Consider the following 72,089-nt stretch of genomic DNA (forward strand, 5'->3'; position numbering starts at 1 on the left):
GAGAAAGAAAGAGAGAGATGGATTAATGCACTCAGAATGGCATGTTATAATCTAAATGCTTTTTGGCACGTCAGAACTGTAAAAGTAAATCCCATGTTGCCACCAAGAATCGAAAACTGGATATTGACAGACACAAACACGAAGAAATGGATTATCAGCGCATGCGCACAAAACTTGGTGGAAACTGTTTAATCTACGGACAGTTTCTGAAAATTTTTGTTGGTACTTAAATCGGATTTGCAGCTTTTGATAATAATGAGAGAAAACGAAACGGATTTATAGAACAAGATTACATAATGAAACTTGTAGAATTCTGATCAACATGTAATATTTATATTTTATCTATATTGTAGTACTCTGCGTTTGTCTGTTTGTCTTTCTTTCTCGCTGTTTGTTGCACTTCTTCTCGGAAAAAACTGGACCGAAATGGCTAAAATTTTGTATGAAATTTGTTATCGTAGGGTACTGTGAATTAAATCTCATTATATCGGTTCGGTGCACAGTTTTAAAAGGAATTAATATGAATTAGTTACCACAATACAACATTTGCTCTAGGAGTTTTCTCGAAAACTACTGGTTCGATTTCGCTGAAATTTTCTATGGACCTTCGTTATAATAAGTTATAGCGAATTGAATATTATAGTAGCCATTAAATGCAGGGTTTAGGATTAATCGAGATTCGTCACCTCATTATCATATTTAATGTAGTTTTCTCAGAAAGTACTGGTCCGATCCAGCTGAAATTTTGTATGGACCTTGGTTATGACAAGGTACACGGAACTCAGTATTATGGTATATGTTAGCTGCACAAATGGGGATTAATCGAGATTCATCACTAGAGTATTACAGTTATCGTAATTTTATTAGCAACTACTGGAGCGATTTGGCTGAAATTTTGCATTGCCCTTTGTGGCAGTGAACTAAGTATTATTGTATTCGTTCAATACAGAGTCTGGTATTAATAGTTTTAAGATTAGTATTTAATGCAAAAAAATTAGCATAAATTTAACCGCATTATACCGTTAATTTGATAGAATGCACTTATTCTTAGACGTAGGCTATAATTTTTGCCTGTTTTTAATGTTTTCTGTATTATATCTATTTCTTGGTCTAGCGTTCCGTTTTACTCTGTAGTCTGTTTTTAAAAGTGAGGAGATTCAGAGTTCCTATCCGTCGCGGTTACCAACTGAAGAAGGCCAAAGGAATAGTTGGCCGAAACGTCGTGAAACAACTAATTAAAAGATGAGGATAATAGTCCACAATAAATAAAATTAATAAATAATGCTCATCTCAATGAATTCCAATTAAATAATATGATAGATACATTGCGAAATTTGTCTCTTTTAAGTGTTGAAATCTGTGAATTCTTATAATAGAAAAATAATGGTTCAAAACGTGATGACCAAAGAAAATTATCCAATTACGGATATTGAATGTAGTTGTTCCATGCAAAATTTGACAGCATCAGAGAAACTTTAAATTGTCAAAAAAAATCTCAACTGAAAAAACGGAATGATTAATCTAGTCATGACCAGCATTGATCCTCCTCTCGTACTAAAACGAAAAGCTAGGATTAAATAATTTCAAGGAATTCAGTAGGTTGTGCACAGTGATACTCGTATCTGATTGGTTCGTTGTTATCACTCATGGCTATAAATATAATCGTCGAAATCTTTGTATATGGTAGAACGATAAAATTGTCGTTTAATGAAAACCGATTTTTATTGTAGACCATCAACTGCTGTGTACAAATCCAAAGAGCGATAGGAGCCTTCTATCATGTCTGAAAGTGACACAATGTTCAAGGAGTGAAATTGGAGTTGCACCGCTGTACAACTTCTGCTCTTTAATGATTCGAGTTATGAAAAAAGGACTATTGCCAGCACCCTTAAAATGAAAATCAGGACGGTTCAACGCTTGAGGGCACGGTTCAACGAAGTTTCCGGCCAACGCTATGGTCATTGGCGTGGTTTCAAGTGAGAGCCACATCATGCCACCTCACATCTTTGAAGTCGACGCAAAAGTCAACACCAAAGTGTACCTCGATGTGCTGGTCCTCTGATGCAATCAGGTGGCTGCTGGCAGGCCCCCGGTGTGGCAGCAGAACTCGGCGCCAGCCCACAAGTCCAAAGAGACCCAAAAGAAGGGGTGCTACATTTTTGTACTCTTCTCTTACTGGACCGCCTTCTCCCTCGATCTGAACTCGCTAGACTACTTCGTTTCTTTATACGTTGAGAACATCACAAACATAAGCTTCCACAACATTAAAGCAAGCCTGATTGCCGCCATCCGTCGCCAGCTTCCAATTCCAGACCCGTATCAAGGCGATGATTGAGATTAAATGCGTCTACATTGAATAGACTTCAGCTCTACTACATAATTGAGTTACCGGAATTGATTTTTTTCAATAAAAGTTTTTACAATAAAACTAGTGTTGTTTTCTTTAGGACAACAAATTTATCGTTCGACCTTGTAGTGAATAATAAATTGTTGACAAATTAGCAAAGGCTAAAACCGAAATCAAAACTTTCTGATGTTAGTCTGAAGTTCTACCAACTAACTGATTTGTACTTTCTTATACAGAGAGCAAAAAATGAACTGAACAAAACAGTATAGTTTTAGAGTGGTTTAACATTTACGTCCTGCTTTTAAACATGAATTCAAACTTAAACGATAATAAAAGAAAATGAATATAAGAATGGAAAAAACATAATCAATAGCGTTGAAAATAAGTCTTGCAGCCCCGATGGGAAGTTAAGAATAAAGTTTATTCTAATAGTAAAGAGTGTTTCACTCAAACATAAATTTATGCAGATTAACCGAAGATGGGTGTATTTAAAGATATATGCAAAAGAGCATTAAAACTCACTCTGAATATGTAATAAGTTTAAATTTAATGGCATTAAACTTATATTTAATATTTAACGAAATTAAATAGATCATAAACATTTTTTTAATCTCATATTAAGCTATGTAGGCACTACACAGTGTGAAACGATAAACTTACCGCCATAGAAAAGATGACACGATTCCATTTCCGTTTCATTAAAACCGTTTTTCTTTTGTTATTGCAGGTACATGTACTAGTTAGCCAGTTGCGTAGATATACCAAGAGCAATAGGATCCTTCTATCATGTCTGAAAGTGATACAATGTTCACCAAGCGAGATCGGAGATGCGCCGCTGTACAACTCATAGTCTCTATCGATCCTGGTTATGAAAACAGGACCATTGACAGCACCCTCAAAATACATCGATGGATTGCCACGAATAACAGGGACGAGCCCATGGTGATGAGAATTTCCGGCCACGATTATGGTCTTTGGAGTGGTTTCAAGGGAGGACCACATCATGTCACCTCATATCTTCGAAGTCGGCTTGAAAGTAAACACCAAAGTGTACCTGGATAAGCTGAAGAATGTGATGATCCTTTGGTGTAATCAGGTAGCCGTTGACAGACCACGAGTGTCGCAGCAGGATTCGGCACCGGCCCACAAGTCCAAAGACACCCAAGCTTGTCTTCAGAAGGAATGCTACGACTTTGTACCCTTCTCTTACTGGGCCCTGTCCTCCTCCGACCTGAACCCGCTGGACTAATTCGTTTGTTCATATCTTGAGAACATCATTAACATGACCCCCTCCTAGCCTGATCGCCATCATCCGTCAAGTATTCGCCGAACTCCCGCTGGCTCTTGTGGAGAAGGCATCCGCTCAGTTTCGGACCCGTATCGAGGCGATGATTGAGGCTAAATGCGTCTACATTGAATTGATGTCAGCTCTACTACATTATTACGTACCTGAATTAACTTTTCAATAAAAGTTTTTACAATAAAACTAGTGTTGTATCCTTTAGGGCAACACATTTATCGTTCGACCTTGTAGTGAATAATAAATTGTTGACAAATTAGCAGAGGCCAAATCCGAAATCAAAACTTTCTGATTTTAGTCTGAAGTTCTACCAAATAATTTATTTGTACTTTCTTATACAGAGAGCTTAAAATGAACTGAGCAAAACAGTATGGTTTTAAAGTGGTTTAACATTTACGTCCTGCTTTTAGACATGAATTCAAACTTAAGCGATAATTAAAAAAAAATGAATATAAGAATGGAAAAAACATAATCAATAGCGTTGAAAATCTAATATATAACAGGATATATGTCTGTCTTTCTGTCTGTCTTCATATTTTTAAACTCTATCTCTTCCGAAACTAAAAGTCGCAGAACAGTGCTAGGGGCCGCAAATTATTGGATTTTTATGGACCATTCTTTTATGAGTCTTTAGCGGCTTAAACACCCATATATTACAGGGGTTGTTTTCTTAGGGTCTCACACAATATCTGTAACAGAGAGATGAAACTTTCAGGACTTGAATGCATAAGTTCAGTCATCACAACGATGCAATTTGCAATCCCACTCTTACCCACTCAAGCGGAATAAAAAATAAGAGACATTACTTTCTAAACGTCCTCGTTAAAACAAATCAAGTCTGGGACCAAGAACAAGACCCCATTGATCAGAATTTGTGTTATTTAAAAGGATGCCACAACAAGAACTTGTTTGCATTGGTTTCAAAATGACCATGTTGTAGTCATCTGGGAAGCAGTCCCGCGGTATTGTGTTCCACGGACATGTAGGTCCAGGAAAGAATTTTAGTTTATTTTTACGTAAAGAGAGAGAAATGGATAAAAAACTACGCAAGCTATGCGAGAAGCGAGTTTTTTTTTTTTCTTTCTGTATTTTTTTTTGTCTTCTTTCTCCACAATTATTACAGAAAAGAAATCCTTCTCTTCTAGAGGTGGGCGATACTGACTATTTCCTATCTGTGTTCCTGATTTTTTTTGTTTTGTTTTGCCTACTATATTTTGCTTCAAGCTATTTCGGCACGACTATGGCGAAGGTGCGGATAAACAGTGATATTATCAAGCTGTTCTCTGGCGAGGGAGACGTTGTAGCGTGGTTGAAAAAGTGAGACTTGTCGCACAACTTCGGCAGGTGGATGATGTAGCGAGTCTGCTACCTTTATATCTGGAAGGTAAGCACTAGCCCTCTACATGGAAATAGAGGAGGACGATCAAAAGAAGATAGACCAGATTTAGGCCTGATTAAAGGAGTCATTTACCGACGATGCATTTGCGGCATACAGAAAAATAACTATGGTTAGATGGGCTGGCGAACGTGTGGATATTTACGCCAACAAAATCAGGCAGTTGGTTGGATTGTCCGGATTCATAGGAGACAGCTTAGAGAGACTCACAAAATTGACTTTCGTCACTGGGTTCCCTGGCGCCATCTCAATTGCTCTTCAACATGTGCCGAACTTCAAAGCTCTGACCATGGGGGAGCTAATGTCGAGAGCGAGAATTTTGACGACGACTGGGGGAACAAAATCAGGACAAGAAATCCTTCTCTTCTAGAGGTGGGTGATACTGACTATTTTCTATCTGTGTTCCTGATTTTTTTTTTTTTTTGCCAAGTTCATTTTGCTTCAGAACTTTAAAGCAAATAGGTTATACTTATATTGTTACACATAAATATTTAAACAATCCAAGTTGCCGGTGAATTCAATGATACACAAGGCCAGTGCACCACGTGCGTTATGACTTTTCCGCGAAGGTCAAGCTCTTCCTCTTTTGCATGGATCTCTACGTTACATATCTGCAGAGATCCATTTGTTCTAGTTTAACTTTATCCTCTTGAGCCTTGCCAGTTGAAGATGTGTGCACGCGATAGTCCTCTCTTTTGGTATTTAATGCTGTACAAAAAAGCCCTTAATCTGACGAATCCTGCTTTTTTTATGAATTCCATTACCTTTTTTTTTTGCTCCTGTCGAAATATCTGGCAACAGTTCTGAAATTATTGTCCTTGAAGAAAATTTTCTGTAATTTCCGTCCACTTTCGATGAGGCATAAAGTGATGAAGTATTCGGCTGGGCCCATTCGCCTAACATAAGCTATGGCATCACTTTGGCGCTCAAACATGTATAGAGGGCCTCTTGTGTAAGTTGCCGGAAAGACCACTCGTTGACTAATCTGTTCCTATCTAAGAATTGAATCTCTCAAGTTGCCATAATTGTCACCTCTCAAGGTTTGTTGCTCCCGCCTCAGGAACTGTAAACGTTGTTTCAATCTTGCAGTACACATCCTCCAGCCATTGTCGAAACAGCCTTCAATATCGGAGAAAACAGTTCCCATGAAGTCATCAAATGGAAGGAATAAAACCTTTTATTCTATTAGATGCCTTCATGTAGATGTCGTAAAATGGAGAACCATTGGAGTACATTAACAGGCACATTAAATTATCGTAGAGAGGATGTTGTTTGGAGATCCATTTAAATGTATCATTTTTAAAACGAAAGATAATATCTCGGTTTGCTGTCGATCTGTTTTCCATTAATATTCCAATCTCATACGTTGTTTTTGGAGCATTGAATCGCCGTGGATAATCTCTTTGCGTGAGTTCTTCCAGGTTTTCTTTTCTAATCCTCCCCATTTGTTGTTTTCAGTCGACAAATTAGGCTGTTGTTCTCTTGTAAAAATCCAGTCAGTCATCGGAGAATGTTTTGATTGAGTCTACTGTCACGTCCCCGGCTATGTAATTACTCTTCCAGACTATCCAAGAAAAAGATTTGAATACACTTCGCCTCTCTATCTCCAGGTAGTAAAAGACTCCCAATTTTGTGATAAACCTTGTCTCGAATTCTAAAAGAACGATTTCACCCATGTACTGTTGCATTTTCGTGACTAAATTGCAAAACAAGTGTTGTAACTGCGTAGATTTTGCAGGAAATCTTTAGAGATGGGGCCATTGCCAGAGTGCAAATCTTTCAGTAACTGAGGCAGTGATGGAAAGCTATACAAAACAACTTTGTCAGAAGGCTAACAGCAACAAGGGGTTTCTCCTTTAAATTTCACGACGAAGTAATGTTGATATACTTTGTCAATTTTTCTATATGAGCTGTAGTGAGTCATTTTTTATTGTACCTATTTACTATGCCTCCCCAGGGGACAGAGTTAGACACCAGGGTCTTTTTTTAACGTGGAGAAAAGGTACAAAAATATAAATTGTCTCAGTCGTGAAGGATTTCTCCTCCACTGAAAGAGAACGGGAAATGGAAGTGCCGCATCTGAAGAACAGATACTACACTTTGATCTTGGCCAAAAAGCCAACTTGCTTGATTGTATCCATGCACACTTGATGACGTGATCTATTAAAACAGAGAAGGTGAAAGATTTGTTTATGATGTCACAAAATGAAAGAGAAATAAAGATAGAAGTAGTGGGAGGAAGGAAAGAGGAGTGAGAGAGAGAGAAATGGAGATAGAGGAGGGGAAAACAGAGACAAGAGAGAGGAGAGGAAAAACAAAGATAGAGGGGGAGAGAATGAGGGTGTCTCAGTCGTGAAGGATCTCTCCTCCACTGAAAGAGAACGAGAAATGGAAGTGCCGCATCTGAAGAACAGATATAACTTTGATCTTGGCCAAGGTATTTATTTGCTCCCCCACCGAGCAAATTAGGCACAAGCCGATTTTTATGTGAGGAGTGAAGGGGAAATGGGGACCAACTCCCCGGGGAGTAGGGGAGCTGGATAGTGACAATTAGTATGAAGGGTTGCCCCTACATTCACCAAGGTCTTATCTGTGGAGTCGCCCCCGCATAGGGTCTTTGCTTGCAGTATCTGCCGGAACAGATACTACACTTTGATCTTGGCCAAAAGGCCAAAACCAGCCACTTTGTTGTAGGGTTTATTTGCTTCCCCACTGAGCAAATTAGGCACAAGGCCGTTTTTTAATGTGGAGATAGGGGAAGGGGGAGGGAAAGGGGGACCAGCTCCCGAGAGGTGGGAAATGGGAGCTTGATTAGTAACTGTTGGTATGAAGGGTTGCCCCTTCAGTGACCAAGGTCAGATATGTGTGGTTACCCCACATATGGTCTTTGCTAGTCATAGCTTGCAGCATCTGTCGGAACAGATACTACACTTTGATCTTGTCGCTCGGTCCGTGGAGGGAGTTTGGGCTGTCAGCCACTTTGTTGTAGAGCAATTCTTTTCTATTGCAATTTTCTATTTCTTGTTGTCTCAAACCAGTCATTCGTTGTCTAGCTACCTCTTTTTCTATTTGCTGGGGCAAAGTTATATTCACTCTCCTTGCTGCCTCTCGCTCACGGCCTTGGGATAGGCAAAAGATTCGTTCAGTTCCTGATTTATTCTTTCGTCTTTGAGCTTCTCTCAACTCACCTCGTTTATATCTTCTTTTCATTTACTCTTCGTCTTGTTTCTCTCAATTGACCTCGCGTACTTCCTGTTGTTGCTTCCTCGTTTGTTTCGTTTGCTCTTTTTCTTGCTTCTTTAAATTGACTTGGTGTCTTGTAATAAATTTAACCGCCTTGTAGCATGTCTTATTCTGTCAGCTTCACGTTGCGTTGCTCTTCCTAAATGTGTTAAAATTGCTCTCCTTTCTATTTGGCATATTCTCTTGATCTCCAGAAGTCTTTCTCTATGTGAAGCGTTTTCATTGGGACGAATTTCAGCAACTCTTCGTTTATTAGCTTCTAATCTTGCCAATCTTTCTTCGGCAATTTCGTTTTTATGTCGTTTTGGGTGGAATCTTTAGTGCAAATCTGAAAGGAGAAATTATTGGTCGTAAAATACGCTTAAATATGATATTTTAATTTACGCAAATTTCGTATTTATTATTATAGAGTCAATGAATTCATATAATATTGTACTCAATATATACCCGTGGTTTCAAAGTAAAACATGTATGTGTGTGTGTGTGTGTGTGTGTGTGTGTGTGTGTGTGTGTGTGTGTGTGTGTATGTGTGTGTGTGTGTGTGTGTGTGTGTGTGTGTGTGTGTGTGTGTGTACTAGCAGACAAGCGCGGCGTTGCCTGGTCGTAAAATACAGTTAAATATGATATTTTCATTTACGTAAATTTCGTATTTATTATTTTAGATTGAATTATTTCATATTATATTGTACTCAATATATAGCCATAATTTCAAAAGTAAAACATAAACATATATATATATATATATATATATATATATATATATATATATATACTAGTAGACGAGCGCGGTATCTACTACGCTTCAATATGATATTTTAATTTACGCAAATTTCGTATATATTATTATATTATTATTATATTATTATAGTCAATTAATTTATATTATATTGTATTTAAGATAAAGTCATGATTTCGAAAGTAAAACAAATATGATTTGTGTGCCATTAACTAGAATTGAGACCTATACCAAAGCACAAGAAAAATAGTTTCATAACTGTTTATTTGTACCCAATATGGTTTGACTGTGAAAAGAAGTGTGAAGTTTATTAAATACGCGCTGACATCGATTGAAACAATGTTTTCGATAGACAAGATGCAGGCATGGGCAGTCAGACTGTCCAGTTTATATATATATATATATATATATATATATATATATATATATATATATATGTACCATGCATTTATCAGGCGACGAAAACAAATGGATTAAAACACTCCTTGTTTTTAAAGCGTATTTTAAGCAGTCACGATAGAATATATGAATTGAAAATGAAAATAAAATTAAAAATGATGAATCAATTAAAACAGCAAATTAGATATTCTTGTTAATGTGTGGAGAGGTGGGGGGGATATTATGAAAGCGATCCCATTGACACATTTCTAATTGACTAAAATAAAAATAGGGAGTGCAAGTTAACAGGTGTGCATTTTATGTAAATTATTTTAAAATCTATTTCTGACTTGACGACCAAAATTTGGTTTATTTTGTGATAATTAATTTAATAATAATAATAATAATAATAATAATAATAATAATAATAATAATAATAATAATAATAATAATAAGTCTGATTTAGTTTATCAACGTCTCCCTGGAAGGGATGGGATTAATTTCCGGGGGATTTCCCTCAATCCTGGCTCCAAACCAGGATCTTCAAAGATCAAGGGTTTTCCTAGGGATGTTGGTGTTACTTACAATAGCAGAAGTCTAGAGGCCGCCTAAAACATCGGGGATTCGTAGTTTTTTCTATTGCCCTTCCAGACGACTTGATACTACTCCTAGCGTACCTACTACGATCAGGATTATTTGTGTATTAACCCCGTGTATGCGCGTTAACTCTAAGGCCAATGGAGCATAATTGCTCCACTTCTCGTTCTCCTTCTCTCTCACATTCCTGTCCCAGTTTTTTCCTCTGCCAATGATGACCAAATCCGGACGATTATGTTCCAATTGCTTGATCGTTATAACACTTTTGTCCCACCATACCTCTACCTTGCCATCCTCACTTGTTCTCACTTCATTAGTCACCTCCTCAAACCACTTGCCAGCACACTTAATCCCAACCTTCTTACAGACCTCCCAATATATCCGGAGTCCTGTGCGATCGTGTCTTTTGCGGTATTCTCTCTGGGCTAATCCACTACACCCTGCTGCAAGGTGCTCAATTGACTCTGAGGTCTTACGACAAATCCGACATTCTGCAGCAACTTCCTCTCCAAAAACCACTTTTTTTAACAATCGTGTTCCTAATGCCTGCTATTGTGCTGCACAAACAAAAGCTTCAGTACTCTTAGCCAGATACCCAACTCTAAGCCATTGCCATGATCTTTCATCAGCCACTTCTGCTATATCCTGCAAAAAAACTTCCGTGCATTTTCTTCCTAGCCAGTACCTCTACCCTTTATCTATCCATACGTTTCACATAATTAGCCTTGGTCTCACATACCTCCACTTCATTGGCCACAACCTTAAGCATCCACTCCTCACTTCTAACCACATGCTCATTCAACGACATCTCCTCAGTTCTAACACAATCTTTTACACTTTTCAATTCTCTCCCACTGTCTTTCCTCTTTTCATACAAACTTGCTAAGCTACTTCGAATGTGGAATATGCCAAACATTGCTAAAACTTTTCTTATTTTGATATCCATGGCATGCAACTCCTTGTCAGCAACCTTCATCATCAATAGTGTTTCACCGATCCATTAATGAGGAACCATGTTGTAAGCCTTTCTGTAATCGATCCATGCTGCACTCAGATTCCTTTTCTTCTTCTTTGCATCCTGCATCACTGCGTTATCAATCAGTAGTTGCTACTTGGTACCCCCGAGCCTTTCTGACACCCTTTCTGTTCATCAGGGAAAACATCATTACTCACAAGATGTCCATAAATTTTTTCCGCAAAGATTCCAGTTAACATTAGTGGTAGTCATGTAATTGGTCTGTAATTGCTGGCATCTGTTCCCTTTTCATAATCTTTTCAAATTAGTGCCGTTCTTCCCTTAACAAACCAATCAGGGACATCTCCCGACTCTATGACCCTTTGCAGGGCAGCAGCTATAGGTGAATAAAGACGTTGGAACTGTTTGAACCTGAACCCCATCACTCCATCTGGACCAGGTGCCTTCCAGATTGTCATCCTTCGTATGCCAGCCTTCACGTTATCAATGGTTATCTCAACGTTCTTCATCTGCTGCATTCCTGATAGCCTTTCTCTGACCTCTCCCAACCAGCTAATCTTCTTATTATATTGCCCTTCGACAAACCAAATCCCACTCCAGAACTTCCTTGCATCTTTTGCATTTGAAGTGTTGTTATTTTTCGCCTGTTACTACTACTTAATTCTTTATACAGCTGAGACTGATTGTTCCGGAAAATGTTGTTCTGCCGAAAGGCAACACTTTTTCCAACAAAATTCCTAATTTTCATGGCACCAGTGTGGACCGTCTCTTTCAACATTGTTAGAACGGTCATTGTTCCCTTTTCCAGCAATCTATACCTTCTTTCAAGCTCGCCCTTAGCTTTCTGTCCTAGTTTAACTCCTTTTCTTATTTCTTCGATTCTACCAATGTCTTTCCGCCACGGTTTAATACTTCCTTCAAGCCGCCTCTGCTAGTATGGCCTTCTATCCTTCATTTCTCTCTTTTTCTTCTGTATTAAGCCAAGACGATTCGCAACAACGTATGACGCGGCATGCAGAAATCTGTTAAGTTTCGTAATATGTTCATGATATGTTCTTTCTTATAATGTTGTGAATTACTCCTTGAAATATTATTATTATTATTATTATTATTATTATTATTATTATTATTATTAATAATAATAATAATAATAATAATAATAATAATAATAATAATAATAATAATAATAATACAAAAGAATAAACCCATCCAAGCAAGGAGACTGGATGGCATACTAGTTAGCAAGAAGGAAAAGACCTGCCAAATTGTAGATTTTGCCGTTCCAACAGGCATCAGTGAAGAATAAGGAGACGGAGAAGCGGAGCAAATACACTGAACTAGCCAGAGAGCTCAAAGGGATATTGAAGATGAAAAAAATCAAGATAACATCACTAACAGAAGTGGCGCTAGGGACAATACTGAAAAACTGACAGGAGAATAGGGGCGGTTGGAATTAGGGGGGGGATAGCTAAGAAAATAAAACGGATAACAGTAATGAAAACGGTTTAAATATTAAAACAAAAACTTGAATGCGAAGACTACCAGAAACACATGAGCTACAGACACAAACTGGATATACAAAAATGCTACAAATATAAAACACCTCATAGCATCACATGAAATTATGAAAACTAAAACTGTATAATTAATAACCCCCTGCGCTGCTGGATCCCCTTTATTTGTGTGTTACCAAAAACTGACGCCACACAAAATAAGCGAAGAGGATCAAGGAGGATGGAAAGACCGAGGAGATAAAGCACTAGCCAGACCTCCGCTGGATGAGTACAAAAAAGACTGGAACCTTGTGGAGGCTTTTTGCTACCCAAATTCCAGTGAAGGCCAGTCATCGTCGCCAACCAGAAATCTGGAGTAATAATAAAGCCAATATAATACCAATAATATAAACGGATGTTACAATAACGCAAATTCATTTCAAAAACTTATCGAAAGAGGTGGAGAGTACTAGAAATCTGGGGAAACTTGCTGTCACTCAGACTCCAGAGAACACCACAAGTTGTTCCCAAAGAGAAATCTTTGATTATGGTTTGTGTGATTACTCCCAGTGAGTAAATAACAATAATAATAATAATGATAATGACAACAACAACAACAAAAATAATAATAATAATAATAATAATAATAATAAAATAATAGTCATAATAATAATAATATTAATAATAATAATAATAACCATAAAATAATAATAATAATAATGGAGACTTAAACTACAAGAAATCTTATATACTGTGCCCCTTGCTAAGATTGACTAAACACACAAACAAGCAAACAACCAAACAAACAAAAAAAAGCAAATGTAGATTCCATGAACAAAGAGACGAAATGTTAAACAGGTGAGGAAGGGAAAATTGGATACTATGCAGACAACTGCATTTTGAGCATCCAGACAAATTGTTCAAACATAAACCGGAAGCAGTATTTGAAAACTGAAATCTTAGACATGGAGTTTCACACAGATAAATCCATCCAAGAAAAAAGACCTGATGTCATGATAATAAACGAGAAAGAAAAATTATGCTAGCTCGTAGATTTGGCCGTTCCAGCAGCCACAGGTGAATATCAAGGAGACAGAGAAGCAACGCAATCCCGAAAAACGTTGAAAAAAGAATTGGAGAAATTGGAATCGGGGAGAAGGCCGAGAAAATACAACGGATAATAATAATAATAATAATAATAATAATAATAATAATAATAATAATAATAATAATAATACTAATAATAATAATAATAATAATAATACTAATAATAATCATAATAATAATACTAATAATAATAATAATAACAATAACAATAATAATAATAATAATAATAATAATAATAATAATAATACTAATACTACTACTACTAATAATAATAATAATAATAATAATAATAAAAATAATAAAAATAATAAAAATAATAATAATGATAATAATGATGATGATGATGATGATGATGATGATGATGATGATGATGATGATAATGATAATGATAATAATAATAATAATAATAATAATAATAATAATGCAGTCAATACAATACAAGTAATGTACGAAAACTAAAAATAGTTTTTCCCTAAATAATTGTAAAGAAAATGTTAGAAATAATTAGAATCAAAAGGAAAAAAACGGGGCTATAAAATATGCAAAAAGTCAGCTGAAAGACCAATCATCAGATATGGAAACAAACCAAAGTAAAAAAAAAATATATGTACACTGACAAGCCACAAGGAAACTGCATCAGAATTAACACAACCAAAGATATCTTATCTTATCTTATATATATATATATATATATATATATATATATATATATATATATATATATATATATAAGATATATATATATATATAAAAGTGAAAGTGTCTGTGTGTGAGGGGGGGTATGCGTGTGTACATTTCCCTACGCAATAACTCTGTCAATTTTTAGTCTACAGATTCGAAATTTGATATACAGGGTACTGAGATTTGGAAAAATCGATGTGATTGGTTTTCGGACAGAAATTTGACGATTAAAGAGTCAAAGTTCAACGATTTGACGTTTTAGAACTCTACCAAACTCCTCCTACAATTTTGCGTCTAAACACGTAAAATTTTAGATACAGATTCCTTGGACATGGATCTAACTTAAGAACTTTATTTGAGCCCTAAACAATAAATGTTAAGTGGTCATAATAGGGTCAAAGTTAAAAAAATTGACCGTTTTTTTTGTTTTGCTAAGCATACACCTCAAAACACCCGGGCAACGCCTGGCATCCATGCTAGTATATCTATAAAAGTGAACGTGTCTTGGTATGTGTGTGTGTGTGTGTGTGTGTGTGTACATTTCCCTACGCAATAACTCATATATACAGGGTACTGAGATTTGGGAAAATCGATGTGATTGGGTTTCGGCAAGAAATTTCGCTGTTAAGGGGTCAAATCTCAACGATTTGACCTTTGAGAACTCTACCAAACTCCTCCAACAATTTTGAGTCTAAACACTTGATATTTTAGATATTGGTTCTTTGGACATGGATTTAACTTAATAACTTGATTTGAGCCCAAAACAATAAATATTAAGGAGTCATAATAAGGGTCAAAATTTTAAAAAATTACCGGGTTTTTTTTTTGTTTGTTTTTTGCTGTTGTTTTTTTTTTTTTTTGCTCAGCATACACCTTCAAACACCCGCACAACGCCGAGCACCCATTGCTAGTATCTATAAAAGTGAAAGTGTCTGTCTGTGTGTGTGTCTGTGTGTACATTTCCCTACGCAATAACTATGTCAATTTTTAGTCTACAGACTCGAAATTTGATATACAGGGTACTGAGATTTAGGAAAATCGATGTGATTTATTTTTGGCCAGAAATTTGGCGATTAAGGGGTCAAAGTTCAACGATTTGACCTTTGAGAACTCTACCAAGTTCTCAAAACTCTACCAAACTCCTCCACCAATTTTGGGTCTAAACACTTGATACTTTAGATATAGGTTCCTTGGGCATGGCTTTAACTGAATAACATGATTTGAGCCTAAAATAATAAATATTAAGGGGTCATAATAGGGGTCAAAGTTTTTTAAAAATTACCACTTTTTTTTTTTGCTCAACATACACCTCAAAATACCCGGGCAACGCCGGACACCCATGCTAGTATATACTAAAAATAAAATCACAAATCCAAATTAAATAATATGTATATATTGTTATGGCTTGTAATAAGCTACAAAGAAAATAGATCAACGGAATAGAGTTTAAACAATGTATTATTGGAACAACAACGTAAAAAGGTTACAACTGAAAAGAGTAGTAAACGTCACCGAGCAGGCAAGGGTCGCTTTGGTGTTTAATCCACACCTGGGATCAAAAGGTCTATGGTTTATATAATGGATAGAACAGTCCATTTGGAAGGTGATTCCCCCACAACACCCCCCCTCCCAATCTGATTTTCGGAGTTGTGAAAATCAGCATTTCTTCCTTTTAGGGAAGACCACCAAGGTGTCTGTGCGCTTCCTCTTTCTGCCGGAGCGTCTCGGTTCTGACATCCCTTTTGGGGGGGGGGTATATGTCAAAACAGTTATACACAGTTTCAATCACCTCACTCCCGTCCTGCGGTGGTTCTTCTTGATCCTCTTAGAAGCGTTTCCTGATTTGGTTCAGGTGCCTCTTATGTTGGAACTTTGGGCCCTGAATGATGTATGTAACATGGCCGATTCTTTGTAAGATCGTGCCCTGTTCCCAAAAAGAAACGTTATTTCTAAAATGTCTAAAATACACGTTATGTCCGCTGTTAACCCGTTTCGTTGGCATTGTAGAGGTTCTGTTGTGTACTATGTGTATTGGTAGCAGTTTATCAAATACGGATTTTATTTTCCGTCCAAACATGATTTCTGCTGAGGATCCCGCATCTGGTTTGTTCGGATTTCTCGTGATTCTGTAAACCTGCAGAAATTGCTGAAGGGTCTTTTCTGTCGGTGTACCGGACGCCTTTTTTAATGCTCTTTTAAGCGTATCGACGAAGCGTTCGGCTTGGCCTTTGCTTCTGGCGTAGTACTGGGGTGTCGTAATATACTTGACTTGATACGTCTCGCAGAATTCTCTGAACTCTGTCGAGATGAACAGTGTAGCGTTGTTGCTAACCAGACAGTCTACAACCCCAAACCGAGTAAACAATTCCAATAAAAAATTAGTCGTTGTTGCCGTGGTCGGTTTTTTGCATCTTAGTACCTCTAGCCATTTAGAGTAAGAGTCAACTACTATCAGGTAGTAAAAATCCTCCACAGGTCCCGCATAATCGATGTGGATCCTCGACCATGGTTGTTCAGCTTTAGGCCAAGGTTTATATGTTATCGATGGAGCTTTTGCAGCCAAAGCACAGCCTTTGCATCTGTTCACCATGTCGGTAATATCTTAGTTCATAGCTGGCCAATAAACAAAACTTCTCATTAGGCTTTTCATTCTGTTTATTTCTGGATGCCCCATGTGAAAATCCCTGAAAATTCTTTTTTGAATACAACCTGATGATGACAACCCTTTCACCGTTTAACAGTATTTCGTCGCAACCAGAAAAAATGTATGAACTGGTGTCACCCAGTGCTAATTTCTGCTTCGTGGTTTGAATGAAATTGTCATTTAGGGATTCTGACTTAATTTCCTGAAGTGTGACCGGCAGTTCGCGGATAATATTGTTTATCATGGTTTTTCATCACTATTAATACGTAGTGCCGCGATTACTGAATCTTCAAGAGGTTCCATTTTGGCAGGAATCAGTCTCGATAGACCGTCTGCATGGGCTAGTTGTTTTGAGGGGAGAAATTGAATTGTAAAACTATAGTTCAGAAGAATAGTTCCCCATCTTAATAGTCGGTTCGCAGTGAATTTTGGAAGTCCTTTTTTTATTCAAAAATGGATATTAACGGCTTATAGTCGGTTTGTAGAAAAAATGTTTTCTGTACAAGAACCGGTGGAATTTTGAAACCAAATATAATTCCTAGGGCCTCTTTCTCGATCTGAGAATAATTCTTTTCCGCTTGCAAGAGAGTCCGTGATGTGAAAGCAATAGGCTATTTCCAGCCATCCGGCATTCGATCTAGCATGCACGCCCCGACGCCATATTGACTAGCGTTGCTAGCTACTACTATGTCCAACTGCGGGTTGAAATGCGCTAGAAATTGTTTTGAAGTCGGGATTCTTTTTATTTCTTTGAATGATGCCTGGCAATCTTCTGTCCACTCGTAAGCCTTATTCTTTTTCAGCAATTCATTAAGTGGTGTGCGCAATTTGTGTATATTTGGGATGAACCCCTGGTAATAATTTGGCAAACCTAAAAAACTCTCCAATTGAATTATGTTTACTGGTGCCAGCATTTCTTTAATAGCGGTCGCCCTATCTGTGTCTGGGCGTCTGCCATCTTTATTGATTATTTGACCCAGGTATTTAATTGTTTGTAAAAAGAACTCGCATTTATCTGCTTTTATCTTAAATCCATAATCTTGTAATCGACTGAATACTTGTCTGATATGTTTTTCAAGTTCCTCCCTGCTTTTGCTCGCTATGATAATGTCATCAAGATATGCGATTGCGGTGTCCAAGCCGGACAGCATAGTATCCATTACTTGCTGGAATATTGCAGGTACCACCTTGACACCAAACGCGAGTCTTTCGTATCTGTACAAACCCCAATGAGTGTTAATACAGAGGAGGTTAGCGCTTTTGCCGTTTACCGAAATCTGTAGATAAGCGTCGCTTAGGTCTATCTTAGAAAAAAACCTTGCCGCCATTTAATTTTGTGAACACTTCTTCTGGACTAGGTAATGGATAGTGAAATTCCTCTAAGGACCCGTTGAGTCCGGTCGCGAAGTTGGCGCAAACGCGAATTTCCCCGGACCTTTTCTTTACGTAAACTGCCGGAGAAACTCACTCACTATATTCGATTTTAGCCAGTATACCAATGCTTTCTAATCTGTGTAGTTCCTTATTTATTTTGTTCAGGGAAACGAACTGGGTATTACGTTTATTTTTAAACACCGGTTGTGTGCCAGGTTTCAACTTAAAATCTGCGGCCATTTTTGTACATCTCCCCAGGCCAGGAGTAAATACGTTTGTGAATTCTTTTTTAAAACAAGTTATAAGTTTCTCCGTTTCTGCTGGGCGGGTATCTATTTTCTTGCAGAATGTGGATATAGAAAGATCCCAGAGACGAAACTCCTCCATGCTGTCAGAACTGAACAGGTTCTCATTATCTTTTAGCACATACACTCTCTTTTCGTTTTCTCCTGTAAAGTGTCGTTTGTAATTAATTCACCTTCAAAATGAATTTTTGTACCATTAACGGCCGTCGCCGTTCTGTTAGTTTTTAACATAGTCGGCTTTCGTAATATTTTCCACATTTTGAGATTTATTATTGAAAGATCCGATCCACTGTCTAATTGGAATTTAATAGCCTTGCCGAAAATGTTAACCGTTACATATTTGCATAGATTTTCATCTACGACGTCCTTAGTTCTGGTTTGACGTACACGGCTTCTATTCTGAGTTTTCCTATAGTGCGAACTTTTATGACCGATCTTATTGCATAAATGGCATAGTTTTGTTAAAAATTGGCAATCCCTTACCCAATGTATTCCACCACATCTGAAACAAACGCTCGGTGCTTTTAGTTTTTCTGAGCTTCGGTGTCGGTAGTGTCTGTGTGCCATTTCGACGGTTTTATCTTAGTTACTTTTTTATATTCGCGATGCCCTGCTTCGATATTTCTTGCATCTTTTTTTATAATTTCTACTTTTTGACAATCCTCAATTTTTGACGTCTTAAGTTCGATTCATTTTTTAATTTTGTAAGGACTCTGCGCCTGATTTCCGCATATTTTCCCGAAGTTAACCCTTGCGCAAACACAAAAACTTTTAAAATTGTCTGCTGTTAGTTCAGACAACTTAAAGTCATCGCAGTGTTTGTTCACTACAGCTGCGTGGGTGGCAAAATCGTCATTATCGTCTTTTACCACATTCAAACATCTCCAACATTTATGGAAAAGAGACGATTTCGGCGAGAAAAGTTCTGTTAACAAATTTACCGTCCTATTGAATGATAAATCTGCTGTTTTCCGAGTTAAGATGTAATCTACGAATTTATCATGCTCAGCCGTTTCCAATTTTCGTTTGATCATGTTTTCTTTTGATCAGACCTGTTGCTGCAGTCAATATTAAAAAAAATATTCATAACGCCGAAAATACGCTGCGAATGATTTTCCTCTTTCTCGTATTTAAAATTGTCTATCGCGATCCATATTGTCTTCTGAGAAAATGCTGAATTGCTTTCCGCGTTCGCATTATTCCCAACAATTTCTGTAAGCAATTCCCTCTGTTCGTAATTGACGTTCGGCTAACTGTTTTTGAAGTTCCTTTTGTTGTTCCTCGGTTCGTATTTGACGTTCCGCTGTTTTTGCAATTCCTTTTGCTGTTCCTCGAATCGTATTTGACGTTCAGTTCAGTGTTTTTCGGATTGTGACTGACGTTTTGCGTCATCGATATGCAACTTGGTCAAATGTTCCAACGCTACTTTCAATTCGTCCATTTTGCTTTGTCAGCATTAGCAATTTCAAAACGTTCGCTGAATTTTACAAAACCGTTTTATTCTTTCTTATTTCTTCCTCCAGACAATAAAACGAATAGAAAAAACATAAACATATCAAATGTTCATTGCCTAAAGAAAAAAAATCAAGTGCATATTTTTCTCCAGAGAAAAAAAAAACGCCCGATTTTACCAGCGAAAACCACAAGTGACGAATTCTTTTTTCAAAAGTATAAAAATTTACCTTTCTAAGTCGCGACGAACCTTTTTCTTTTTGCAAAAGTACAGCGCTATCTTTGAAAGTCGTGACGACTTTTTTCTTTTCAACTCTTTTTTTTTTCGTAATGATCTGCGTTTTTTGTGTTTTTTTAGTTAACGTGAGTTTTTTAGTTGCAAGTGTTATGTTAGACACTTCCTTTGGCTTGATAACATTTGAGCCCGACGTCGTTAGTATTTTTAGAATACTATTTCAACGCGAGTATATTTTTTTTCAGTGTCGTTACTGGTTTCGATTTTAGTATGCTCCTTGAATCCAATGTCGTCAGTGTTTAGTTTTTAGAACACTGTTTTTACGTGAGTACGTTCTCCGAATCCAATGTCGCCAGTGTTATGACTTGCAATAAGCCACAAAGAAAACAGAGCAACCGAATAGAGTTTAAACAGGGTATTACTTGAACAAAAACGTAAAAAGGTTACGTCACCGAGCAGGCAAGGGTCGCTCTGGTGTTTAATCCACACCTGGGATCAAAAGGTCTATGGTTTATATAATGGATAGAACAGTCCATTTGGAGGGTGATTCCCCCACAACATATATATATATATATATATATATATATATATATATATATATATATATATATATATATAGCGTGTCAGGAGGCGAAGAGCTGAAGATACAATATTTATTACGACACTATATTTACATATTTCAAGGTTGTACCAGCGATTTCATTGCGCTGAATCAACCATAAGAGGTTGGAAAGAGTCATCAGCGACATTGAAAAACTGAAACAATGCAAAGTAAACAAACAGAGAAAAAAACTACTTTGTAGTTTCTTTGCCAGAACCGTTAAACTTTGAACTTCCCTCCCGGATCCCTGCTTCCCCAACTGTACTGACATACAGAAGTTCAAGTGTAACGTGAACCGACGTCTTGCTGCCTAACTCCCTATATAGTACCCCAGTAGCTTATGTCCCTGATAGTAGCCCCCTGCACCAAAGTGGCAATGTGCCTTGTTTGGGGTGAAAATGTAATAATAAAAAAAAATTTAATAAAATACTGACAACTTATTTTTAACAATTAAGCATGTTTACATACATGCATAAATAATATATATATATATATATATATATATATTGGAAGAATTACATCATGTTTAGAAGATGGTTTAATTTTATATGTTTGTGCGAAATTTTGGTCGACAGGTTTTGGGTCGAGCATTCGGGGCAGGCGATGTGGACGTGGGCCAATAACGTTTTCTCATATCCAAACACTTACTTGGACAGGATATTAGTTAGGAGAGGCGAAGTAGACTTCTTATCTTGTCCCATGTTCACTTGGCTAGGCCAGACGGACCATAAACTAGTTATGGCCCGGCTGAAGCTAGGAAATAGGCCTAAGTTAGTGGCTCACTGGAAGTTAAACACCTCCCTTCTGGAGATACAAGACTTACAAGAGAAGCTAATAGAATTAATTCAAAAAGCACTAGTGGGGGTGGTGACCGGGAGTAAGTGGTGGGTAGGTCTAAAAGGCAACATTAAAACCTTCTCCGTCAAGTATGCCCAGCGCCTCGCACTAGATAAGACCAAAACGAAGAAAAAGCTAGAGCAGAAACTAGCCCGGGCTACGGGAGAGGGTAATAGGGTTAGTCAGGAACTAGCTAAGCAGGGCCTTCTGCGTGAGAATAGCGAGCGTTATGAAGGTCAAGTAGTCAGAGCTAGGCTTAGAAAAGTAGGCAATGAAGCAGTCAACTCCGACACTGACGAGCGTCGGAAAATTTCTTGGCGTGGCTCGGACAAGTACATTGCAAAGGTAAGACATCCGGATGGACGATCCCTGGAATCAACACGGGAGATCTGCGAGTGCTTTTGAGAACATTTCGAGGAGCGTTTTACGCAGCAGCCCGATCTTCCAGTCCTTGAGTTTAGTGACTATTTGGCTGACTCTCCCCGCCTCGAGGCGGCTAGAGCGGCTGGTTGCGAGGGCCGGGTGACAGAACAGGAGGGCTTTACTGCGCTGAAGCAGGTCAGCTGTGACAGATCGCCGGGACTCGATGGTCTGCCATACGAACTGTATTTGAGGCTGTCGCCCATGTTTCTGCCTCTTCTAACGGATGTGTTCAATCATTGGTTTGCTCAGGGATCCATCCCGGGGAAAGTCACCAAGGGAGTGATCACATTGCTGAGGAAAGGTGGCGGCATGGTGGGGAAGAGTTAAACGATCACAGGCCCATAAATCTGTTAAACACAGAGTCGAAGATTTTGGCCAAGGTCCTGTCGAATCGGCTGCAGGTTTTTATCGGTGAGTTGGTTGAACCGGAACAGAACTACGCTGTGAAGGAGAGATCGATTCAGAATAACTTGCTCCTGATACGCACGATCCTAGAGGGAGGGATAGATGACGACGCGGAAACCGCGCTGATCAACTTAGATCAGTCAAAAGCTTTCGATAGGGTCGACCATCGTTTCTTGGCATTTGTCTTAGAGGCCCCCGGTTTTAAACCGGACTTCTGCAAGTGGATCTCCGTGGTGTATCGACAGCCCACAGCCGTTGTGCAAGTCAACGGAAAGCGCTCGAAACCCTTTGTTATCTCTCGGTCGGTTCGTCAGGGTTGTCCGTTGTCGATCCTGCTCTATGTCCTGGCTTTGAAGCCCCTGCTCCGCAAGCTGAGACGTGGGGAGGCAAATTCGGCCCTGCGTGGAATTGTAATACCCGGTGGCTCAGCCGCCAAGGTATCCGCGTTCGCCGATGATGTCACGGTCTTTCTGTCGAGCTTCAGAGACATCGAGATCATGTCGGAGGCGCTCGCTTAGTACGAAAGAATTACAGGGACCAGGATAAACCACAGCAAGTCGGTAGGACTTCGGTTGGGCGCCTGGAGTGGCAACGCCAACCTTCCGGCGCCCTTCAGCTGGACGGATGGCCCGGTTCGGATCCTCGGTGTGTGGTTCGGACCTGGTCTGACAAAAATTGGTCAAAGGTGGAAGCTGCAGTCAATTCGTGGCATCATAGGAAACTTTCCTTAAAGGGTAGAGCTAGGGCATGCGCCACTTACGCAGCAGCCCGATCTTCCAGTCTTTCCTCTCATCCTTTACCGACTGGCCGTACTTCCCCTGCCTGCACAATACCCCTCGCTTCTTTGGGACAGAGGAAGACACTGGGTGAGCAGACAGGTCTGTATTCAACGTCCGTGTGAGGGAGGCTTGGGAATGCCGGACTTGAAGTGTCATCGAGACGCTAAAAGGCTGGCGTTCCTGAGCCACTATATGGAAGGTGACCAACCGTAGCACTCCTGGTTACTGCCGCCTTCCGCGACCTCGTTCTCGACCCTTCTATCGAGAGGCGTCGCAGGCCGCGGGGAGAATCTGCCTACATGAAAGAGTGCCGAGCCGTGCTAAAACGACTACGAAGGTCCAGCGACCTTGTGACTGCTACCCGCAGGGAACTCCACAGGGATCTAGTGAAGGGGGCCGCCGACGACCCGCTATGCGCGCGTTTGAGTTGGCAGCAGAGTGAGATCCTCTCCGCGTGGAGCTGGGCGCCAGGTTCGAGTCATCTGAACAATTCGGAGTTCTCTCTGACCTGGCGATTGGCCCGAAATGCACTTCCACTCAACAACACATAATGCAGTTCCGGGTTTTTGGAGTCGCCTGATTGTCCCCGTTGTGGGGCAACGGCTGTAGAAACGACTGATCATGCTTTCTTCGATTGCCGCAAACTCCGCCGGTACTGGTCGTATGTCAGCGAGGTGACGGCTCGCATCCTGAGCATCCTCGCCCAATTACCGTATCTAATGTCGTGGACAATGTGAGGCCGCTGTGGGACCGGGAAAGACAAATGGTCTACGTTACAATCCTGCCGTGGCGAGAATGGTGATTTGGACGTCGCATCTGCAAGGTTGCCGGGGGGTGTTGTCTTTTTCTGATCAGGATCTGATCGCTTTCTTTAAATACCAACTACGGGTGAACATCAGATGTGATAGAAGAAGGCTGCATCGCGCAGCATTTGACAGAAGATGGATACATGTAGTAAGTCTGTGTGTACGAAGAGGAGCCAAATTTGAATACGTGTTCCCCACCTAGGTGTGGAACGCGCAGTTCCGTAAAGAAAAATTAAACAAGTAGCCTCTCACCTAGCTGAGTGTGTGTTCCATCCCTCCCCGATTAGGAAGCCTCCAAGATCCCCACCCCCTCCTTCTTGCAATTTTTGTTTTCACCCTCTCCGCCAAATTGCACCCATCTAGGAGAGAAAGAAATACAAACTAACCCCCATTCCTTACCCACAAAACTTTCTTTTCTCCATTCACCCAATCTAGAGAGCATCCCCACTTAGAGACTGGCCCGCAGAAGCGAGGTTCCTTTTACAAACCTAGTGGAACGAGCAGTCTATCAACTAGACTTTTTACCCCCCCCCCCTTCCCGCCCTCGACACAAATGAATTATTGAACCATTTTTATTGTTATCTTTTTTTTTTTTTACATATCAATAAAAAAGTTTTAATAAATTGAGAGTTAAGTAGGACGTCCCCCAGTATGAAAGAGTGAATGCGGTATTATGGTGAAAGAAGATACTAGCTGGGAGAACCTTTTGATTTTGTTCAGTTCTGGAGTGACAAGGATGACCAACGACCTCCACAATCCCCCATTTTGAGTTGGCCATGTGCCTAAGTTTTTTGTTCATTGTTGATTTTCAATGTATTTATAACATGAATAAAGACTTTAATATCTCAAAGTGTAGTATCTGTTCCGGCAGATACTGCAAGCAAAGACTATATTTGGGGGTAGCCTCACATATAAGACCTTGGTCAATGTAGGGGCAACCCTTCATACCAATTGTAACTATCCAGCTCCCCTACTCCCCGGGGAGTTGGTCCCCATTTCTCCTTCACGCCTCACATTAAAAATCGGCCTTGTGCCTAATTTGCTCGGTGGGGGAGCAAATAAATACCCTTTTCTTGGCCTTTTGGCCAAGATTAAAGTGTAGTATCTTTTCTTATTACATGCTGTAGTTATTGTGGTATAAAGTGAGGGATCACTTTTCTGTATTAATTTAATGAGCAATGATCACCCACTTTACAACCTGTCAGTCTCAAAGCAATTCAAGTCATTCTCCAGATCATTCAAGTTGTTTTGGAAGGATTCCAGTTATTTTTTAAGCATTCAAGTCATTCTTAAGGTCAATCAATTCATCCCTAAGTTCATTAAAGTCATTCTAAGTCATTTACTTTTTATTTAAGTCATTTCGGCCCATTTTTCGGTCATTTTAGTTTATCTTTAAGAATTTCATGTCAATCCTATATTCATGCATTCATTCATTACACGAGAGCACGCGACTTATGGCTATCGGCCTTGTTAAATATCTATGAACTCTTCCGAAAGCCTAGCTGTTCAGTAAAAGTGTTAAACACAGTGCTTACAAAATGGACGCCGCCTACTGGACATGTACATAATCACTTCTCCGAGCCAACAAGTTTAAAGTTGTAAATCGGACAACAAAATCTCGGGCATCCTCTCCTTCTTTGGTATTTGGCATCAAGTAGACGTTACACTTTATCGAACATCTTCTTGTATTTTATGTGATGGTAACAAGATGACACCGGAAAGAGAGAGGTGGAGATAAAGCGAGCGGGGGCAGTGACGATGCGTCATAACATCCCTGGCGCCAATATTAATGTTCTCATTTGTATTCTTTAGAACTGTCATGTTTTGGCAGAAGTTTCCCAAAAGATATGAAGATGAATAAATTTTCTAAAAGTAACACAAGAATGAAATGAACATTGCTGCTTTTGTTCAAGAGACACATGGTAACATAAAAGTCTAGACGAATCTTCAGTTTAGTACATTGAGATATGAGTGAACACAGAAAGATAGTGTTCGATACGGAAACAGATTATTGATTCGGAGATCATCTTCTAAATCCAATTGTTCGAAAGTAATGGATCTTAAGCTTTCATAGTAATTATTGCGAATAATGTAGGTTTTGTTTCTGAATTTAAAAGATGACCATTGGTTATTCGTATTATTTTGGATTCTTCGGATTACTGATCTCATCTTGAGTAGCGTAGTGGATAAAGTACTTGGTTAAAATTCAGTTGTAAGAAACACACTATTCTAAATGTTAAAGGTTCAATACTCAATGCGGGCGACATCCATACTTAGGACTTTTACCCAGTAATGGCTGACGGAACGAGAGCATGCTACCTGTATGAATTAAAAATATAAACGTATGTTCGAAATTCCGTGCAAATTCTCTAGTGTGACAGAAAGATTCCCAACTTCGACAAAATACACCTGAATAGGGTCGCAGGTAACATCGACCGAAACGTTGAGAAGAGAACACACAAAATGAGAACAGTAGTCCGAAAAATCTTAATTATAGAAACGTAGGTTTTGATTCTTGTTTGATTTTATTTGGTTGTTTTCTTATACACAATCTAGTAATCAAAAAATATGCATCAAATTGTTAATATCTTCAAATATATTCATGGTGTATAGTTTGTTTGTTTTGATTTACGGCATATAAAATCTATTCGGGATTATTTAATCCAGTAATTAAAAATAATTATAAATAAAGTTGTTAATATCTACGAATATTTATTCGTGGTGTTTTAGTTGTTTTGTTTTTTAGGGCATATCAAAACTTTTCATCTTCTATAATCCAGTAATTAAAAATAATTATAAATCAAGTTGTTAATATCTCGGTATATTTATGCGTGGTGTTTTTAGGGGTTTTTTTGTTTGTTTTTTTTTGGGGGGGGGGGTTACAGCATATCAAAACTTTTCATCTTCTATAATCCAGTAATTAAAAATAATTATAAATCAAGTTGTTAATATCTCCGAATATTTATTCCTGGTGTTTTTGTTTTTGTTTTTTTTTTGTTTTTGTTTTTGTTTTTTTGTTTTTTTGTTTACGGCATATCAAAACTTTTCATCTCATATAATCCAGTAATTAAAAATAATTATAAATCAAGTTGTTAATATCTTCCAATATAGAATAGTTAAAAAATGATCTCCAAACGGTAGTCGAATGGGGCCGCAAATGGATGGGAACATTTAATGCTAGTAAAACTAAGCCGCTCTTCTTTAACAATTATAAGATTCCTCTCCAACCACTGCTATCCATGACAAATAAAACCCTACCTGAGAATTTATCCGTCAAACTCTTCGGTCTAATATTCGCGGGTAATACAAACTGGAACAAATACATAGAGGACATTGCAAAGTCTGCTGCAAAGAAGATGGCTTCCCTCTATCGAGCTAGAAAACTGTTCACGCCTGAGAGTATTCTGTACTTCTACAAGGCCACCATTCGCCCATGCATGGAGTATTGTTGGAATATCTAGGCTGCTGCATCTACCACTAACCTCACCCTCTTGGATAGGGTCCAAAAAAGAGTTTTCCATTGTTTGTTAATAAATTCAAATTAATATCTTCAATCTCCATCAATGTTCTCGATATGCAGTTCAAAAGCTACATAAACTGAAACAAATACATTAAGTACATTGCAAAGATTGTTGCTGCGAGGGTGGTGTTCCTCTTCCGTGTTAGAAAATCATTCACACCTTTATTGTTACAAAGCCACCATACGCATAGGCATGGAGTGTTCTTGCCACATTTGAACTGGTACATCTATCACTTGTTTCTCCCTCTAGAACAATGTCCAAGAAAAACTCTCAAATCTAATAGGTATCGACTCTCAACAAAGCTTCAACCCCTGTCCCATCGGCGCAATGTTGCATTTCTGTCTGTGTTACAATTATTTTACTGGAATTTGGAAGTCGCACTTCCGAATTATAAATTTACGAATCTTTCCTCGCAGTGAAAAACGAGAGCAAAAGAAACAAAATGCGAGAGAAAGAGAGCACATAATTTGATATTAAGTTTTAGCAGGTTGTTCTGAAGGTTAACTCCTTTAGCGAAGCCGGGTCAGCCATATTGATCTGATCTTTTCACCGTTCAACCTCAACTGCATAAGCAACCTGGCCTGCTGATGTGCGCTGACATTTCAAGACACCAACGTCATTGACTTAGTTTTACTTTTCTACTCCACCGACAAAGAAAGGGGGTATGTACACGTGGAGAGATAGAGCTCATTCAAAAACCGATGCCTGCCATTGCGCTACACTTTTGATGGTATTCACCTCGTGATTTAAGTTCACAGGCCGGCATCGAATCGTACGCAAACCATCGAGTATGCGAGTGTATTTAAATGTCATCTCGACCCTGCCGTGTACTGAAAACGGACACGACGTCAGCTAGGAGGGAAAAAAGAGAAAAGAACAACAGTTGTGGAGAGGTTTTAGAGGCGACAACATTCTGTTATTACATTTGATGTAATTACCTCCGACAAAGCACACAACTCCCGTGGTTCCTAGATGCCGGAAAGCCTTTTACTCTAATCGTTTTTTCCCCTCTTCGAACTGCTAGACTTAGGAATTTTCTTACTGGTACTTGCTTGCCTGGTTGTACTGATGTGCAAAAATTTAAACATAACGGAAACCTACATCTCACTCATTTCCTCTGAATATGGTCCCAAATAGTAGCCCCTTATGTCCAGGTGACGATATACCTTGTCCAGAGTGAACCAAAGTATAATAGATCGATACTAGCAGAGCGTATTAAAAGAACTTCGCAGACCTCGACTGGAAGGGAAAATAGATTACTTGAATCCAGAGTATACTTGTCATTTAATTTGATATATCCAAAGTTTTTGACAAAGTCTGTCACAATGGGCTGCAAATAAAAATTAAATCGTGCCATATAACTGGATGAACACTAAATATAATTACATCCTTCTAGACAATAGGATCATCCAGATTGTCATCAATGGATGTTCATCCAAGAAGAATAACATTAATACTAGAATGCCACAGGGGTCGATCTTTGAACCACTTCTTGATATTCATAAACGACTTCCTTGATAATATTGTGTCCGAGATGGGTATATTTGTTGATGATGCAATGCCCTATAACATGCATGAAGGAAGAACGGATGTACATAAATCTAAGACAATGGAAGTATCGTTAGAAAATGATCTCCATACGATAGTCGAATGGGGCTGCAAATGGATGGTAACATTTAATGCTAGTAAAACTAAGCCGCTCTTCTTTAACAATTATAAGAAGCCTCTCCAACCACCGATATCTACGACGAATAACTCTACCTGAAAATTCTTCCTTCAAACTCATTGGCTTAACATTCACGGAAAATATAAATTGAAACAAATACATTGAGGACATTACATATGGCTGCTGCAAGGAAGGTGGGCTCCCTCTATCGAGCTAGAAAACTACTCACACCTGGGAGTATCCTGTATCTCTACAAGGCCACCATTCGCTCACGCATGAAGTGTTGTTGTAGACTGCTGCATCTATCACTAACCTCACCCTCATGGCCGCAGTGTTGGAGCTTTATGCCTGTTTTGCAAATATTTTAATGTAATGTACTCTGATAAACTCGTTGCATCTGTTCTTTCTCGACGTATATATCCTCAACAAACCTGCTTGCCAACAAAACCTCAGCCTTTCTCTGTTGAGGTGCCTAAATGCCAGAAAGATTTCTACTTTGATAATTTATTCCCCCGAACAGCTAGACTTTGGAATTCCCTTCCTGGTACCTGCTTCCCTGACTGTACTAATATGCAGAAGTTTTAAATGTAATGTAAACCAATACCTTGTTAATCTTTCCTATGCATGTCCCAAATAGTAGCCCCTAACATCCAAGTGGCGATATGCCTTGTTAGGGGTGAACACGAGTAAAAAAAAAAATTTCAGGTTAAGCCTCAGATTTCATACGCCAGTAACTCATCCATTATATAGAAAAGTCCGATGTAAACGAAAGGGTTGATATTTTTCTTGGATATTTAAGGCAAGCATTATGATGCTAAACTGAATATTGAAACTAAAGGAGAAATAATGTAAATTTAAAAAAAAAATCATCTTTACGTAGTTATATCTCGAAAAAATTCTCTGTAACTCCCGGGAATGAAAAATGTTGCAAAATAAAAACATGTACAACATGAACTAATGCCTATTCGCTAGTATAATAATAGCCGCGGAGTATCAATATACACAGGATTTTATACGCACTGATTGTTTCCGCAACCAGGCCAGATCATACATTATATTTTTAGATGATATTTGTATATGTATGTATAAACGTCATTATATGCATATTTATATATTTTTACAATACGTTGCTAAATTATTATCTAATTGGATGAAATCGATCATGTGTAAAATCGTGTTTTTCATGTGTTTCTCATGAACAGCTATAATACACACAGCATTATTATTTGTGAACTATCTTATTTCCTGCACAACTTTTTCACTTACCTTACATGGGTAGAAATTTTAGGGGGGGTTTTTTTACGTGTTATTACTCTACGTGGATGCAAGTTAAAAATGTATGTTTTATAAATATTAAGAATATTATACGCAGTTGTTTCTCTAACTTATACTTTAATACTGAGATTGTTGTAGTCTGTAACGTAAAATCTTTTTATAAAATACAGGCAAGTTCGAATTATGGATGTATCTTGCATTTTCAGGTAAAGTGCTATTAACCTTAATCGAGTCACAATTTTCTTTGTTTTTTATACTTCATATTATTACCGCATTATTTTATGTTTAATTCATCATGGCGGATTAGCTATAAGCTATGGTTATTAGAGAAAATAGTTGTGCGTGAAGGAGATAAGAAGGTGGAAATTTGGGGGGTGATAGCACCATCCAGACCTCGATTGGTAAGGCATTGAGACTACTGTAATTCTAAGGATGCTTGTCATTCAATTTCAGATTAAGACATTAGTAGTTATGCAGATCTGAGCAACAAATTAAAACAGCAAAGTTAAAACATTGATCAATGGTGGCGGATTACATTAAAAAATTTTGCATTTTAACGTTGTTCATGAATGAATTTATCGTTATGAATAAATTATCACTCGTCTTATTACCTTTAATTAACTGCATAAATACCATCTCAATGTCAAAACCTTCTGACCATCCCATACACGATAATTACTTATTGAACCGAACCAGTAATAGCATCATTTTTGCTCCCGGACCGAGAAAGACAGGCGAATTAATTCATTTAATTTATCAAGTGAAGTTCCAGGACACGTTCATAACGAGACAATGTCAGTACTTCTCTCATTATGAACCTATTATGGAATCTGTGACAGGGTACTATTGACAATGGCAATCGGTGATTGAAAAGGTTTCTTATAACTAGGTCTATGACAATAGAATATTTATTTAATTATTTTGGCTTTCGAGTATATGTCCGACACAGTTGGACACAGTTAATCAACCGAGAACCGCATCACTCTATATAAAAGCATATAAGATATCAACGAATACACACTCGAGAGTCAAAACAATGAAAAGAATTTGCTGTTGTCCTAGCCCTACTTATGACATGGATAGTGTCACAACTTGATTTCTTCTTAGTGCATTTGGCGTTGTAGTTTTGAAACTGCATACGTAGGGTCAATTCTCTTTTACGGCTGCGAAAGTCGGATAGTTAGGAAAGCGACTAAAAGTCGTTTGGAAGCAGCGGAGATATGGTTTTTAAGGAGCTTTAACTTTTTCTACGAATCTCATGGACAGAAAGAAAGACAAACAAAGAAGTCATGCGTAAGGCAGAGAACAGCAGATCAGTACCCAATACCGTCCACGCCAGACAGTTAAAGCTCTTCGGTCATTTAATGCGGGCGGACGGCTTGGAAAAAAGCTTGATGTTGGGAAAAATCGCCGGAAAAAAGTTCATAGACAGTCTCAAAAGAGTCAATGGAAACACGACTATTGATCTCACCAGAAAGACCTAATGCAGAGGGGACTGTAGAGCCATCGAGATCTGCAATAAAAGACCTGATACCTGAAGAAGAAGCATATTATCACCGCAGAGCCTAAAAAATGATTATTTTAAACTCAAAAATGGCATATTGCTACTTGGAACATAAGGGACTATTATTTGGCATCGTGTCTAACAGGAGATTAGGGGAGTTGAGCAGCGAGATATTTGTTTCCATTACATTTAAACTTCTTTAAGTTAGTATAGTCAGTGAAGCAGGAAACAGGGGCGGGATTCGAAAGTCTAGCAATCTGAGGGAAAAATAGATTAGAAAATTTGTCGGCATTCAAGGACGTCCACAGCGAAACGGTGGGATTTTGTTGCTAAATGGTTTTTTCGGGGATATGTACGTCGAGGGGGGGGGAACAAATTCTATGGGTTCATAAAGCACATTTCATTACTTGTAAGATCAACAGAAAGATACAACATTGCGACGATGTGACAGGGGTTTGGAAACGATTCTTTCATCTCGAAAGACAATGGACACCCTTTGTAAGTGTGTTTACGCGTGCAATTGTGAGACAAAGGTGTCACAATCTCCAACCACACCTCTTCTGAATCTGCACTGCTCGAGTATAGCTTCAGGCGGAAGTCTAAGACGACTGGAAACAATGCAGAGATAAGCAGAGAGCGTATACAGCCCCTGGAATTCCCAAACGTTGCTTAACCGAGGATCTAATGAGAACCGGTTTGTTAACCTGATTATGTTTGAAACGTGACCGATAGTACGGGACCTATTAGGTTGGTTGGTTGGTTGGTTGGTTGGTTGTTTTTGTTTTACGGCATATCAACCCTTTTCGGGTTATTTAATGCCGAATCCAAAGATTTTGAAGAAAAAAAAAATTTAATAGAATATATTTGTTGTCTTAACATCGGTTTCTATGTAACCCATAGTTGGGACCCTAACAGGTACTACCACTCCGGGTTAGAGTGGACCTGGGAGCAATGGCAATTAAAGGGTGGCTCCACACTCCCCAAAGCCCACAAGCTGGGGCCTCACCACTGGATATAGTTTAAGGTCATATCCAGGACCCCCATTGAGGGACTTTTACCCTCTGCAGGGGGGCAGTCGGCGTATTCTAATGCCCCACCGACAGGGCCGGGACCTATTAGATAGAAAACTTGTATCCTGGACTATCAGATGATGTACTATTAACCATGGCAATCGGTGCTTGAAAAGGCAATCTGAATATGGTTACAATTTGCTTTGTTTTATTTGTGCATATTTTAACCGCAACATTTTTTTTTTTAATATTTTAAGGGTTTTTAGGGAGGGGATCGCTCCTGACAAGGTATGAAGCCACTTCATGTAAGGAATTAATAAGAACGACAGATGATTATTGAAAATACAGATGCCTATTGGCCTTAATCTTGAAAAAAAACAAACACAGCTGTTGGTAAAAGGAAAACAGTGAGCAGGAAGAGAGTTCCACAATCTTGCAGTCTTTAGAGAGAAGTTACTGGAATGGGAAGCTGTATTGCATGGAGTTATCAAAATAGCTAATTGATTGAGACCTCTTTACCAACGAGTCAAACGAGCTGAAACAAAGGAAGCAGAGAATATAGGTGTGTTTAATAAAATTGTCGACCTAAAAAAGACGACATGATTCCATTTCCCATGGATGAACAGCGGTTTTCTTTTTTTGTTGGAGACCATTTACCATTGGCCAGTTGTGTACAAATCTTAAGTCCGATGGAAGCCTTCTTTCATGTCTGAAAGTGACACAATGTTCAACGAGCGAGATCAGAGAAGCGCCGCTGTACAACTCACGCTCTCTACTGATTCAAGTTATAACAACAGAACCATTGCCAGCATCCTCAAAATCTAAATCTGAACGCTTCAGCGCTTTATAGCACAGCTTAACGCATCGGACGACCCACGGTTATGGTCGTTGGTGTAGTTTCAAGTGAGGATCACATCATGCCACCTCACATCTTCGAAGTCGGCTTGAAAGTGAACACCAAAGTGTACCTGGGTGTGCTGGAGAGTGTGGTGATCCCCTATGCAATCAGGTGGGCGCTGGAAGACCCTCGCTGTGGTAGCAAGATACGGCGCCAGCCCACAAGTCCAAATAGACCCAGCATCCCGGCATGTTTTATTGTTGCATAACTTCCGCTATTTTCTAGCCATTGATAGCTGATTTGGTGTCCCCGACGAAACATACTCCAACAGGTATTATGCATTATAATATATATTATGCAATATTATAATGTTTTATTTATTTATTTATTAACATTTTATATGAAAATAAGTTGAAAAATGTAAACAATTCTTATTTTTATTTAATATTTAATATTTAATATTTATTTCTTGTAACTGTTTACTTTTTATGTGAAACATTCTTAAAAGTAAATAGAAAAGTATCATTCTTACGCCAAACTACTTATTATTATAATAATAATAATAATAATAATAATAATAATAATAATAATAATAATAATATTACGACTACTAATAATGATAATTATAATGATAGTAATTACAACAATAATAATAATAACAACACTAATATAATAACAACACTAATAACAACGGCAACAACAACGACGACGACGACGACGACGACGACGATGATGATGATGATGATGATGATGATGGTGGTGGTGGTGGTGGTGGTGGTGGTGGTGGTGGTGGTGGTGGTGGTGGTGATGATGATGATGATGAAACGGCTAATAATGTGATAAATTCCTTTAGTAAAACTATCTGTTGGAAGATGTTTCGTCGGGGACGCTAAATCATCTATCACCGTTTAGAAAACAGCAGAAGTAATGCAACAATGAAATCTCTCGAGAAATATGCCGGAATGCCAACTGTTCTCTTAAATGATCTAATTATACTACTAACGATTACTACGCTATTGCATCAATGACTACCGTACAGACATAAGCCTTATCCCTGGGTGACCTCCGAGCCTTGATAGGTGTAAAAGAATAATCCAAGTAATACGTATAAATATATATATATATGTGTGTGTGTGTGTGTGTGTGTGTGTGTGTGTGTGTGTGTGTGTGTGTGTGTGTGATATTCTTTGAGTTGATCAAATATTTTTATATAATTCTTTAAAATACAGGGTGGAATGATAAAATTGTCGCACCAGAAAAGATGAAATGATCCCATTTCTGTTTAATGAAAACCGGTTTTGTCTTTTTTTTTTTTTTGCAGACCATCTACTAGTTGGCTAGTTGTGTACTAATTCCAAGAGCTATAAGAGCCATTCTATCATGTCAGAAAGTGACACTAAGTTCCTCGAGCGAGATCGGAGATGCGCCGCTATACAACAAAATGCTCTCTACCGATCCAAGTTATGACAACAGGACTATTGCTTCAAAATGCAAATCCAGACTGTTCAACGCTCAAGAGCACAGTTCAACGAAGTTTCTGGCCACGGTTATGGTCTTTGGTGTGGTTTCCAGTGAAAGCCACATTATGAAACCTCACATCTTCAAAGTCGGCGAAGAGGGCAAAGTCTACCTGAATGTACTGAAGAGTGTGATGATCCCCTGGTGCAATCAGGTCGCCGCTGGCAGATCCTGGGTGTGGCGGTAGGACTCGGCGCTGGCCCACAAGTCCAAAGAGACCCAAGCTTGGTTACAGAAGGAGTGCTGAAACTTTGTACCTTTCTCTCACTGGCTCCCTCCTCCCCCGACCTGGACTACTTCGTTCTGCCATGCGTCGAGACTATCACCAACATGACCTCCCACAACATCAAAACCAGCCTAATCGCCGCCATCCGCCGAGTATTCGCCGAGCTCCTGCTTGTGCTTGTGGAAAAGGCGTGCTACTAGTTCTGGACCCGTATCCAGGCGGTGATTGAGGCTAAATGTAGCTCCACCACATAATCAAGTTACCTGAATTGATTTTTTCAATAAAAATTTTAAAATAAAGTTATAGTGTTGTTTTCTTTAGGGCGACAAATTTATTGCTGCATCTGTAGTAAGATTGAATGGAGAATTGTGCACTAGTCTGGATTTCTAATTCTTGTTCCCAACCTAAGTTTACCCACGCAACAGCTTTGTGTATCAGGTGACATGAGTTATTGCCAAATCCTTTACCGATTATTCCAGTCTTCACCTCAAAACTTCCAAAATAAATTGAATAGTATTTAATTCTGCGATTTTAAAACCGGGCAACGCTGAGTGGTTTAGTAAGTAATAGAATACAGGTGGGCTAATCGATATTCTGCCAAGATGGAAATAGTTGAGACAATTTGCATGAAATTAGATTTGTCCTTGTTCGAAACGCTCGTTGTCATCGTATCTTGGAGCAACAGGTGTATGCGTGGAAGATAAACAAACTGACCACTGTGTGCAGTTGATTAATGCAGGGCGAGCGAGTGAGGAGTTACGCATACAATTGTATAATTGACGACATGCGTGTAAAAAGAAAGGGGTGCTGGAACTGTTAAACGGTGAAATCATTCGATGTCACGCGAAATGAAGTGAGCGTGTTTTGGAGGGGGTGGAGAAAGGAAGACGTAAGTAACGAAACATTCAACATAAATAAGCAGCTTCGGAGACAATAGACGAAAAGATGCACAAAAAAAAATGGCGGCAACAGATTTAAAAATAACTGACGTCATGTGACATCCAAGCTGTTGCTTTGATGGATTCAGCTTTACTAAAAGAATTAGAAATCCAGATTACCAGAAATTCTTCATTGAATCTTGCAATTAACAAAAAAAAATATGTAAAGGTGATATTTAATCAGTACGGCATGATCACGTTGACACACTCCTGTCTAATCACCGAAGTTAAGCAACATTAAGCTTGGTCAATATTAAAATGGGTTACCATTTGGGAATTCCGGGTGCTGTATGCCCTCCCTGCTTATCCCAGCATTGTTTCCAGTCGTCATGGTCTTCTCCTTTCTACTGAACTCAAGCAGTGCCGATTCAGAAGAGTAGTTGTTGATTGAGCAACCCTTGCTTTACAATTACACTCGCAGCTATCTTTAAAGGGGATATCCATTTCGAAACTGAACGGAGGCATCGATATTTAATCAACTCAAAGAATATCACATACTTATTCTGGTACTAATGTTTCGCTGCACACTCGACCTACTACAACCACTATATACTCTCTAACTGTGCCTAATTCTAAACGCAGATCCCATGAACAAAGCTTCTTTCCCAGAACTGCCCGTCTGTGGAACACTGTTCCGCTCGCCTGCTTCCCGGTTGAATACAACATGGTAGCCTTTAAATCCAGTGTAAACAAGTTCTTGTTGAACCGTCCCCATAAATAATCAGATTCTAACTAATATACACCATTAACGATTACTAAACTTACACCTCATATTTTTTCATTTTTTACAAAGTTTTGTGAACTTTGTTTAACGAATAAACACAGGTTTGTGTTGTGGGGACTCCCTCATGCTCAAGATATTAACTCTTCCAAACTATAGATTTACTGGGAGTTATGACTCTTGAGGTGGTCATGATAGTACACCTAAGTCGACGTTTCGTCTTCGACAATCAGTTCGAAAGAAACTGGGCCATTTCGGTACCCGTTTTGCTGTCAAATTCATGCAAAATGTTCTGTGCACCCTTAAGAGGTTCGCCCTCCCAGGCCTTGACTCCCAGCTTTTAGGAGGAGCAAGTTTATCGCATGTTGCCTGAGGTCCACTCGCCGGAGAATGTCAACGAAGTTACTCATGCATGTTTTTGTAGGGCCGAAGTGCTCCTTCTTTTAGAGCACTGATTCCAGCATTGTCGCATCCTCTTGTGGTGGGAGAGACGTAAATATGGGTCAGTGTATATTCATAGTACATATAAGTCGAGGTTCCGTCCCCGACAATCAGTTCGACAAAACCTGGGCCATCAGTTTGATAAAAACTGGGTCATTATGCTGCGGACTGGTGCAAAATGCCATGTCTAACTCTAGAAGGTTCACCCTCACAGGCCTTGATCTTTCTAGGGGGAGAATTTATCGCTTGATGTCTGAGGCGCCCCCAGCGGGGAATGCCGATGGGGCTACTCAAACTTATTTTTGCAGGGCGAGAATGGTCCTCTTCTTGAGGTGCTGACCCATTTTGCCACCTTCCGATCTAATCTGACATCCTCTCCCGGTGGTAGAGTGATAAATACTGGTCACTGTACTTTCGTAGTCCACCATCTTAACAGTGCTTACTACAACATTTGCTGTTTGTATATGTCGTTTTTTTTCTCAATATATTTTACTAACTCCTCTGCCTGTACTGTACATATAATAGTAGAGATTATATATAATCTCTGTTTGTGTGTTCGTTCCCTACAGACTCATAAACGTCTGTGCAGGGCAGTGTGCTTTTTTATTACATTTTTACCTCAAACAAGGCACAGTGTCACTTTGATACAGGGGGCTACTATCAAGGACGTAAGTTGCAGGGTTACTATTATGGAGTTGAACAGCAACATGTCTGTTCACATTACACTTGAACTTCTGCATGTCAGTGCAGTTGGGAAAGCAGGAACCCGGAAGGAATTTCAAAGTTTAGAAGCTCTGGGGAAGAAATTATAAGAGTAGAAAGCTTTCTTACATTTAGTGATATTTACTGTGTAGGGGTGGGACTTTGCTGCTTGCCAAGCGTATTTACGTCGAGTGAGTACAATGGGTTGTAGTTTGTCGGAGCACCCACTAATTGAATACTTGTAGAACAGGCAGAGAGATGCAACATTACGTCGATGGAACAGAGGTTGAAGCTTAGATGACAGTTCAAGACCTATCAGGTTGGCAACTCTCTTTTGAACCCTGTCCAACCCAAATGTCATAACAATACTCCATACATAGGCGAATGGTAGTCTTGTAGAGGTACAGGATACTTTCAGGCGTAAGTAACTTTCCAGCACAGTAGTAGCCGTCGCAATGCTCTCAATATATTTGTTCCAACTCATGTTACTAGAGACGGACATCTATCGATTTGATTAAAAAAAAAATTGAGTGATTTTACCGATTTTGATGACAATAAAACATTCGTTCATCACCATAAAATCCAGGGCAACGTCGGTTTTCCCTGCTAGTGTTATATATTTTAACTCTCCGAAAGTAGGTAAAGATTAAATTAGCAAGTGTGTGCTTTGGCGAGGATCACATTAGTATCTGCCTTGTCGAAAAGGGAAATGTACCCAGCGGCAAGTGATTGGGCCGAGGTTAAATATTAGACAGCCTAGAAAAAAACGGTATCGAACGACACAGGCGATGACGTCATGTGTTCGAGCGGGAATACATTGGGGAAGCGGTACGGTCGAGTAATGCAATGATCTGAGCTGAGTGTTGCCGATGACTTTGCCCGTCTGCGTTTCTTCGTTCCCAAGTTAGAAAAACAGATTAAGAGGGTATTCCTTTAAGCCTAGGTATGTTACGTTGTATGCGCAGTCGCAAAGAAGACAAAGAATAGAAAAGAACTTCATCTCGCTTTTTTAGTACAGCGACATCTATTTTGTCATTGTTGCGGCCGTGACATCACTCACGTCTCGAACGTGATCTTGAACATTATCCACGCCTCTAACGTGATCTCGAACGTTAAAACCCTTTTAAACTCTTTTTTTCCTACCGGTGACGTCATTTCGCATGCATTTACAAACGCGCGTCCGCACTATCTTACAGGTTGTTTCCCCACTCAATGAGTAAATACTTTCTTTAAATAAAAGCTTTGAAAACTCAGCAAAGGCTGTGTTGTGCGTCATGCACTAGAGGTTTTGTTCGTTTTAATTAAACAGACGAAGCGGTTACCAACCAAAAGAGGATCGCTGGGTTTATACTATCACACTTCGTCCCTCTGGAAGCTATCACAGTTTTGTAGGTCTCGCCAGATCATAAAAGATATGCAAGTTAAACTCATCTAAATTGAAAAGCTTATGCACATAAGCGAACAATTCCGTACAACGACAGATAAATTAGCTATCGTATCTCGGGCGTAATCATTAGGCTATGACAACAGAATATTATTTTCATTCTTTTGACTCTTGAGTCTATATCAGTTAATATCTTATATGTTTTCAAATAGAGTGATGTGGTTCTCGATTGATTAACTGTGTCTGTGTCGGATATATACTCGAGGGTCAAAACAATGATAATATTCTCTTGTCATAGCTCTAGTAATCATTTAATCAGTTTTTTTTTCTTTCTAATAAAAACTGAGATTATATATCTCATTTTTTTACGGTTTAGACGCAGGATCGAGTTTTAATCTATAATATAAATCTCATCTGTCCGTTTAAATGTATGTATGTATGTATGTATGTATGTTGTATAGTATATACGGCATAATCGCGTAGACACACCGGTTCTCGTCAGGTCACCGAAATTAAGCAACGTTGAGCTTGGCTAGTACCAGATGGGTGATCATTTGGAAATTCTAGGCACTGTATGTGCTTTCCGCTTATCTCAGCATTTGTTTCCAGTCGTCATGAACCGCCACTTACCACTCGTATTTAACTATGTAGACTTAGGAGAGGTGTAGTTGAGATTGCGCAACTCTTGCCACAAAAATTTCACGCGCAGGCACCCTTACAGTGAGTATCCATAGTCTGTCAAGACTGAAGGAAGCCTTTTTTTATGTTGTAAAGTCGTCCGCTCTTTTCGATTGACTAGCCTTAACTAAAACCTTCGTCACTTCCGGTTTGACGATGGACATAACGGCAAAGACGTCACTTTTTTTTGTTTGTTTGTTTTTTCACGTTCTTTATCTCCTTTGCAGTACGGGTTCGAGCCTACTTGTCTACTACCACTTTTTTTTTTTGCTCAACACACACCTCCAAACACCCGACAACGCCTAGCACCCAGGCTCGTCTATTATATAAATCTCACCTGTCTGTTTAAATATATGTATGTATGTATGTATGTATGTATGTATGTATGTATGTATGTATGCCTATAAATTTTGACAGAGGAGACGGATTTTCACGATATCAGTATCGTTTTGAAGCTGATTCTTCGGACGACAAATATGGAAAAATTGGCTAAAAACATTAACTCCTTCACACGAAACTGGGCACTTTACTACAAAGAGGGATCGCTTTTTTCGCCGATATTTTTGAAAGTCATCCCCGCTTTCCAATTGACTAGCCTTGATTTTAACCTTCGCCATTTCCTGCTTGCGAATGGACGCAACGGTAAAGACGTCACTTTTTTCACATTTCTCCCTCCCTCATGATATAGGTTAGAGCCTCCTGCCTACTACCACTTTCTTTATAACTCAACATACACCTCCAAACACCAAGGCAATGCCGGGCACCCAGGCTAGTGTGGGAATATGTAGCTTCCATAATAAAAAAAACGACGATCCAGAGAAAAACGGCCAGCATCCGCGCATGTATGATGACAGTTATTTTGTTGCTTTTCTTGGTCACTGAACATAAGCGAGTCCTCGTAAGCGAGAACGAACATGGGTGACTTGATCGTTCACTGGTGAGATCGCACATGTGTAATCTGTACGTTTAAGAAAACTTCCACGTGCGACCGGCTCTTTGGATGAAAATATTAAAACTAACCACTATTGTAGTATATAAGAGAATTATGTTATCAAAGGTCATAGTGACTTTGCTTTTTGATCAAGAATATTTTCTAGAAAATATATTTGTTACGTAGTTTGATTGCGCTGAACGATTATTAGTGATGTTGTAAAATAGAATGTTAGGAAGAATTTATCGAGACGAATGGTATTATTAGGATAAAAATATTTATTAGAAATGAAAAGAAATGTTAGTTTTCATAACTAAACAAACAGGGCTGTTAGCTAGATAAACACGTGTACATTACAAAAGTGGATCATCGGAGATATGTCTTTGGTCACGCGGAGTTAATGACGAGATAGCTTGAGAGACGCGTAGAAATTAGTCAAGAGTTGGCGATCAGAGAGGAAAGTCGACAAACCTTAGTGAGAGAAAGAGGCCGTCTACTGACCAAAATGGCTCCGAACAGGAGAGACTGTCGTAAAATGTCGATAGTAAAAATCTAAGACCAGCGTGCAGCTTTGCAAATGGGGAAACATCGGTAAATAAAGCTGCTGTAAATACAACCAAGACTGTGAATCGTACGAATCTTTCTTTGCAGCTTTTCCAAGGATCCGTCAAATCAAGATCAACTTAGTTGTGTTTCTCTATTGGCGGATCTTAAACCCCCCTACCCAAAAAAGAGATTTATATCCGTCCCCTGGTATTGTAAAGACCGTCTATCATAAATTTTATATGTCCTGTTTATAAACACATCATCTAGACGATCATATATACACTACAAATATATATGCACTCAACATGTTAGAGACAATTATATGTATCACACGTCAAACACTACAGGATGGAACGATAAAATTGTCGCTCTACAGTTTTTGTTACTTTTAACTTTTATTGAAAAAAATCAAGTCAGGTAACTTGATTATACAGTAGAGCTGATATCTGTTCAGTGTAGCAGCCTTCGGCCTAAATCACCGCCTCGATACGGGTCTACACTTGGGAGCATGCCTTTTCTACAAGCGTCGGCGGGGGCTCGGCGGGAATACAGCAAATGGTGGCTGTCAGGCTAGCTTTGATGCTGTGAGAGGTCATGTTAGTGATGTTCTCGGTGTATGACCAAACGAAGTAGTTCAGCGGATTATGGTCGAGAGAAGAGGTGGCTAATGAGAGAAGGGTACAAAGTCGTTGCACTTTTTCTGAAACAAACTCTCTCTTTTGACTTGTGGCCGGCCCCGAGTCCTGCTGCCACACCCAGGATCTGCCAGCGGCAACCTGATTGCACCAGGGGATCATCACACTCTTCAGCAGATTCAGGTACACTTCGAAGATTTGAAGTGGCATGATGTGACCCTCACTTGAAACCACACCAAAGACCATAACCGTGGCCGGGAATTTTGTTTTCATTACGCTGGGCACGTCTCAATACAGCGATTTATTTTGGGGGTGCTGGCAATGGTCTTATTGTAATAACTTGGATCGGGAGAGAGTATGAGTTGTACAGCGGCGCATCTCCGATCTCGCTCTGTGAACATTGTGTCACTTTTGGACATTTCTATCGCTCTTGGGATTAGTACACAAATGGCCAACTAATAGATGTACTGCAACAAAAAAAAAACAGAAAACCGGTTTTCATCAAACAATGCATGATCGCAGATGATCCATTGCTATCGAGTGCGCATCAAGGACATTGACGCCCGTCTGCTTGATTGGCAGGAAACCCGAGGGCCGTATGAGTTAGGGGACACTGTCTGGGTAAAACTAAATCGGCTGTGTTAATTTAATTTAATTTTTTAAAATCAGTAATCCTGTCCCACCCCTACATGATAAAAATGTTCATAAAGAAAACAAAAAAATGTTTACTTTACATTAGTTACAAAAAAAAGAGAAAAATGCAAAAAATAATACATGAAAACATTTTAAAAACTTTGTTAAAAATGACAAAAAAAAGTTGGTTTTGTTCAATTCTTTTTGACAAAAAAAAAACGGTTCCAAAAAAAATACAACTTGTTTATGTTTTAACTTTTAAAAAATACAGAAATTTTACGGTAGGTCTCTGTTTCTTTTTTATTTTCGTTATTTATTTATTTCGAGTGATTTTATTATATTTAATTGTTTTCTTCAGCATTTTCCTTTAGTAGCGTTGTTACGTTTTGATACTCGGCGACGCTCGGCTAAAGCCGGCAGTTGACATCATGTTCCGAGCAAAGCTGAGCGGCCAGTTAGTTACGTCTGGTTCAAGTTCTGTGCAAGTATCAAAAAAAATGTAAAAAAAAAAATGATGAGTACTTTCCAGTGTGCCTCGCAGTTTCCTAACTAGATTATTCTGTTGTAGGGAAATTAGAATCTTATAAAGTCGGTGGATCCTAATTGCTTTTTATATTACTCTCTATACTCTCCAGATGTGATTTTCCTCTGAAGCGACCAGAACCAAACTTTTCTTTAAGACTCGCATTACATATACATTAAGTTACTCTCATAGTATTTCTCTCCATGCAATACATGTTCCCAACTGTAAAAATTTTCACTTCAATCTAAAAGGGGTTCGTCCGTTAGGATGGTAAAGACAATTTGATGATCCTAGTGGTGATGGATGACTCGCTCTGTGAGATTTTTTTTATGAAGCTCATTTACGCAGAGTCATACTTACTCTCTCGTCCCAACCAGCCTGATTCAGCGGCAGGACAGCGTCGTCGAGACAGCCGAAGACAAGGGTACATGCAGGAACTGTAAAAAGTGTCAACGTCCTCCTATCTACAACTCCTTGTGTTCCAAAATGGTTTACCCATTTTAGTACTGGCCAAGCTCAACTTTGCTTAACTTCGGTGATCTAACGACAACCGGCGTGTCATCGTGAGTATTTTGTACCACTTTAATCTATCATCACACGGTATGCACAAGTGATGTTCCCTCAAGTAATAGCACGAAACTGGATACTCCACCAGACTAGATAAATTATTGTCTTGGAATCCAGTAAGACCAAGAGACCAAAACGAAAGATATGCTACAATATATGAAAATGATTAATTGGGAAGAGGAAAATTATGTTCTCAATTTCTTTACTAATTCAGTGTTTGAGAGATAAAGAACTTATATATATATATATATATATATATATATATATATATATATATATGTATATCTATGTATCTCTATATGAGATACATAGCTATACATAAAGTTATTCATACATATATATATATATATATATGTACATATATATATATATATATATATATATATATATATATATATATATATATATATATATATATGTACATATACATAGAGTTCAAATGTTTTCCGCAGGTAGTGGGCTCTTAGATTTCTGAGAACTTTGCCTGAAGTAAAATAAAACAGAACAAGCATGATGAATCTTGGTTAACGTTTCCATTCGAAACACTAAAATGATAGAAGGTTCTTATCGCTCTTGGGATTAGTACACAACTGGCCAGCTAATAGATGGTCTGCAACAAAAAAAAAGAAAAAGAAACCCGGTTTTCATCAAATGAAAATGGAATCATGTCGTCTTTCTAATGCGACAATTTTATCATTCCAACCCCTAACCAGGAACATTCATATATACACGTAAATATATTAATTTATATAGACTTTATTACATATTGCAGTTTAGAAAGCTGAATCCCACTCTTTTTCCCCATAGCCATAAATAATTATCGGGAGTATCTTTCCAATTTGACAGGTATTTTGAATATAATAATTTGCTGAGGCAATATGGAAGCGAACGACTGAATTAAAGTAATAACTCTACCTGATGTCAGACTCTCGAAGGGAAAATGATTATTTTCTTACTTAAGCAATTAGGATCCATCAATTTTTTAAGATTCAAACTTCCCTACAACAGAATAATCTAGCTATTACAACTGTTGAAAACTATTATCCATATATTAATACCTTAGTACCTTTAACGTATTACGTACGTGTGTCATAAATTATTCGATCGGGAGATCCTATTTATTAAAAAGGAGGACAGAAAACGACAACATATCACGAACATAAAATTAGTATATAGATACGCTACTTTTATGTTCGCAGCATGCTTACACATTCCACCCTCCCCTCCAATCAACAGGATCTTCCGATCGCCGAAGACGCAATGAAAAAGAAAATTAAATAGAAATAAATGATAAATGATGTCGCTTTTGGACCGTACGTGCAATTAAAAAAAATACCTTCTTGGTTTTCTATCTAGGATCGAAGAGTAGTATCTGTTCTATCTAAATATGGCATAATGATATTGTGGGGTTTACGTTCTCGCCGGGCATCCATACAATGGAAATATGTCACAGACTCCTATAAGGATGTTGGAGATAAACTGTAATAACCAGATCTATTCTGACGCTACGTTAATCAGATTACTTTGATAAATATTTTTTACAGTTTTAACAAAAAGGTTACAAAAATATCGAGGGGTCTTCATTCACGCTTAACGTCCACAAAATGTCTCGTTGCAATATATTACATATGAAAGATACCGCTGTGGAATTTCTACAGGTCCCACTAGTTATTATTTTTGTTGTTGTTGTTGATGATGATGATGATGATGATGATGATGATGATGATGATGATGATGATATTATTCTTGTGGGTAGTTAGCTTATAATTTTACTGCTTCAGTTTTCTTGGTTTCATGTGGTGCTTTTCTAGCTTTGTGTTGTACTTCTATTGCAGTTTCTCTATGGCTGATTAGTGTTTGTCTCTTATGTGCATTAGTTTCCGCATTCAAAGGTTTTCCTTAAAATTTCAGTTGTTTTCAGCATTGCTGTTTGTTGTATAATATTAGTCTTCCCATTGGTTCTGATTTCTCCTAGACTTTTTTCCTACATTGTTTAAGGCTGTTTCTAGTGCTCCAGCAATCATTGGTATCAATTTGATTTTCGTCGTGTTTTATATCCTTTTCATATGTCTGGCCAGTTCCGTGTATTTGTTTTGCTTCTCCTTGTTTCATATAACACATTTTACAAATTGACACATATGTTACATACCACATCAACTACTAGACGCTCTTTCCTGCACAGAGTTCAGAAAAACATTTTCTAACCTACTAGAGTCAGCACTATCGATCAAGCTCCATTCCCTTCTCTGGTTTTGCCAGATCAGACTGTCTGTAGATATTGGTTTCATGAGATGAAATACACCTAACATTGATGCTTTTTGTTTTTCTACGTCCTTTCGCAAAACTCAATCATGTTCTGCAAAATAAAAACCAAAAACAACAACCCACCTTTTCCCCTTTTCCTTCTTCCCATTCCCTCTTTCTCTTTATATTTCCCCCATTTCCTGATTGGTTTCCTAACTTAAAATGTTCCAAGCATTAATATTGTAACCCTTTTCCCTCTCCCATTGCAAAACTCATTCATGTTCTGCAAGGCAGGGAACAAAAACAACAAAATCCACTATAAAACAACCAAATCAAACACTACAAATTAGTGATTGAAGATACAAAGAGTTTGAAGAATAAAAACCTTCTACAAAATAACTGGATGCAACATGAATACTATTTCCAAAATAACTGGATTCGGCATTAAATAACCCGAAAAGGGTTGATATGCTATAAAACAAAACAATCAAACCAAACTCTACAATTAAATATTTCAAGATATAAAGAACTTGGATCATAAAACTATTTCTAAAATAACCGGATACGGCATTAAATAACCTGAAAAGGGTTGATATGCTGTGAAATAAAATACACAAACAAACCAAACCATTTCCTGCTGTATTGCTACAGGTGCTTTTTCTACGTATTTCCGCGTAACTTGCTCTGACGAACTTACTGCATGCGTACCGTCTAAACAAAAACTACAAATAACTGCTAAATTCTTGACTCGATAGCCAATCTTGTAATAGAAAAATGATTCAAAACATACATCAAAAAAAATTCTTTAATAAAAAAAGATAATTTACCAACTGCGATTATTAAACGTGTCGCTTCACGAGAGAAGAGAGAAAAATGGTATTACACGCGGCAGTATGACTGCGGCAACCGTCAAGTCAACTGTATAATAAAGATAAACCGAATGATGCCGTAGACGACTCAACACGGTCCCGAACAATTCCGTCTACGCTACCCGACGTGATCCTGAACAACTCCATTGAAACGACCCCAAACACCTCTGTCGATTCGAACCAGAACTCCGTCGAAACGACACCATCTTGAATGCTCGTCACAGTTGTCCCAAGAAAACATAGCAACATCAATCCAACCAGAAAAGCTTTCAATTATTAATAATTTCATATTTAAAAAAAAAATAATAATATTAATCCAGTCTAGGATAAGCAGAAGCCCTCTTCTCATGTCAAGACGAAATTTTGGACTGAAAAATTCAAAGAGATCTAGTACATTTTATAAAGCAATTCTGGTATCTGATTGGTTCGTTCTTGTCACCCCTGGCTATAAATATAATCGTCAAAATCTCTGTAATAATACTCAATACAATTGTCAAAAAATATTGCAAAGTGGCAATATATCCTGTTATGTGTGTATAAAAGTAAAATAAAAATTGATAAACAAAAGTAAACAGCTTTTAGTAAAATAACTAGCAATCCACCCGGTCGTTAATATTGTTTAAATATTATGTTTTAATGTATGTAGATTTCATATTTATTATTATAGAGCCAATTGTTTCTTAATTATTATATTGTACCCAAAATATAATAGCGGCCGCCCGGTGAATAAGCTTATCTTCTTCTCTTCTCTTCTATCTATTCTATATAAATAAAATGAACTCATTTTTTCCCGTGTGAGTTTATAGGATTAAAAATCAAGAGATTTCATGCAGATGTGATATGCACAAACTGCGGCACATTATCTGAGGTGTACTATAGGCCTATTACCTCTACACTTCCTCGATAATCGTCTATTCCTATACTTGTTCTGGTGAGAGTCCATTGCCAAAATCGGTTAGATTAAATGGAAGTTGTAAAATCTTTTCTCTCTATTAAATTCCTCCTTTTCCCGCTCCCCATTTACACCGCTGCTTGATCGTTCACGAGGAACTTCTACGGACGCCCACTGTTTACGGGTTTATTAGTTGCTTCCAAAAACTGCACTGCTTCCTATTGGGGAAAACGCACCACTCTTACTTATACATTGTTCACATTTATACACTAGGGAAGATAAATACATTACTTATACGTGTTACACATTTTTACACTATTACAAACAAACTACAAACATATTCTTTCCATTTTTTTTAAACCATACATTACATGATTTCCGTTACATTTCGTTTCGTTCCGTTCTATTTTTCTGTTTACCTTTTCCTATCTTTCTGGAAATTTGACATCGTTATTTTTATATATTTATTTCCGTTTTATTTGGTTTCGTTCATTTCGATTTTTCTTTTTACTGTTTGCGTTCTGACGAACTTTCTGGTAAGTTTGACATCGTTCTTTTTTTTTTTTTCATTTCTGCTCCCACAGTTAGATATTACTTTTCCGGTCAAAATAATTATACCATAGTAATTATCGCATTTCGTAATCTAAAATATCAAATTTACACCTAAACCACGCTTAGTTTTACGTTGTTCACATTTTTTACACTAAGAAATATATATACCAACAGATTCTTTCCACTTTTTCTTTTTTTTTTTTAACCATAGATTAATTCATTTCTGTTTCATTTCGTTTCGTTCCCTCAGATTTTTTTTCTGTTTACATTTTTTCGATCTTTCTGAAAAGTTTGACATCGATATTTTTTCCATTTTCTTCTTTTCTTTTTTATACCATTTACTAATTCATTTCCGTTTTATTTCGTTTCGTTGCGTTCGATTTTTCTTTTTTTTCTGTTTACATTTTTCCGAGCGTTCTGGAAAGTTTGACATTGTTATTTTCTTTTCTTTTGGGGGGACCCACAGTTTCCAAGTTTAACATTATTATTTTTGTTTTTTGTTTGGGGGGGCAACAGCTAAACTTTTATTTTCCGGTCAAATTAATTATACTATCGTGATTATCGCATTTAAGAAATGTAAAATATCAACTTTTCACGAATATCGATTTGGAACAATTGAAACTATGACTGATTTAATATATTTACCGACGAAGATCATAATTACTCGATTCAAAATATAAACAATGCATAGGAAATGTCAATGGATTTGCTGACTTTCTTCTGTTAATATAAGGAAGCTGTGCTGAAATAAAAACATTTGAAAACGTTATTATTTACAATGCTACTCTTAATATTTCTAGCGGATCTTTTTTTAAATCAAAGTTCATTATCAGATGGTAACTACTTAATGCTCGAAATAGCAACTACTTAATGCTCGAAATACCAAATACTACATAGCCATTAAAATAGCAAATACTACATAGCCATTAAAATACCAAATACTACATAGCCATTAAAATAGCAAATACTACATAGCCATTAAAATACCAAATACTACATAGCCATTAAAATAGCAAATACTACATAGCCATTAAAATAGCAAATACTACATAGCCATTAAAATACCAAATACTACATAGCCATTAAAATACCAAATACTACATAGCCATTAAAATACCAAATACTACATAGCCATTAAAATACCAAATACTACATAGCCATTAAAATACCAAATACTACATAGCCATTAAAATACCAAATACTACATAGCCATTAAAATACCAAATACTACATAGCCATTAAAAATTCCTCTCTACTAATATTAACAAATAGATTCAAAATCAAATTAGATTTTATCATTGTTTATACGATCCCGAGCAACGCCAGGTAGCCCCGCTAGTATACAATATTTTAAATCATGCATATTTTGTATTTATGATTATAAATCTAATTTTCTATCGATCAATATATTGTATCTAATATTTACTAGTTATTTGAAAAAAAATTAATCTTTAAATATAACTTGGTAGCCATCTGTTAGAATCGAAACCAAAACATCCAGCGCTCTAGCCTCAGTCGTTATCGTTTCAGCTATCGTTAGCAGAATAAGAAATGGCTCAAAATGAACTGACTTTAACATATAAATGTATATTTGCGCATGCGTAGAAGAGCACTTAAAGTCGACTTACACTTGCCAAGTTCTAATTTTACAATTATGATCGTAAGCAGCTATTTTTACCGATTAAATCTCAAATCGAATTTGTTCCACGGTTAAAATTCCCCTATATATGGAGTTTGCATATCATATCAAGTTTGGAGAACAAATACTGAGAAAGAAGTTTGGTAGAGAACATCCTTCAGACAGACAGACAGGCAATGTCATATATATGTGTGTATGTGCATTCGTGTGTGTGTGTGTGTGTAATTAACGTTTTGAATTTTTTTTTTAATCCAATTTAACTCGCTCTCTTTCGAGAGAGAAAGAGAGAGAGAGAGAGATTTTAACTGACATCTACTTTAACTATATATATATATATATATATATATATATATATATATATATATATATATATATATATATATATAGGAGAACCTGGACGATTGTATATTTGGGGCTATTCCATTCCCTCTTAGCTGAAAAGTTGTTAAATTAAAGGAAAGTAATTCAGTACTTTAAGGAACTCGTCTTAAAGAGATGGATTTGTTGGTGACTTCCTCTCAACGTACTGAGCTGCCCCTGTTGTCTACAGTGAACATCACTTGATCCAACGACACAATTTAGAGCCTCTCTAAGTGAACACTTTTCAGGCATCCTTATACTTGTATTCATGTCCTTCCTGCTCTTCTTAGTTATTTACTGTGAGTTATGTATAAACATCATAAGAAAGGCAAAAAAAATAGTATACGAATGCCTGATATTGAATTTATGCTTCGTCAGATTAACATATGCCTAACGAAATTCTATACCCCTGATGTATGAAATTTCCCAAAGAATCCCAGCACGCGAACTAATATGTGTGTAACATGAAACAAGCTTTCCTTCTAGATATTTAGTCTCTCCTGGCATTTCCTACAAGTGAATTTGTCATTATTCTAGATTTTGCCATTGCTTGGTTTGCCGGCAGAATTTGGGCATGCCTCTCATAAAGAGATTTTTCCAAGGCTCATCAAGTTCTTATCGCAGTCAAATGGCTTCTCAGTAGACAACATTAAGGCAGCGACTACAAAAAGATGAAGAGGAAACAGATAAAAGGAAGACAGAATCTTTGGAGCTAAATCTTGAGACAAAAAGAAAAGATTCAGAATACCGGTACGACAAAGACAAATCTGGACAGCCAGATGCTGACACCTCAGAACCAGATGCTGACATCCGAGAGCCAGATATTGGAATCCCAGAGCCAGATGCTGGCATCCCAGGGCCAGATGCTGGCATCCCAGAGCCAGATGCAGGCATTCTAGTGCCAGATGCAGGCATCTTAGAGCCAGTTGCTGGCATCCCAGAGCCAGATGCTGGCATCCCAGAGCCAGATGCAGGCATCCGAGAGCCAGTCAGAAGAAAACATTTTTAAAGTTTCTCTACTGCTAATAACTAATTTATTTGTGGTGATTTTATTATATGTAAATGTTTTCTTCAGTATTTTCCAGGTTGCAGAAAAAACAAGCGAGAAAATAAGGAATTGTACTTGGCATGTGTTGATTTGACAAAAGACTTTGATGCGGTCAATAGAGGGCGTTTTGAAAAGTGTTACAGAAACCAGGTATTCCAGATAATATGTTTGATGTAATTTATCATTTGTGGTGTCTGTCGGTGCGGTTTATGAACCGTTTTATATCTCCAATGGCATAAAACTTGATTGCACCATGACTTCGGGGGGGGAGGTCACAATATTTCTCTGTGATGCACCAATAAGCCTTTAGTGATTCAAACAGTGAAGTTTAGTTCCAACTTTGCACAAGCGGTGGTCTCTTTGACCATCAAAGATTTAAACCTAAAACAAAAGGTTTGATCGAATATTATTCGTGATCTACTATTCGCAGATGATACTTCCCTCATTGCAGCATCTCTGGAAGAAGTCCACGAACCGTTTAATAGTTTCGCAAAAGCTTGTAAGGCTATTGGACTTACAATTAGCATAAAGAAAACTGAAGTCGTGCATCAACCTTCTCCTACACCAAACATGGTCAAATGCATCAAAACAAACTTCTTCTGTTATCCAATTTCCAACTATTCTCATAACAGTGGATGACAAGAACGTTAAGCATGTCAAATCATTCACATATTTGAGAAGTACAGTAGACTGAAATGATGAATGATGGAAATGTAAACCGAATCTAATGCGTTTGGTAAACTCCGCCATCGCATGTGGAATTATAGCTGTATCCGATTAGGCACAAAGTTGTTGTTTCCTCCTTTGGATCTGAAAATCGGACCCCCTACCGGTCACATATAAATCAATTTTCCGCATTCCTTAAACGATGCCATCGCTTTTTAAGTGGCTACTCACGTAAAGATAAAATCCAAAACTATGAACTTCTTGTGAAATTTAAAATTATTGAAATGTTTATTTTCCATTCCCAACTTAGTTACTACCTAGCTCTACTCATATATTGAGCACTGCTAAATAAATACTGAGAATAGATATATAAAGTTTTATTTAGATACATGAAATTATATATATATATATATATATATATATATATATATATATATATATATATATATATATATATATATATTAGTGCTGGGATGTGTATTGGAATCGGAACACTCGGAAGATTTGATGGTATCGGAATCAGTATCGGAATCGGAAAAATTGATGTCTATTTTCCGATGCTAAAACGATTCTTTTAATTGTCTTTTTTATTTGATTTTGTTTAAACCAAGATCTTCTGTTGCTATTAATAATGATAAAATAGTAAACATTCATTGATTTTAAAATACCAGTAAAGCTAAAATCTACGGATAATCATCCACAAGTGTAATTTTACGTTTACGAAAATATCGGCATATTTAACATATCAAGCGGGGAAATAACAATCTTATAGTTAAATAATTTATTTATAAAGAATCAGAATCGGAATCGGAATCGGTAATTGTATCGGAATCGGGAATTTAGCACGGAATCGGTAATTGTATCGGAATCGAGAAAAATATTGTAATCGTCCACACACTAATATATATATATATATATATATATATATATATATATATATATATATATATGTATATATATATAAATATATATATATATATGTATATATATATATATATATATATATATATATATATAGAGAGAGAGAGAGAGAGAGAGAGGGAGAGAGAGAGGGCACATCATTTTTTTACACGCGTGCTTTTACGTGCTGCTTGCGTGTGTCTTTAACAAATGGGTTATCCCCAGTATTCAATTATAATTAAAAGGAAAAAAAAACTGTTGTACATGCGTATGTGACCTCAATCCTGCTCGTGTGTTTTTTATAAAGCCGTCTTTCTCTTGATCGTACAGTTAGTTTTGATCTCTGACGAATAAGCTTAAAATAAATGAAAATAAATAAAGCGGGAAATACAGCTGTTCGTGCATAGAAATGTTTTAAATTCATTTATCACCTACAAATCTAAAACATTATGTGTCCCCCGACAAAAAGAATGGGGAACCTGTAAATTCACCCTTGTCCGTTCATCCGCTCGTCTGTCTGTACTTTTCTCAATAACTACGCCTTGGAATTTTTGAAATCTTGTACAAACATTAAACATGATATAAGTAATAAAAATAATAGAACTGGTTTTCCAAGAAAAATCCGGTTTCTCCCCTAGGGGTGCCTTTCGGGTTAAATAGCTAAAATTGACACTTTTGTGCTTATTAAAAAAAATGATTTTCATAAAACTTTCTGAAAAATTGTAACTAACTAATTTCTGTATAATTTTGTTTTTTTTATACTTCGTGATAATTCTTGGGGGCGTCTCAGGGGCTCATTGAGGGCTAATAAAAACACTCAGTGTTTGGAACTATTTCACCATATTTGTCCAAAATTTTCTGTATATCTAGCAGTTTTGCATGGTGCTGAACTTAAATTTAAATATGCCTTGGGGACTTTTTAAATTTAAATAGGCCTTGCGGACTTTTCCGGCTAAATGAAGGGGGGAGGCAAATGATGGACTCATTTCTTTTTTTTTTTTTTTTGCACGGTGCAGAACTCAAATTTACATATGTTAAGGACTAAAACTGCACCGTTTGTTCATTTTCATCAGGATTTGGCGTCCCCTGAAAACTTTTGGGGCTAAATAGGGGGGCAATTGCTGAACTTAGTCATTTTTTATGCCTCGTTCACTATTCACTCACGGAGGAACCATGCACGCTTCACTTGTTCACCACAGAATCTGTATAAATTGATAGCATTACTTCCTACAAATATCTTATACTTTTTTCGATATACATAATTATTTTTTAGTATAATCTACTACGAACATATTTTTTTTTTCGGAATTTAATTCACAAATACCCAATATATTAGTTGATATTATTAGTTAAGTAAACCTCTTTCAAAAATATTACTTGATGGATTCATTCGTTAAGTCAACTGCCGTTCAATAATTTCTTGCATGCATACAATTTTGACTACCAACTAAAACTAAACTTTTTTTGTCTACTAGCGGGTGTACCCGGCGTTGCTCGAGTGTGGAGAGGTGGGAGAGGGAGAATCAAAACAATAGTTCAGCCTGGGTGAAGAGGGGTTGGTCTTTTTATATAGGAGTCACCGCTTATCAAGGTCCGGTGGCCAGTCGAGGATAAGGTTTAATGGGTGTACATTAGTCAATGGGATTATAACGTAGTAATGGAAAGTAGTGGAAATTTTGTAAATTGGATTACTTAGGGGGACGGTTCATCAAGAACTTGTTTACATTGGACTTGAAGACAACCAAATTGTAGTCAGCTGGAAAGCAGGCAAACGGAAGATAGATCTACAGGCGTGCAGTTCTAAGAAAGAAGCTTTGTTCGTTGAATCTACGTTTAGGTTTAGACACAGATAAAAAGTGGGGGAAATTATTGATAGTGGTTTTGGCTAGACAAGTGTTTTTCGTGAAGATTTGGCGAGAGGGAACCATAGATTGAATCTCAGATGAGCACTTGCCATGAAAATAACGATAAAGCAGAGACAGGCTCGCAACGTCTCTTCTGTGGGAAAGAGGTTGTAGGGAAGAGAAAAGGGCATCCCGCACTAAGCTATCAATCCTATTTGTAGCTCTGTCGAGGCAGGATAAACTGCTTCTAGACGTACCTGAGGTAGAGGATTGCATAAGGAGTGAGATATCTACTGGAGTGTTAGAAGAATCCTACCATTTTTCCAGCGACCTTGGCAACGGATTTAGCGTATATGTTCCATTTCAGATCAGGAGTACACGTCAAGCCCAAAATCTTGTCAAAACATGGAGCCTCCCCAAGTCGCGAACCATTCATTTCAATTGATGCCTGATGGGGATCAGAGCGGTGATGATGTAAAGATAGAAGCTTGGTTTTAGATGCATTAAAAGTAACCAACCACCTCTTTCCCCATTGTACCACGTACTCAAGATCAGAGGAGAGAGCGTCAGAGAGAACTTGGTCATCTACAGCATTTGATGTGCTACCATAGATGGTAGTGTCGTCAGCATAAATGTTAATGAATGATCTTAGGATGTTATTTGGAAGATCATTGATGTAGATCAGGAAGAGAGTTGAGCCTAGGATGGACCCCTGAGTGACTCCAGCATTAATACTGTGAGCTTCTGATTTCTGCCCATCAACCACTACTCTTATGAACCCATCAAATAGAAAGGGTTTAATAATTAACAAAACATTTTCAGCTTTACCCTAGCTGGATATATTATGAAGTACATCTTTATGCCATACCCTATCAAAGGCTTTTGATATGTCAAGAGCAATTGCTCTAGAAAGGAAGCCTTCGTCAAAAGATTCACTAATTCTATGAAATATAACCGCTAGCACATCTGCTGTAGATCTAGAACAACGGAAACCATACTGCCTGTCACTAAGAAGGTTATTTTTGCTGAGGTGGTTGACTACTTCTCTATTTAACACAGATTCCATCAATTTACTCATGGCGCACAGGGGACTAATTAGTCTGTACTGAGAGGAAGATGACCCATCACCAATAATACAGGGCATAATGATGAGGTTTTCCAGGGTGTTGGAAAGTAATTCTTCTAAAGGCAACGCTTAAACAGCTTTGTAAGTATGGAAGCTTTTTCAATACTATAATTGGAATGCCGTCAGGGCCAGTTCCTTTGCTGGAATCAAGGTTTTTTATTAACTTGGCAACATCACGCACAGATATTTGTATGTCACATAGCGAGTTTTCTCATACAGGCGGAAATAAGGGGGGGTGACAGCCTTGATCGCATAGGGTAAAATTAGCTGCAAAGTACTTGACAAAGAGTCTGGCTTTTTCTGATGCTGACGAGATTTCTTCAGGTCCATTGATGATAGTTGGGGTAGAGCACACGCTTCTATTCAGGGTCCAAATTTCTATTTGCCAAAACTGGTTGGAACCAAGCCGCTTCTCAGCTACTTTGGACTTGATGGACTGAGCACACAACTCTCCTGCGTTCTTTATTACTCTTTTACAGTGGTTTCTTGCGGTCCTGAAAGCAGCTTTAGTCTCAGTACATCTGGAAGCAATGGAAAAGGTGATTGCTGTGCGCAATGGCAGCAGCACATTCTGGAGAGAACCACGGCTGGCTGTTAGGTTTTTGCTGAAATATTTTGGAGGGTATGAAGCGGTCTATACCTACAATTAACCATTCCGTCAGGTCTGATACTATGGAGGACACATTATTTTTAAACATGTAACGCAGGGATAGATCTGATATAAATGTACGAAAACTATCCCAGTCAGCCATAGAGTATCAATATACAATACGAGAGGTACGTCTGAGAACTTATTACTTATTATTTATTTATTACTTATTTTTTATTTTTATATTAACTGATACAACCGAGTTGTCAGAAGATCCAAGTTGTGATAGAACGGAAGATGAACATAGCTCAGGGCAAGTTGTGATGAAAAGGTCATGAAGACTTGCATAGTGACTGTCAGTATCGGGCACACGAGTGGCTTCGTGAACAATCTGAGTGAGGTCATAAGCAATAGAGAAATTGTGACAGAACCTCTCCTCATCATCTTGTTTGAGTGGGTTAATCATTCCACATTGCGAACATTGAAGTCTCTACAGACGTGAATGTTGGCCGAAGGATGAGCAGACAGGATGTGGTCAATTTTTTCAGATATGCTTTTAAAGATAGTAACTCCGCTGTCGTGAAGGCGATGGAGGGCAAATATAAACGCTATGGTGTGAGCAAGTGCAACCCGGAAGCACATATAGGGTAAATTAGAATCCTCTCTGGGAGTGTTGCTACTATATGGAAAACCATCTTTAATGTAGGCACATATTCCATGCCCATGGTGATTTTGGGAGTCAGATTTGGATGTTAAGTTAGAATATATAAATACAGTAGCAGCTCGGTGAATACTCGGTGGGTAGCGGCGATCAGGTTAGCTTTGGTGTTATGGGAGGTCATGTTGGTGATGTTCTCGACGTATGACCAAACGAAATAATCCAGCGTGTTCAGGTCGGGAGAGAAGGGAATTAGTGAGAGAAGGGTACAAAGTCGTAGCACTCCTTCTGAAGCCAAGCCTGGCTCTTTTTGGACTTGTGGACCGGTGCTGAGTCCTGCTGTCACACCAGGGTCTGCCAGAATCCACCTGATTACACCAGGGGATCACCACACTCTCCAACACATCCAGGTACAATTTGGTACAATTTGGTGTTGACTTTCAAGCCGACTTCAAAGAGGTGAGGTGGCATGATGTGGCCCTCAATTGAAACCACACCAAAGACCATAACCTTGGCCGGAAACTTCTTTGGGCTGCGACTTCAAGTGTTGAACTGCCTGTATTTGCACTTTGAGGGTGCTGGCAATGGTCCTGTTGTCATAACTTGGATCGATAGAGAGCATGAGTTGTACAGCGGTGCATCTTCGATCTCGCTCGTTCAACATTGTGTCACTTCCAGGCATGATAGACGACTTCTGTTGAGATTTGTACACAACTGGCCAACTAGTAGATAGTCTTCGATAGAAAAAGAAAACTGGTTTTCATCAAACTGAAATGGAATCATGCTGTCTTTTCTAGAGCGACAATTTATAGTTCCATCCTATATGTAAAAACATCTTCGTCCACACAGTGAATATTATAGCTAATTGATATGTTAATTACCTGTAAAATACATCTCCCTGCTCAAAGGAACCTTTCTTGTCTTGATAGGGTTCAAAACCGTCTTCGAAATCTAGTAGGTGATGCCCTTTTCCTCTCCTTACAACGTCTTAATCACGGAAGAGAAACTGAAAATCTATTTCTGCCACATCGTTATTTTCATGGCAAGTGTTCAACTAAGCATAAATCTATGGTCGGCCCCCAGTGAAACATTCACAACAAACACTCGTCTAGCTAAAACCACTGTCAACAATTGCCCCTACATTCTATCTGTGCCTAAATCTAAGCGCAAAGTCCATGAACAATGTTTCTTTCCTAGAACTGCCTACCTGAGGAACTCTGTACCGCGTATTTGCTTTCCAGCTGGCTAGAACATGGACGTTTTCAAGCCCAATGTAAACAAATTCTAGTTGAGCCGTCTCCTTAAATAGTAAAATTCTACCCAATTTGAACCATTACCGATCATTACGCTGTTTAACTAACCACCTTACACGCAGTAACCCTTATCCTCGAGTGGCTTTCGGGCCTTGAAAAATAAAAAAATATTTTTCTTCTTTTTAATGAAGTAAGAACTCAATCTATATTTCAAAATCAGCGTCACGTTGAAATTTGGAAATTGATCAATAATTCAATCTGTAGCTACAAATATAAACCTTTCTAGTTTTGTTTCTGTCAAATTCGGGAATCTGCACGGAATTTCGAACGGAACTCTTTGTTAAATTCATTGTTTATAAAAAGGTTTGAAAAGTAATAAGATTAAGGCTCCTAAAATTCATATTAGGATGTGGCGTAGCGTAGAGGATTTGGTCAAATTCAGTTAAGTTACACTTTTCTTACGGCTGAAGTTGAATGCCTCGGTGCGGGTGACACTCAAAAATACAATTATGAATTACTTAGGATTTCGACTCCGTCATGTCTGACAGAACGAGAGCATGCTACCTCCTTGGGTTAGATAAATAAAGGGTTCTATTCAAAATTCCGTGCAGATTCCCGAGGTTTTTTTTTTTGGGGGGGGGGGTATTCCATTTTCACCCCAAACAAGGCACAGTGCCACTTTGATGTATACATATCAAATCTGTGATGTAGACTATCAGAGACATAATTTGCAAGGATACTATGTAGGGAGCTGAGTAGCAAGATGTCCGTTCACATTACACTTAAACTTCTGCATGTCAGTACATTTGGAAAAGCAGGAATCCGGAAGGGAGTTCCAAAGTCTAGCAGTTCTGGTAAAGAAACTATTAGAGTAGGTTTTCTTACATTTAAGAATCTCTGTGTAGGGGTGGGATTTTGCTGCTTGTTGGGGGTATTTACGGCAAGGGGGTACAAGAGCTTGTAGTTGGTCTGAGCATCCACCATTAAAATACTTGTAGAACAGGCATGGGATACAACATTTCGTCGATGGGACAGAGGTTGAAGCGTAGATGACAATTCAAGTGTGGCACTCTATCATAGTGCCATGGTTGTGGTAGTTTCTTATGCACCCTCCCCCTGCATGGCCAGGTGATAATTTGATTCGTTGGACGAAGGAAGATTCCAACCAGAAGGCCACCAGGATGAAGAGGTCATCTTAAGAGAATGAAGGTACGATTTTATTCTTGATACACAGACCCTAATGACTGGCCCATCTTCACATTTTCATGGGACCGTTTCTAAGACTTCTAACCATGTCATTATCGTTGGGATATCGTTTATTTCCCCGGGGGAGCTGGTTGCGTTCCCAGGACGTTCTTCAACCAAGTAATTCTCCTCGGGGAAGCGATAGTACCATACAGGACATAAGAGAAAGATTCCCAAGTTCGACAAAATACATCTGAAGAAGGTTGGAGGTTACATCGACTGAAACGTTGTGAAAATAATACTAGAGATGAGAACCGTAGTCCGAATAATCCAAGTAATGTGAATAACGAATATTCATCTAAAAAAAAATCAGAAACATAATTTCAAATGTGCAATGATAAAAAAGATGGAGACTATCGTTTTGGTTTTCATGGACCAGCTGTTGTTTTAATCGAAAATATGCAAAGCATATTAAATAATTGTAGTTGATATACTGTTAAATATCTTTAGAAAAATAATGATTTCTATTTACAAGTCTTAACAAGCCATGGTGAAACCGAACAGCTGGCGTAGAAAACATATTCCAACTGCCAACGCTTGGGAGAACAGTTTTCATTTGATTCTTTATTGACGTTTGATACGGATTGCCAGACATGGAGAATGCATGGCGAAGTTATTATAACGACTAGCATTTTAATTTCTTCGATCCGCCGCACAATTATGTGATCCCGTAGTGACAACGGACATGGACGCAGTTAAATTCCAACATATTTGTTACACTCGCGTTCAAAAGTAAGCACTCGAAATTAATTTGTTATAAACTGGCTATCTCTACACCGAAAGTTAAATTGTTTTTCTTTTCCTAATGCAAAAGAAATAATGAAATAATTTTAAGACATACAAATAGAATTTTCATGAAATTATTGACTCGCATTCACTATCCAGATTTATCGTCTGCGTTCCCTTCGTTAAGTGTTAACTTTGGTCAAAATCGGACTTTATTTATCAGATTTTTTTTTTTTCGATTATCGATTTTCGATATTTATCAGACGACTTCCGATACAAAACCTGCGCAAAAACACTCTTAGATACATCAAGTACGTTCGTCTGAAATTTCAAAAAAAAAAAACTCGGCCCAACCGTTTCCTGGGGCCACTAATTCACACACGCACACACACACACACACACACACACGTTGCCTCTTTTTTTTTTTTTAGTAAATATATAATTTTATAGTAGTTACAAAACAAAAAAAAAACACGACGTCGATTCATATCGCAAATGTTACTTTTAACCATTTTTTTCATTTACCATAAGTTTCTGTGTGTGTGCGTGTGTGTGTGTCTCTCTCTCTCTCTCTCTCTCTCTCTCTCTCTCTCTCTCTCTCTCTCTCTCTCTTTCAAACAGGATCTAAAAAAATGAGCCCTCAACTCAATAGATACCGCACTATCAATTAAACTCTAACCTCTGTCCCATCGATGCAATATTATATCCCTGTGCCTCTTTTACAAGTATTTTAATGGAATTTGCTCTTAGGAACTCATAGTACGTGTGCCCCCCCCCCCGACGTACATACTTCCGAAAAACCTGTCTAGCAGCAAAATCCAACACTTCCTTGTAGATATCAATAGATGCCGGAAAGCTTTTTTCTCAAATCGCTAGGTTTTGGAATTCCCTCCCGGTCTCCTGCTTCCCTGACTGTACTGTATAGTTTAAACTTAAATATAATGTGAACAGACATCTCACTGCACAGCCCCTATTGTGTTGGAAGCCATGTTTAGTTTCAGCAGAGTTTCCGATGGGTAGTTATTCTATACAAGCCCTGGAGATGAAGAATTCTCAGTGGACAGCTGTTCTGTACAGGTTCCGAATTTATAATTTTGCAGCCAAAGAGCAAAATATCCTTCCTGTGCAAGCTTGCTAGAAAGGTTTAATTTTTATGAAGCAATTCTGGTTTCTGATTGGTTGGTAGTAGGACGTGAATTTGATTCATCAGTTCCTAGCAGCAGTGTTTATAAATAGAATCTCCCAACTTAAGGGACCATACTCCATTATGAATCAAAATGACATGGAAATGGCACTCTTAGCATCTCCTCCACAGATGTAGCAACAGTACTTTATCGTATACAAGTTGAAGATTGTGTCGGGGTGATATCCCTTCTGGAGGTATAGAATGATCCAATTTTTCCAGAGATCTTGGTGACAGATTTTATTTCAGGTCGAATGATATATCCGTATCGTGTATTAGGTTTTTCGTGTTATTTTTATTGTCCCAGCATTCTTGTTGATAACACTTTTAATCCGTTAAATAGAATAGTGCAAAAATGGAATAACTTCCGATAGATTGTGGCGTATATTGACGTGTTAAACGTGGCCTCTGTTCAGACTAAAACGCGGAATAAAACGTTGGCTTTCTTTCTTTTGAAAGATTTTGCAAAGAGAAATGCAAATCTATTTGTTGTGGTAGAAGCCGCCTTGAATGGAAAATGAAACGCGAATGAAAATCCGAAACGCGTGGCATAAATAATTTTCAGCGAATGAAATGGCAAATACAGATGCGTTTCGATAGAAAATAACAATTGTGATACTATCGTTGTCCCCCTTTGTGATAAGCAGTAAAAATAGAGGGGAAAATAACAAAAAGGGGGAAATAAGTTTATCAGCAGAAAAATGGAGAGGAAGTAGTTTACCAAGGTACACAAAGGAAGCTGAATAGGATTGTTAATCAAGGTGTGACAGACAAAAGATCGGACAATATATTTTAACGTTATTTTTTAAGAGCAACAATGAGTTGTGCGTTATTTGGGGACAATTTACAGACCGTCTTGGGTTTGCGACGTTTGACGACAGTTACAGTGGAGGAGTTACGAGTTAGACACCGTCGAAGGCAAGTTGCTTAATATTACTTTTTATCTCTTCGTCTTACTGGATCCCTGCATAAGAATTCATCTGGTTTGGTGGAGTGCTGTTACTTAAGTTAACATCACGTTGAGCAGGTGAACCATCGTTATGTGATCGCCGGTTAGAAAATTATTATTCAGAATCGGGTTATCTATCTACCTATCTATCTGTTTAATATCTATTTTTCTCTAACAGAATGACAAAATTGAATCGTGGGAAATGATAGTTCAGCAAGCACTGCAGGTGCAGAAGGGTTAAAGGGTCAATGTCGTGACGTATGTCAAACTGAATGACCCGGTCTGCTGCACCGAAGCTGGGTAGATGGGGGACCGGATCTGACGTATCAGGGGTTCCGGTTTTGAGAAACTTAGTTAAATTTAGCTGAGTTGATTCCTAGACACGAAAGAGACAAGATGTGAGAATCAAGGCCTCTTCGAGAGTGGGGTGGGCGACGGGTTCCAGATGGAACCAGAGAACAGAGCAAGCCAAAGTTTGCCATTTCTTCCAGTCTGCTGTGAAGAAACGCCTATGGAGTGAACAAAAAATATATATATAAATCGAACCACCGTCTTCAGTCTCTCGCATGCGTCTTCGGTTAGCAGAATCAGCTCCCTCAAGATAATTGATGATGGAATCCTTCAAGAGGCAGGATGCAGGTATGTTCGTCACATATGTGTATTATTCTATGTTCATACACACACATCCATAGACATTAACTAGACGATCAGAGAGATATTAAGAAACAGCAAGATAACGGTCACGGCCCGACAAATAGATAATGATACAGACATTTCACTCATGAATAGAAGTCAGAGAACATTATAGTAATGTAACAGTAAAAGAACCCCCCTCCTTACAAGACACAACACAAAATTTTGTTACACCATTCCCGAATGTGCCAATGTGTATAACCGTGTGAAAGAGATCTTATTTAGGTTTCGAATACTATATTATTTGGAATATATAGTCAGGGTTTTCTTGTAGAGGAAAGCATCCTTATGTCAAGTTGTCCTGGCGAACCTTTATAAAGAAATACTGAAAATACTCGAGGATAGTGTCTAGTTTCAAACTCACTCACTCTCTCTCTCTCTCTCTCTCTCTCTCTATATATATATATATATATATATATATATATATATATATATATATATATATGAGCAACAACATGTGATACTATCTAAGTGTGAGGAATTAAAAAAGAGCACATACGTCTACTAGCGGAACAATGGAAAAGAAGTTGTTCACCAAGTTACACAAAGGAAAGCTGAAATAGGATTGTTAATCAACATGTGGCGGGCAAAAGACCTGTCATAAAGGTAATTATTTTAGAGTTACTTTTAAGAGCAGCAATGAGTTTTGCGACAGTTTACGACAGTTATGGACAGTTTACGATGTTTACAGACAGTCTTGAATTTGTAATACATGAGGATAGTTTCCAGTTCGACATAGTTGGGCGTAGATCGGCGCTCAGAGTAGAGGGAAATGAGCTAACGTTAACCAAAGATAAAACAGCCGCGGCAGACTATGTAGATGTGAATCTTGGCGCTTGCAGAATAAATCAAATTTTGTAGTTTTGTTTTATTTTAATTCTCATACTTGTGAACCCGTTAATGTGTTCAGCAGAAGATGAAAGAGAAGAATCTCATAGAAACAAAGTTTGAGTTGGTAGCAATTGTTGAGCGAGAGGCAGCGCACGTAGTTTTTCACAATGATTCAACAGCCAAATACCAATCTTTAAAGCGTACAACCGACTTCCAAGAATGCCGGTGTAGCATACCATTGACTGTCCCCCCTTTTTTTTTCGTCGACAGAAATAGCTGTTGGTCTCTTTGAAATGAAAGTAGTTGACTCATTAGAAAGTGATGTCTAGTTGTGTTGTATCCTTGATAAAGGGGTACATTAAACAGTGTTTAGTAAAACCTGAAAGACGAAACTGCATCCTTAATCAGGATTCTTGCATCTGGCACTGTGTTATCTTGTTAATTGTGGACAGCGCCGGAAAATAAAGCAGTCGATTATAATTATGACTATGTTTCATTACTTTAAACGGAATGTCGCCTAAAAGAATTTGGAATGAAATATTGACAGATAAAATTATTTTTGTTAAAATAGTTCCCAAACATGTAAACTTGGTGAAAAGGAATGTTAGTTTTAATAAAATATAAACTAAAATTCATAACGAAGGTTGATCATCCGATTTGTGGCTTTGGTCACGTTGAGTTATGACGTAACAAGATAGTTATAGATATACGTAGAGACTTAGTTCAATACCCATCGCGTTAGCGGACTGACGAGCGGATCTTGTGCTCCAATGTTTGGACTTGACCCCCGTGGAGGTCAAAGGGGCGAAATACAAAAAGTAGACTTGTTCGAAGTGTGCCCAACTTGAAATAAATGACTATATCCAAATATGATTCACGTCTTTGCGTTTCCCTGCTTCAAATTAAAAGCATCCTTAATTTTAAGAAGAAGAAAGTAACTTTGTGAAGGTATGTTTATTTTGTTGGTGATCCTACCGACAATCTTATCCATCCCTTTCAGTATAAGTTGTCATTATCAATAGCTGTTATACACATTGTTATAAAAATATCCGCACGCATAAACACTAAAAACGATCAATAGCCGTTATACGCACAGTCAAGGAACTAAATGACCACATAATGTTACAACAAAAACAAGGTGTCGGTATATGTTAACTGGTAACCAAATTGAATATTGAAATGCTCATATCTTTCGTTCTATCGGACGAAAATGCATGAAAATTTGCAAGCTTTCTGAAGATTATAATACTGTTCTATGGTTGAAATTTTATGTCAATTGGTAAAATGGAACCTATATATTACAACCAATAATATATATATATGTGTGTGTGTGTGTGTGTGTGTGTGTGTTATTGGAAATAAAATTGACTCTTTTCCAACAGAATTAACTATTAGCAATTAACAACATAATTGGATTATCTCCCTTCGTTATTGTTTTTAGTAACGATATGAAAACACATTTAATTAGAATGGTAATGAATTTTACAACATTAAATAACGATAAATAGATTAGAATCCTTTACTCGAAATGATGTATAAGGATTTATATATGTAATGCAGTCTTTTCTTTATTCTCATATTCAATTAAACATTAAACCTAAAATGGTGCTTATATAAGTACCAAAATAACGAAAATTTGTAAACATTACTTGCCACTAATACGAAACTAAAATTAACCCTAACGTTTATGCAAGGTTGTTATGGCCATATTATAAATATAGAAATAAAAATTTAAAAATTCTTTATAAAAAAATTAATTATGTGAAATAAAGAAATAGTGAGATCTAATTTAGGAACGAATGGGATATATAAAAAAAAATAAATGGCTAAGGGGTTTTTTGTGAAAACTTCTCATGGCTTTGTTCTTAAATAAGGATACAAAAATTAGGTGATATATTAATATTTAAATGGGCTTTACGTGGAGGTTACCCCAAGGATAAATGTTTCTCGCATGCTTTTTCCGTTAAGGGAATTTTTCTTTTTTTTTTTTTTCTTTCGCTTCAAACAATGTTCTATTATCAAAAGTGTGTTTATTCATAAAGTATTGAGAAATGCTGGTTTTGGAAAATTTTCAAACGATATAATGTTTGAAATTGTCGACCGGACATGAAAACAATTGTAATGTAAAATGAAATACACTTTTTGTTGCCATCAACACCATGTTTGAAGTCTTAATTTTGCTTACACAGTATATTAATGCTCAATTATGAAATATAATTTTGTAGCTTACTATTTAAGTCATCTCTTTTTGGCTTAAAGCTTATTGGTATACGAAAATTTACTGGATTACACGAACTCAGTATATTACATACAAGTCTATATATATATAAATGAAAAATCTTAGTTAAATTATATAGAATTACAACCAAATATATTGTTTGAAACAGGATTACAAATAATTATCAAACATTTTTTTTTAATGTTCACCTGATGTTAATACTAATTTTCTTTAAAACAGGTTTATTTTTAATTCGATATTGCTATTGTGTTCTCATTTGTTTTATAAAAACACAAGTTTTAAATAATGATCATGCGGGTTTAATTTTTTATCATTAATTATTTGGTATTGAAGGAATGTAAACCAGTAAGAAAATACCTACAATCAGTGTCGGTATGTTTGTAACGTATTTCAGGAACCAACACGTTGTGTGCTCACTCGCAAAGGAGACACATAATTGGAAAGAACTTCAACTCGGTTTGTTGTACAACATTTATTTCCTCATTGTTACGTGTTTATCTTCCCTTGCCCAACCTGACCTTTTTTTTTAAGTCTTTATTTTTCGCTACCTTTGACGTCATTTCGAATTTGCATACAGCCGTCCTTGCTATGTTAGATATCGACCATCAATAAACTAATCGCTTCAGCTGAAACGAAAATGTAACGCTTGGGGGGGGGGGGGATACTAACTTCCTTCAATAACGACCCTAAAGGAGCTGACACAATAATACGGCAAAATGTAGGTTTTATAATTGCGTATTGGACGCCACGTGCTTGCCTATATATTTGAACATCGAAGTTTTGAAGAGGAACTATGATTGCGTTTTTTTAATAAAGACAGAATCACTGGGAATGTTCTTATACTTCTGATATGGCCAAGTTAATGCTGTATGCTGTCGAAATGAAATTAATTATAGATAATATTGAGCTAAATCCAAATAATTTACACAGCGAAATGCGCTAGGAATAAGTTATAAATTTCTCTTTGAGTTTAAATTTCTTCATTTGGCTTTGAAATAAAGATACGAAAATTCATCATTTAAATTGCATCTGAAAAAAAAAACGATTTATTTCGAGGTGATTTGCCATAATCTTCTCTACGTCTTAAAAATTATCTCCTCTTTAATTCCTTCGTAGAGAACTCCTAATCCGTCTAAAATAAATTAAAGATCAATATTTTTAACTTCGCCAAAAAGTTAATAAATCAAATTTAGCAAAATTTGAGCATAGATTTTACCGAATCAAGAAAGGTCGTACTTATTCGTTCTTGAGCTGATGATTTTAATGAAAACTAGCTGTACATACTCGGCATTTCCTGGTAATGCTTTCTATTTGAAAGTTGTTTGTGTCTAACTATACACTTTTTCTTTTGTCTTATTTTGTTTGTAAAAGAAATACATACGATATGCCTTCAATAAGTTTCCGTAATTTTTTAGTATGGCCACTTTTATCGATAGTACACACATGAAGCTCTAGCTTCCTTCGAAGTAATCTCCTCCGACTGCAACAACTTCTGGAATCCCCATTTAAGTCCACTTATGTGAGAGTATCAATGACCCTCGTCACAGCCTCTTTCATCTCTTGAATTTTCTCATAACGACAGCCTCTAAGGTTTTCCTTAAGGGAATAACCAAAAGTCACAGGGAGCAAGGGCTGGACAATAGGGAGTGCGAGGAAATATATTGATGCCCATCTTGATCAAATAATTTGTGACAAGGATGGAGTTGTGAACTGTTACACTGTCCTTGTGGAAATGCCACTGACCCGATTTGAAGAGTGCTGGCCTCTTTCGGCGGAATCTCTTCCTGAACTCCCGTAAAACTTTAAGATAGTATTCCTTGTTAACTTCCTGTCCCGTGGGAATCCAGAACATGTAGATGATGCCCATTCTGTTAAAGAAAAAAAAGAGAGAATTATAAGGACGGATTTGCCCTGCCTGGCCTTCTTGGGTCTAAGAGAACCAGCATGCTTCCACCGGGTTCTCTGTCTCTTTGTTTCTGAGTCAGAGCAGTCGATCCAGCTTTCACCGCAGGTCACCAGAACATCAAGAACAGTAGGATCTGAATTAGTCAGCTCGACCGTCACCCTGCTTTCATGATACTGAATTTTCAAGAGTCTACGACAATTTTAAATGCCTGTACAAAAAAAAAGTCTGTAGACTTATTACATGGAGGTCACCACTTATCAAATCCTGGAAGCCACTCGAGGATAAGGGTTATTGCGTGTACAGTAATCAATGTGATAGTATCGTAGTAATCGTTAGTATTGACGATTTGATAAAGTGTCTTACTAAAGGGGGCGGTTTGTCAGGAATTTGTTTATGTTGGACTTGAAAACATCCAAGTTGTAGTCAGGTGGGGAACAGGCAAACTGAAGAGAGTTCCACAGTCGTGCAGTTCTAAGAAAGAAGCTTAATAAATTCATAGTTATGTCCCTTTGTTACCTTTTAATTTTCTGAATAACATATTGCAAATATCGATGAAAATAAACCGACGGACCAGAATCAAGCATTGATTTTCTGTAAACAAAACTATTGATGATAAAATTATAGAAATAAACTGATTTAGTGAAAGTTGAGCATAGATTTTACCGAATGAAAAATTGTTTTATTTATTGATTATTGAGCTGCGGATTTGAGTGAACCCGGCGTTGCCCGGTTATGTTTTCTCTTTTATTTCTAACAAAACGAATTAACTATGCAGTGATGAATTCATAGTTCATCTATTTCCAAAATTTTCATTAACAGAAATAAACTAAATTCATTCGATGCGGGTTGAACCGAATTCCTCCGAAAGAGGAACTGTCAAGGAAATATTAAATTTAGAAGCGTTCCGCAGTCGCAATTTATGATCTGGTATATGACAATGTTAGGTTTTGCAGTTCTTGAAGGGTTGCGTCGACGTTCTCCTACATACAGTGCCTCATATTACCAAATGGTCACCCATCTGGTACTGACCAGGCTCAATATTGCTTAACTTCGGTGATATAATGAAAATCGATGTGTTAACGTAATTATGTTGTATTTAACAAGATAATAACAAAATAAAGATTTTATACATACGTGGGGATGTTTATTTCTTTTTCCATCGTCAGCGTTTTGTCTAGTGGTTGCTATAAAAATAAGCTGGGGTTTTTTTTTTCATGAAAAAGGGGACACAAGTAGACGTTCTATGAAAGTTTTCTTCAATGTTTTATTTGGAGAGAATCGAGTGAGGAATGAGAAACTAATGCTACTTTTACTAATTATTTACCTCTTAACGTCATTTTCCAACTTAGGTAAATCATTGACATATACAGCCAGAAACATCGAGGTAACTACGCTTAAAGTATTTCTACATTATTGGCCATGTCTCATTCGCACGGCCTCCACTTTATCTTAAACACGTTTTTTCCAGCTTAAAAAACGTGACGTTATTCTGTATATCCTCATTTCTCTGTTTTGTCTACCGTTGACCTGCTTCCGCCTACCTTAACTTTACATCATTCATCTTTGAGAATGATTCCGTTTTACAGGCTGGGTTATCATTATGCACTTAGTGCGACCCTTGTCAAAATTCATACTTGCTGACTTAATCACTACTGGCGTTGGTCCCTAATATGTAACACATTTACAAAATGTCAGTTTGTTGTATTATAAGTAGGGCTATGACAATATCATATTCTTTTCATTGTTTTGACTTTCGAGTATATATCTGATACAGTTAGACACAATTAGTCAACCGAGGACTACATCATTCTGTATAAAAACATATAAGATATCAATGGATATATATCTGAGAATCAAAACAAGGAAACGAATATGCTGTTGTCATAGCCATAATTATGAGCAAGCGTAGACAATGTACGCATAAATTTTAGCAGCTTCAAATAACTACGGATGTATATTGTATTATCTGTTATCTCCTTTGTACTTTATTGACATACACTTATTTAAATATCTTATGGGTTCAATAAAAAATACAATTTCTCTGGGTTTACTATGACAACTGGGCGTTGGTTATGGAGATAGAGAGACGTTGTCGGTTTGACGTAAGGGGTTGTGACAGCGACGGAATGCGATCATACACACGTGTGAGTTGACTCGCCTCTGCCTTTCTCTGGCGTGTTTACCTAAAACTATCTGCTTTAATTGCCATTACATACATCGGAATTCCGATTGCTTATTTGTTTAGGATCGACGTCACACCTCGGTCAATTTATTGGAAGTATCACCATTATTGTTCCGTTAATACTCTTTTGGAAAACTTGGTGTTTTCCACGATTTTTTTTTTTACATAAAAATCACCAGACATCATCAAGGCCCAGAGGCCACTCGAGGATAAGGGTTAAAGAGTGCACAGTGGTCAATTGGATATTATAGTAATCGTTAGTAATGGAAATTCGGTAAATTTGTTTGATTTAAGCGTTACTGCTCATCAAGAACTTGCTTACGTTAGACTTAAAGGCAACCATATCATAGTCAGCTGGAAAACAGGCAAACGGAAGACAGTTCCACAGGCGTGCAGGTTTGAGAAAGAAACTTTGTTCATGGAATCTACGTTTAGGTATAGGCACAAATAAAAAGTGGGGGAAATTATTGATAGTGTTTTCAGCAAGACGAGTGTTTCTCGTGAAAGTTTGACGAGAGGACATAGATTGGAGGTCAGACGAGCACTTGCGATGAAAATAACAATAAAGCAGAGACAGACTTGCAACATCTCTTTTGTGAGAAAGAGATTGCAGGAAAGAGAAAAGGGCATCCCCTACTAGGCTACGGAATCTATTTTGAACTCTATCAAGGCAGGATAAGTCCTTTCTAGCAGCTTCTGTGTAGATATGGTAACAGTACTCCATCCTTGGACGTACCTGGCTCTTATGTAGATAGAGAATTGCATCAACAGTGAGATATCTACTGGATCGATAGGAGGGTTCCACCATTATTCCAGCGGCCTTGGCAACTGATTTTATGTATATGTTCCATTTCAGATCAGGAATAAAAGTCAAGTTCAAAAGCTTGTCAAAGCATGAAGCCTCCCCAAGACGAAAGCTATTCATTTCAATTGATGCCTGAATGAGATCAGAACGTTGATGATGTAAAGATAGAAGCTTGGTTTTAGATGCATTAAAAGTAACCAGCCACCTCTTTCTCCATTATACCACGTGCTCAAGATCAGAGGAGAGAGAACCAGAGATAACTTGGTAATTTACGGTCTTTTATGTGCTACCATAGATGGTAGGGTCATAAGCATAAAT

The 72,089-nt window shown here is 37.7% G+C and overlaps 1 pseudogene; it reads left to right on the forward strand.

Moving 5' to 3' along the window:
• Positions 1-25,179: 25,179 nt before the first annotated feature.
• On the forward strand, positions 25,180-25,306 carry LOC145258521 (U2 spliceosomal RNA; annotated as a pseudogene).
• Positions 25,307-72,089: the final 46,783 nt, after the last annotated feature.

This window comes from Euprymna scolopes, chromosome 33 (genome assembly GCF_053919585.1).
Source record: "Euprymna scolopes isolate OS-2025 chromosome 33, ASM5391958v1, whole genome shotgun sequence".
In the NCBI taxonomy this organism is placed as follows: Eukaryota; Metazoa; Mollusca; class Cephalopoda; order Sepiida; family Sepiolidae; genus Euprymna; species Euprymna scolopes.